At 45.7% G+C, this 72,089-nt stretch overlaps 1 protein-coding gene across 5 annotated transcripts; it reads left to right on the forward strand.

Annotated features, from left to right (window-relative positions):
- The first annotated feature begins 3,767 nt into the window (after nucleotides 1-3,767).
- Nucleotides 3,768-52,235, forward strand: OVCH1 (ovochymase 1). Of its 5 annotated transcripts, none has more exons than XM_056517784.1 (33): nucleotides 3,768-3,866; nucleotides 5,249-5,355; nucleotides 5,708-5,805; nucleotides 7,706-7,878; nucleotides 9,262-9,357; nucleotides 9,604-9,755; nucleotides 11,371-11,566; nucleotides 11,893-11,983; nucleotides 14,205-14,335; nucleotides 15,098-15,238; nucleotides 15,312-15,442; nucleotides 16,648-16,741; nucleotides 17,202-17,330; nucleotides 18,384-18,455; nucleotides 18,570-18,747; nucleotides 19,478-19,550; nucleotides 19,662-19,857; nucleotides 21,062-21,207; nucleotides 21,781-21,937; nucleotides 22,026-22,106; nucleotides 23,114-23,341; nucleotides 24,398-24,538; nucleotides 24,628-24,757; nucleotides 26,620-26,759; nucleotides 28,037-28,171; nucleotides 28,860-28,895; nucleotides 30,367-30,591; nucleotides 36,306-36,479; nucleotides 39,056-39,287; nucleotides 44,725-44,888; nucleotides 45,796-45,891; nucleotides 50,310-50,443; nucleotides 52,029-52,235. In XM_056517784.1, the coding sequence occupies exons 2-33, from the start codon at nucleotides 5,251-5,253 to the stop codon at nucleotides 52,185-52,187; spliced, it is 4,434 nt and encodes a 1,477-aa protein (XP_056373759.1). In that variant the 5' UTR covers nucleotides 3,768-3,866; nucleotides 5,249-5,250; the 3' UTR covers nucleotides 52,188-52,235. The 5 variants fall into 5 exon arrangements, with proteins under 5 accessions (XP_056373759.1, XP_056373760.1, XP_056373761.1 ...); XM_056517785.1 differs by having other exon boundaries at nucleotides 18,624-18,747; XM_056517786.1 differs by lacking the exon at nucleotides 17,202-17,330.
- Nucleotides 52,236-72,089: the final 19,854 nt, after the last annotated feature.

The following is a 72,089-nucleotide window of genomic DNA, read 5'->3' on the forward strand; positions in this document are numbered from 1 at the left end:
ATGTGTTATATGACTACTATATATGTGTTATATGACTACTATATCTGTGTTATATGACTACTATATCTGTGTTATATGACTACTATATCTGTGTTATATGACTACTATATCTGTGTTATATGACTACTATATATATGTGTTATATGACTACTATATCTGTGTTATATGACTACTATATATATGTGTTATATGACTACTATATCTGTGTTATATGACTACTATATATATGTGTTATATGACTACTACATCTGTGTTATATGACTACTATATATATGTGTTATATGACTACTATATCTGTGTTATATGACTACTATATCTGTGTTATATGACTACTACATCACCTCCTTCTATGTATAAGAGTATAACCACCTGACCCTTCCTCCTTGTCCAGCTATCACCCCATCCCGCTTCTTCCCTTTGCATTAAAGGGGTACTCCGCCCCTAGACATCTTATCCCCTATCCAAAGGATAGGAGATAAGATGCCTGATCACGGTGGTCCCGCCCCTGAGGACCCCCGCAATCTCGGCTGCGGCACCCCAGACATCCGGTGCACCCAGCGAACTTTGGACAAGCTGTACCGGATGACTGGCTATGTGGGGCGAAGGCTCGTGATGTCACCATCACGGACGCTTGTGATGTCATGAGCCTCCGGCGCTGCACCCGACGCTCTAAAGGAACGTTGGGTGCAGCAGGGAGATCGCGGGGGTCCCTAGCGGCGGGACCCCCGCGATCAGACATCTTATCCCCTATCCTTTGGATAGGGCATAAGAGGTCTAGGGGAGGAGTACCCCTTTAAAACTCCATGAACATCATATTTACCTTAGACTGTCCTCCTACCTCTTATCCCACTCACTCTTCGACCACCTACAATCTGGCTTCCATCCCCACCATTCTACTAAAACCACCCTAACCAAAGTGGCCAATGATCTGTTGACCGTTAAAGCCTCACGCCAATACTCTGTTCTCCTTCTCTGTGACCTCTCCTTGGCCTTTGACACAGTCCTCCACTCTCTCCTCACAGTCTCTCTAATTCCTAGGCATCACACATTAGGCCCTCTCCTGGATCACCTCACCAGCCGCACATTCAGTGTCTCCCGCTCTCATGCTTCCTCCTCACCTCGCCCTCTCACTGTTGGAGTCCCCCAAAGCTCTGTCCTAGGGCTTCTACTCTTCTCTGTTTACACCCTCGGCCTGGGACAGTTTATAGAATCCCATGGCTTCCAGTATCACCTCTATGCTTATGACCCTCCAATCTACCTCTCCACTGGTACATTCCCTCATCATCTCCCGCTTGGGCCACTACAACTTCCCCCTCTGTGGTCTTCCATTAAACACTCTTCCCTCCAATCCATCCTCACCTCTGCTGCTTGACTAATCCACCTCTCACCTTACTCCTTTTCTGCCTCTACCTTCTGCCAGTCCCTTCACTGGTTACCCATTGCCCAACAAATGTATTTAAAGGAGAACTCCAGCCAAAACTAACTTATCCCCTATCCGCGGTGAGGAGAGCGTGTCATCTACCAGTAGACAGCATGCGTTCCGTTCATTTCTATAAAAAAAAAAAAGTGCCGAAGATGCCCGAGTGCTGTACTGGGGTCTTTTCGTCGCTCCTATAGAAATGATTGAAGCACGTGCCGTCTACAGCACAAGATCCTCACTGAGAGCCAGGGTCCCATTCTGGAGATTGTGGGGGGACCCCCCACAATCAGCTACTTATTCCCTATCCTGTGGATAGGGGATAAGTTAGTTTTGGCTGGAGTTCTCCTTTAAGTTCACCACAACATACAAGGCCGTCCACAATGTGTGTGTCCCCCCCCCCCCCCCCCCCCATACATCACTGACCTGATCTCCTGATGCCGCCCCTCACACACTCTCCGATCATCTCAAATCCTCCACCTGTGCTCTTCCCTCGTCGACACTTCACATGACCATCTCCAAAGCTGCTTATGTGCTTCCCCCCTACACTGGAAGTCTCCACCCTGACATTTCCTGCTCTCACTCACCATCAAAACCTTTACAAGCAACCTGAAGACCCATCTCTTCAAGAAAACCTATGACCTACAGTAACACTGCTGCCAATGCACTATGAATGGGCAGGGCATACTGCTCCTATATACAAGAATATAACTACTATAATACTGCTCCTATATACAAGAATATAACTACTATAATACTGCTCCTATATACAAAAATATAACTACTATAATACTGCTCCTATATACAAGAATAAAACTACTATAATACTGCCTCCTATATACAAGAATATAACTACTATAATACTGCTCCTATATACAAGAATATAACTACTATAATACTGCTCCCATATACAAGAATATAACTACTATAATACTGCTCCTATATACAAGAATATAACTACTATAATACTGCTCCTATATACAAGAATATAACTACTATAATACTGCCTCTATATACAAGAATATAACTACTATAATACTGCCCCTATATACAAGAATATAACTACTATAATACTGCTCCTATATACAAGAATATAACTACTATAATACTGCTCCTATATACAAGAATATAACTACTATAATACTGCTCCTATATACAAGAATATAACTACTATAATACTGCTCCTATATACAAGAATATAACTACTATAATACTGCTCCTATATACAAGAATATAACTACTATAATACTGCCCCCTATATACAAGAATATAACTACTATAATACTGCCTCCTATATACAAGAATATAACTACTATAATACTGCCTCCTATATACAAGAATATAACTACTATAATACTGCTCCTATATACAAGCATATAACTACTATAATACTGCTCCTATATACAAGAATATAACTACTATAATACTGCTCCTATATACAAGAATATAACTACTATAATACTGCTCCTATATACAAGAATATAACTACTATAATACTGCTCCCATATACAAGAATATAACTACTATAATACTGCTCCTATATACAAGAATATAACTACTATAATACTGCTCCTATATACAAGAATATAACTACTATAATACTGCCTCTATATACAAGAATATAACTACTATAATACTGCCCCTATATACAAGAATATAACTACTATAATACTGCTCCTATATACAAGAATATAACTACTATAATACTGCTCCTATATACAAGAATATAACTACTATAATACTGCTCCTATATACAAGAATATAACTACTATAATGCTGCCTCCTATATACAAGAATATAACTACTATAATGCTGCCTCCTATATACAAGAATATAACTACTATAATGCTGCCTCCTATATACAAGAATATAACTACTATAATACTGCCCTCTATAAACAGTGGCAGCTCTAAGTTCCCTGCTCTATGTATACATATTGGTCAGCCATGGTCCTCTACGTGTAGTCACTGACTATAACAATGCTGATAAAGTTGATGTCTTCCTGGACTGGATCTTGTCTCCCGGTTCCGGTCCTCGGTTTGGATGTCTCCTTCCTCCATGGACTGAGCAGCTGGTTCACCTGGAGGCTTCTCTTGTTTCCGGAGGTCTCTCGGCTCTGAGGCCGATGGCTCTGTGTATCCTGGTGTTGCTGATCCTCCATCTGCCCCTGGGTGAGACCCCCTGTCATGGTCCTGTATTTGTAGATTGGAGACATTGCCATTTAGCTTTTATTTCACTTGAACACCTTTAGGGACTAGTTTGGCCTAACGGGACCTTCTAGAAGGGGTTAACCTCCCTGTCGGCAGCTATGGGGTCGTCCTCTGTGCGTATTCCCAGGTAACGTATAGCATTGTGTTACGTACAGGTACCACAGATGTTACCCCCTCCGATGCCACCACCTCCTCACCACTTGTCGCTAAGAGATTGGCCACATCGCAGAGGAATACAGGTAAGATCTTTGGGGTTGTGTTTGCGCAGTCATATCTAAGGGACCGTGGTCATTATTCTGCGTCAGAGAAGCAGCACTTACTTTCTATGTGGAGATCCAGTTGGGGGAGGTGGCGTCCATCCATTTTGTGATGGTTATGTTCTGTCATCCAATACATGAAGCAACTTTGATCTACAGAATGGGGGATAGTGTCAGACCACGGTGACATCCCACCACTGAGACCCTCACAATCTAAAGAACCGGGACTAGAGTCTTTTTAAGGAATGGAGCCGCAAATGGCACATGTGCGACGCTGCTGCATTCATTGTCTATGGAGCTGCTGGAGATAGCCAAGCACTGTACTCGGCTATCTCCAGCAGCTCCATAGACAATGACTGCTTCCAAACAAGAGTTCGGCTTTCTCTGGCTCTCCCATAGAGATACTTAGAGGGGGCGAGTCAGCCGCCACTTGACAGGGTCTCGTGTAGGAGATCGCGTGTTCCCAGCATTCAACCCCAAATACATCCTAAAACAACCCCCGATCCCCCCCGTAATCTATAAGTTATTCCCTATCCTTCGTATAGAGGATACGTTTTTCAGCATGATACATCTCCTTTAAAGGGGTACTCCGCCCCTAGACATCTTATCATAGGGCATAAGATGTCCCGCCGCTGGGGACCCCGCGATCTCGGCTGCGACACCTTATACATCTGGTGGATGGAGCGAACTTTGCTCCATGCTGGATGACTGGTGATGCCACGGTCACGCCCCGCTCGTGACACCATGGGCACGCTCCCTCAATGCAAGTCAATGGAAGGGCCCCCTCTCATAGAGTTGCATTGAGGGGGCGTGCCCGTGATGTCACGAGCAGGATGTGACCGTGACGTCACGAGCATCCGACGCTCTAAACAAACGCCGGGTGCAGCCGGGAGATTGCGGGGTCCCAGTGGCGAAAGCCCCGCGATGAGACATCTTACCCCCTATTGGATAGGTGATAAGTCTAGGGGCAGAGTACCCCTTTAAATGTCCTACAGCTCCACTGAAGGCCTATGTCTCCATGGTAACCTGCACGTTACTCATCTGTCCACAGCTTTTTGGTAACATATTTTCTACAATGAGATGGAGTGGAGTACCACATGACTGGCAGGATCAGACTACACAGCGTTTGATTGTAGTCTGTTACCATGGAGAAATATGTCTGAGCTGTAGACACAAAACAACACAAGATTCTGTGAATATATTTTTTTTCAGGGTCCGGGTATTTCTCTGCAGGTTTTTCACGGTGGATTTTGCTAATGGGTAGCAAAATCCTCTGTGGAAAATCTGCCTCAAAGTACGCAGGTGTGAACGGACCCTAAGGGGGTAAAATTGCTGATCCCCCTTCTTTTTCGTCTCGCACTCAGGGATGAAATGTGGCGCCCGGCCCTTAAAGAAAACGGGAAACTTGATGCAAATAAACTCACGTATTGTTGGGGGAGCGGACACACCGATTGGCGGACAACCTTGGACCGTAAGTGAAGAGAATTGACACTAGGTGGCATCATAATTGGGTGGAGAACTTGGAGGCATAAAGCCGGTTTCTAATAACCCCAATCATAATCATTGGCCACCAATTTGGGCCATCGGGTCCCTGGTTGGGCCACGACTGGCAGGTGTAAAATACAGTAGATGCAGATACAGGTGTCCGCATTGCGCTAGTGTGAACGACATTCAGCTTTACTTGTCTTGTATGGATCTTGAGGTATATCTTGTCTAATGCTCTAGTCACAGCTAAAGCTGCGTTTCCCCCCCCCCCCCCCCCCCCAACATAATATAAAGTTTTGAACGTCCAAAAACAGATATTTTGTTGTTTTCTCTTTCAGGTGTCAATAAAGTTATATGAAAGACACTTGTGCGGGGGGAGTATTGTAGAAACAAACCTGGTGGTGACCGCTGCTCACTGTGTGTATCCTGCAAATGGGTAAGTATCAGCCAAATGACTTGTCCCAGGGCCTGTAGAACATGGTCCTTAACCATTGCACGTAGGAGACCATCATCAACCCCAGTACCTGTAGGTGACTGTCCTCAGCTCCAGTGTTTATAGGACCTGACTATTGTCTTCTTTTAGTGAAGGTGACCATCATCAGCTTTAATACCCTAAGGTAACTAGCATTAGTTCCAGCACCTGAAGGCGACCATCTACAGCTCCAGTGCCTGTAGGTGTTTATTCCCAGCTCCAGTGCCTGTAGGTGTTTATTCCCAGCTCCAGTGCCTGTAGGTGTTTATTCCCAGCTCCAGTGCCTGTAGGTGTTTATTCCCAGCTCCAGTGCCTGTAGGTGTTTATTCCCAGCTCCAGTGCCTGTAGGTGTTTATTCCCAGCTCCAGTGCCTGTAGGTGTTTATTCCCAGCTCCAGTGCCTGAAGGTGTTTATTCCCAGCTCCAGTGCCTGTAGGTGACCATTTCCAGCTCCAGTGCCTGTAGGTGACCATTTCCAGCTCCAGTGCCTGTAGGTGACCATTTCCAGCTCCAGTGCCTGTAGGTGACCATTCCCAGCTCCAGTGCCTGTAGGTGACCATTCCCAGCTCCAGTGCCTGTAGGTGACCATTCCCAGCTCCAGTGCCTGTAGGTGACCATTCCCAGCTCCAGTGCCTGTAGGTGACCATTCCCAGCTCCAGTGCCTGTAGGTGACCATTCCCAGCTCCAGTGCCTGTAGGTGACCATTCCCAGCTCCAGTGCCTGTAGGTGACCATTCCCAGCTCCAGTGCCTGTAGGTGACCATTCCCAGCTCCAGTGCCTGTAGGTGACCATTCCCAGCTCCAGTGCCTGTAGGTGACCATTCCCAGCTCCAGTGCATGTAGGTGACCATTCCCAGCTCCAGTGCCTGTAGGTGACCATTCCCAGCTCCAGTGTCTGTAGGTGACCATTCCCAGCTCCAGTGGCTGTAGGTGACCATTCCCAGCTCCAGTTCCCGAACACGACCATCCTTGGCTCCAGTGCCCTAGGTGACCATTCTCAGCTCCAGTGCCTGTAGTTTACAATCCTTAGTACCAGGGTTTGTACCAACATCAGCCCCAGCTCTCATAGGTGACCAACATCAGCCTCCGCTCCCGTAGGTGACCAACATCAGCCTCCGCTCCCCTAGGTGACCAACATCAGCCCCAGCACCCGTAGGTGACCAACATCACCCTCCGCTCCAGTAGGTGACCAACATCAGCCCCAGCACCCGTAGGTGACCAACATCAATCCCAGCTCCCATAGGTGACCAACATCACCCTCTGCTCCAGTAGGTGACCAACATCAGCCTCCGCTCCCGTAGGTGACCAACATCAGCCCCAGCACCTGTAGGTGACCAACATCAGCCCCAGCGCCCGTAGGTGACCAACATCAGCCCCAGCGCCCGTAGGTGACCAACATCAGCCCCAGCGCCCGTAGGTGACCAACATCAGCCCCAGCGCCCGTAGGTGACCAACATCAGCCCCAGCGCCCGTAGGTGACCAACATCAGCCCCAGCGCCCGTAGGTGACCAACATCAGCCCCAGCTCCCGTAGGTGACCAACATCAGCCCCAGCTCCCGTAGGTGACCAACATCAGCCCCAGTGCACGTAGGTGACCAACATCAGCCCAGCGCCCGTAGGTGACCAATAACAACCATCCTCAGCTTCAGTACCAAAGGCAACTGACTTTAGCCCCAGGGTTTTCTCACATGATACAGTTGGTATATCTCTGGTTTTGCCATAACTGAGTGAACCCTTTAATTATTTGCGCAGGTCCTTCCTCTACTTATGTCCACCCTCAATATCACAGCCAGTGCATCATTTATGTCTCATTGCCTTCGCCTTCTAGATCCGATTCACATGTGATGCCCCCTTTTTTCTTCCTAGCTTTAAAATGAAGCACTTGGTGGTGGTTGCTGGTGAGTATGACCAGAGCATTGAGGACCCCCAGCAACAAGATATCCCTGTGTCTGATGTAAAGCTGCACCCGAAGTACAAGCATGATGGGAGTATGAGCTACGACATCGCACTCGTCTATTTACAGAAGCCGATCATCCTGGGTGAGTGTCATGGAGAGTGATGAACATCCATATCAGTTGACCGATATGGTCAAGTTCTTGGTAGACACAGACAGTCACTTTATAAAAAGTCCTCATGGTTGCTACTCACTAGGTGGCGCTGAAAATTGACCATTATAGAACTTTCTAGAACAGGGTGTACTCCGCCCCTAGACATCTTATCCCCTATCCAAAGTATGGGGGATAAGATGCCTGATCGCGGGGGTCCTGCCACTGGGTCAGGTGCAGCGCCAGAGGTGTGCGATGTCACAGCCACACCCCGCTCGTAATATCTATGCAAGTCTATGGAAGGTGGTGTGAAGGGCCGTCACGCCACCTCCCATAGACTTGCATTGAGGGGCGTGACCATGATGGCAGGAGTCTCCACCCCGCAGTCATCCGGCACAGAGCGTAGTTTGCTCCGTGCAGCGAATGGCTTGGGTATTGCAGCCAAGACAGCGGCGGGACCCCCACAATCAGACATCTTATCTCCGATCCTTTGAATAGGGGATAAGATGTGTAGGGGTGGAATACCCCTTTAAGGGTTAATATTACTTCACACAACCTCTGAAGTGCAACAACTGACCTGGGTACAAATGGCTCCCAACTAAACCCAACAGAGTATCAGTCCCCAGCCCACATGGTTGTACTCTCCACCGCTCCCATATGTGATCCTCTCCCCACACTATGCTCATTAAGGCCAGCCCACCAAGTACACTGAGGCCTCAGGATGCCCACCTCCACATCCAAAAAGCCACCAGCACCTATCTAGAGTGTAGTGCTCGTTGTACCAGGTTTGGACCTAGTTCCCAACCATCGATCCTTGGCACTCCTCCACCCGACATGCCGCTGACTGGCCCTTTGACCACATCATAATATCCTCAGCCTCTGTTGGCAGGCCTTTGGCCTACATCAAGCACTGACAGCTGTCCACTCCATGGTTAACCCCCTAACCCAAAGGTGTCCAAGACCAACTGGCCTTGCTTAGCAGCCTTTTGAGGTACGTCTCATGGCACTGTAATGGTAAAGAAGATGACCCACTCTGTAGCTGCCATGGAAGGCCTAGTATCCCACCCCAGGACCTTGCAGCCTAGTGATGTCCACCACAGTCAGCCACTTTGGCCTCACTTATCTCCCAACATGAAGACTGTTCCGGATCACATTAGTTGACATCCTAGGGACCACGTGTGAGGAAAACCATGCACCACCAGTTGGCGCCAAAAGCACAGGCACAACTCCATCCTCCTGTTGCCACTAGCAACAGTGATCTTCAAGGTCCATGCAACCCTTAGCAACCTCATCTAGAGAACATCCTGGTTAGAGGATTCTGAGAGAGAATTTTTTCATGTACTGTTCCTTTTAAATTTATTCTGCTTCTTTCCTTAGGGTCTCAGGTACAGCGGGTGTGCTTACCACAAGTGGGGGAGATCATCGAACCAGGAACCTTGTGTGTGACCAGCGGATGGGGAAGAGTTAATGAGAGTAAGTTCAGTGGTCCAGTAAATAAGTGGGTGACTCCCAATATGGCCTCCATTTGTAGCTTCCAGAGTCAATGTTTCCAGAAAACATGTCTGCTTTATTCCAGAAACGGCACCATGGGTTGTGTCTAGTGTTAAAGTGAATGGAGCTGAGCTGCAATACCACACACAACCTGTGGAAAGGTGTGGCACTGTTTTTGAAATCAAGGCAAAGGCTAAGAGTGTTTGTTCTTGGTCTTATTGTTTTCAGGCGGAGAGACATCCAAAATCCTGCAGGAGGTGACCCTTCCCATCCTGGATGATGACACCTGTAGATCGGCGCTCACCTCCGTTGGACTTCCTGCCTTACATAAATCGATGTTATGCGCCGGTTTCCCGGGCGGTGGGAGGGACGCTTGCCAGGTGTGCTCAAGTGTTTGAAGGTCAAAAAATTTGGGGGGTATCAGTAAATTTAGATTGGGAACAGTAAGTGGTATTAGAATCCTTATTCTTCCTGTAGTTTCTGTTTCCTAGCAACCACTTAACAACTTCCTGTCTCGGTGACCACTTTCTGCAATACAATAAACTGTCTCCCCATGTTTCACAGACTTGTTCAGGGGTAAAACAAGTAAAGCAAAGGAGGAAACGTGCAGGAAATCATAGCTGTCAACATTAGAAAAATGTTTACAGAGACACTATGGAAGGGATGGGTGTGGCTTATTATGGGTGTGGTTTGTTGTGGGTGGGGTTTGTATAGGGTGTGGTTTCTCAATGGGTGTTTTTTTTTTGTTTTTTTTTTTTCTATAAATTTTCCATATATATTGTCCTTACTGTAAGGATCCCCCTCTAAGTAGTTTGCCCCCTATAGGTAGTTTTACTCCCTGTAGTTAGTTTGATCTTCTGTATGTATTACCCCCAGTAGGCAGTTTGCCTCCCTATATGTAGGACCTCTTTGTAAATAGCCTGCCCCCTTGAAGTAGGACCCCCTGTAGGTATTTTGCCCCTCCGTATGTATTACCCCAGTAGGTAGTACACTAACCCCCCCCCCCCCCCCCCCACACACACACACACACATATAGGTGCTTTTCCCCCTGTATAAAGGAACCTCCTGTAGGTAGTTTGCCCTTGTAGGTTGTTTGGCCCCTGTATGTATTACCCAAGTAGGTACTTTGCCCATCTGTATGTATTACCTCAGTAGGTAGTCACCCCCCCCCCCCCCCCCCCGTAGGTGTCTCTACCCCTGTATATAGAATCCCTTGTAGGTTATTTGACCCCTGTAGGTAGTTTGCCCCTCAGTTTGTGTTACCCAAGTTGGTAGTTTGTCCCCTGTATGTAGGATCCCCTGTAGGTAGTTTGCCCCTCTGTATGCATTACCTCAGTAGGTAGTTCCCCCCCCCCCCCCCCCCCCGTAGGTGCTTTTTCCCCTGTATAAAGGATCCTCCTGTAGGTCGTCTGACCCCTGTAGGTAGGACCACCCCTGTAGGTAGTTTCCCCCCCCCCCCAGTAGGTAGTTTGCCCACTTTATGTAGGACACCCTTTAGTATTTGCCCCATTTTGGTAGACCACCCTAAGAGGTAGTTTGCCCCCTGTAGATAGGAACACCCCGTAGTTAGTTTTCTCCTCTGTATGTTTTACCTCAGTAGGTAGTTTGCCCCCTGTATGTAGGACCGCCCTGTAGGTAGTCTGCCCACACCTGTTGTGGTCCTACCTAAATGGGGCAAAAACAGGACAGTTGGCAACAATGTCGTAAATGGGTGTTACAATCCATATTCTTTCTATAGTTTCTGTGTTACCTAGCAACCACTTGACTTCCTGTCTTGGTGACCACTTCCTGCTTTACAATAAACTGTCTCACCATGCTGCGCAGACTTGTTTAGGCTCCTCCCACACAGGAAACAGGAAGCTAGAGAACATTGCGCAGGAAGTCAGGAGGAAAACAAGGAAGTCAAGGGGGAACACACAGGAAGGGGGAAGATTTTGTTGGGTGCACTATGTATACTGAGGGTTGATTTAACTTGAATCATTTGATTTAACGCAGGGTGACTCTGGAGGACCCCTAGTCTGTAGGCGCCGGCGGTCCAACACTTGGGTCCTGGTAGGCAGCACGTCCTGGGGCGCCGGGTGTGGAAGAGCTTGGGAAGCATCGACGACTAAAAGTGCTGCTCTGGGGTCACCCGCCATATACGCCAAAGTTTCGGCCATTGTGGACTTCCTTAGAAACTTCACATCTGACAGTGAGTCCATTTGGAAATAAAGGAGGACTAGGCCTCAATTAAAAGGGGTGGAGCTGTGACCACCTATTATTTTGCATTGGATACTTTCTTTATATAGGATTTATAGCGGATGTTGCAAAACTACAACTCCCAGCATGCCGGGACAGCTGTTGGCTGTCCGGGCATGCTGAAAGTTGTAATTTTGCAAAATTTGGAGGTCCACAGTTTAAAGACCACTGTTTTATAGATTTTATAATTAAAATTGCATTGTACTGCCCATATATGGTCAATATACTGCCACCTGTGGTCATAACAAGTACTGCAACCTACAATCTTGTATCTTCCAGGTGGCTGTAGCTCGAGCCCTTTGGTTATTGTCGGCAAAAATGGTTTCGTCAAGTACCCCTTAGATGCGAAGAGCAATTATTCCATCAACAGGTAACTTGAAAAAATAAAAGCCAAAAATAAAAATAAAAATCTAGAATGTGGGGATCAAGTATACATTCCCAGTCAGTTTCCAAGGCTCCTGGCTGGAGGGAAATGCTGACTTTTAAATGAAAATTCACTTTGGAAAGAGAGGATATGCAAAGTGACTCCCACACTGCTTTCTTCAAATTGCATTTTTTTTTTAAGTGTTTGTCTCCAACCAGGAGGCTTGGACACTGACTGGGAATGTATGCCAAGCTAGAGATCTTTCTAAAGAGAATATTCATCTGCAGAGAGCTGTTTCGGGGCTTGATATACATTCCTGGTCAGTTGCCAAGATTTCTCGTTGGAGTAAAACCCTGACTTTTGAATAAAATAAATAAATAAAAGCATAAATAAAATAAAAAATCTAGAATGTGTGGATGAAGTCTGTATACTCCAATGAGACCTATGAGATAGTTTTGGTGTCATGTTGCCCCTAGTGGTAGAAATGTGTCTCACAGGGAAACGGTCAACATGATGCTCATGGGCCATAGTGTAATTAAAGGGGTACTGTCCTGAAGAAGAGTAATGTCATAAACGAGTGGGGAAACATATAGGTCATTTACGCTCAAATGGGAATTCTGGGAAGGACGGATATGCAAATAAGATCTCACACCGCTTTCTCCAAGTCGTTTTCCCTTTTAAAATGTAGTGTTTCACTCCAGCCAGGAGTCTTGGCAACTGACTGGGAATATATGCCAAGCTAGAGATCTTTCTAAAGAGAACTCATCTGCAGAAAGCTGTTTCGAGGCTTGGCACATATTCCCAGTCAGTTACCAAGACTCCTGGTTGAAGTGAAACACTGACTTTTTTTTTAATAAAAACAAAACATTTGAAGAAAGCAGTGTGAAAGCTTCTTTCTTCCTACATTTTTAATTAAAAAATTAGTTCTTCACTCACCCAGGAGTCTTTGCAACTGACTGGGAATGTATCCCAAGCCCCGAAACAGCTCTCTGCGGATGAATATTCTCTTTAGGAAGATCTTTAGCTTGGTATACGTTCCCAGTCAGTTTCCAAGACTACTGGCTGGAGTGAAATGCTGACTTTTAAATGAAAATTCGCTTTGGAATGAGAATATATGCAAAGTGGCTCCCACACTGATTTCTCAAAATAATATTTTATTTAAAAGAGTTTGTCTCCAACCAGGAGGCTTGGAAACAGACTGGGAATGTATGCCAAGCTAGAGATCTTTCTAAAGAGAATTATTCATCTTCAGAGAGCTGTTTCAGGGATTGGCATATATCACCGGTCAGTTGCCAAGACTTCTCGTTGGAGTAAAACCCTGACTTTTAAATAAATAAAAAAAAAAACACTTTGGGAAGAAATGATATGCAAAGTAGCTCTTGCACTGCTTTCTCTAACTTGTTTTCCATTTAAAAGTCAGTGTTTTACGCCAAACAAGAGTCTTGGAAACTGACTGGGAATGTATGCCAAGTCAGAGATCTCTCCAGTAGGAGAGAATACTCATCTGTAGAGAGCTGTTCCAGGGCTTGGCATATATTCCCAGTCAGTTTCCAAGACTAAAACACTAACTTTTAAATTAAAAACTACTTTGGGAAGAAGGGATATGGAAATCAGCCCTCACACCACTTTCTCTCATTTAAAGGGGTACTCCCCTGAAAAAAAAAATGTTTTAATCAACTGGTGCCAGAAAGTTAAAGAGATGTTTGTAAATTACTTCTATTAAAAAAATCTTAATCCTTCCTGTACTTATCAGCTGTTGTATGCTCCACAGGAAGTTCTTTTCTTCTTGAATTTCCTTTCTATCTGACCTCAGTGCTCTCTGCTGACACCCCTATCAGTAGCAGGATATGCTTGCTATGGGGATTTGCTCCTACTCTGGACAGTTCCTGACATGGACAGAGGTGTCAGCAGAGAGCACTGTGGTCAGACAGAAAGGAAATTCAAAAAGAAAAGGGCTTCCTGTGGAGCATATAGCAGCTGATAAGTACAGGAAAGATTAAGATTTTTTAATAGAAGTAATTTACAAATCTGATTAACTTTCTGGAACCAGTTGATTAAAAAAAAAAAAAAAGTTTTACAGGGGAAAGTCAGTGTTTCACTCCAGCTAGTAGTCTTGGAAACTGACTGGGAGTGTATGCCAAGCCAGAGATCTCTCCCAGTCAGTTGCCAAGACTCCTGGCTGGCGTACAGAACGTGTACCGCCCCTTTAAATCTCTCATCATTGCAGCTTATGCCGATGGACAATCAAGTCGTCAGCGGATAAGATAATCAAGATCCAATTTACTAAGCTGGATATCGAGGATCATGTGACCTGCGCCTACGACTCGCTGACTTTTACTGCAAAATCGAAGGATGTCCGTGAGTATATTAGTGCTTGTAAATGAGTTTGCTGCCCCTGCTGGTCACAGGTAGTATTGAGTCTGCGAGCAAATTATGCTTAGCTCTTTTTATTAAAGGGGTACTCCACTGCCCCAGTGTTTGGAACATTTTGTTCCGAACGCTGGATGCAGGCTGCGGGGGTCGTGACATCAGGCCACGCCCCTTCAATGCAAGTCTATGGGAGGGGGCGTGACGGCATCACGCCCCCTCCCATAGACTTGTATTGAGGGGGCGGGGCCATGATGTCATGACGCCCGCACCCAGCATTCGGAACTAAATGTTCCGAAATCTGGGGAAGGGAAGTACCCCATTTAGGTACCCAATTGATTCCTTTATAAGGATCATTGCTCCATTTTCCTGATACATTGCTCCAAATCCCCTACACGGGGGAACCTTTCTGCCGGCCGGATTTATCACAGAGCTCACTGAGATTTCAATAAAGTTGAATTCAGTGAGCTCCCTCTAGTGGTGGATGGAGGTAGTAACATAGATATGGAAATAATTTAGTAGTTTTTGGTGTAAGATCCCACACCCCTCCCCGATCACAGACTATAATGTGTTGTTTTTTACTTTGTTCATATCGAGTGATGGAGCGGAATGTTAGTGTAGCATGTGGTACGGTGAATAGCTTAGGGAACCTTTGCTGTATATTGTACTGTCAAGCTTTGTGTGATTGAAATTTATTGTATCACTTGTAATGACGACTGAATGATCAATAAAGCTCTTTTTGGTGTTTTTTAGGTAAGGTCTGTGGCTCCGTCCTGCCGTCTCCTCTGATAATCCGCTCCGCTACCGTTACGGTGACTTTCCTCTCGGACGGCACCGTGAATGGTCGCGGGTTCCAGTTTAAGTTTTCTGCATTATCCGCAGCATCGGAGAAAGGTGGGTGCTGCCGCGGGTGCCCGTGGAACTACAGGGTCTCGGCCCGCGGTCATGAATTCGTCTCATTGTATAGGGTCCGGGTGTGGCAGTGCTGCGGAGCTGCAGGAGGAAGGCAAGATCTTCACCCTAAATTATCCCCGATTATATCCCAGTAACACCGTCTGTCGCTGGGTCATAGAAGCACCAGAAGATCATGTCGTGCAGGTAAGTGGCCATTTGGGAGCAATGAGTTGTATGTGATCATTGTGATTGTATACAACCCCTTTAGGTCCAATGATAAAGTATTCGACCCCTTTCGAGTCAAATAGGGGTGTATGTGGCTGCTTTCGGATCTAATATAAATGTACATGATCCCTTTTGGGTAAAATAGGAAGGTAGGTGACCCTTTAGGGCCAAATGGAAATTGGGACCAGTGGGAACATAAGAGACCCCATTCTAGTCCAATGGGAAAGTATACAACGTCTTTTGGGTCCAATGTGAATGTAAACAACCCATATTGAGTCCAATAGTCAGGTATGTGACCCCTTTCGGGTTCAATGGAAAAAGTATGTGACCCTTTTAATGTCCAATGGGAAGGTATGCGACCGCTTTGGGTTGTGGGAATGTTTGGGTCCAGTGGGATGGTATGTGGACCATTTTAGGTCCAATTGGACAGAACATGAAAACTTTTGGGTCCAATGGGAACATATGTGGTCACTTTAGGGTCCATTGGGAAGGTATGTGACCCTTTTCGGGTCCAAAGGGAAGGTGTGCGACCCCTTTCGGGTCAAGTGTGAATTTGTACAGCCCCTTTTGGGTCCAATGGAAACATATGCATCCCCTCTTGGGTCCAGTATGAATGTATACGACCACTTTTGGAACCAATAAAAACATATCTGACCCCTTTTTGTTCCAGTGGGAGGGTATGTGACCTATTTTGGGTCTAATGGGGAGGTATGTTACCCCTTTTGGGTCCAATGGGAAGGTATATGACCTCTTTTGGGTCCAATGGGAAGGTATGTGACCCTCTTTTGAGTTGAGTGTGAACGTTCAACCCCCCTTTTGGGCCCAATGGAAACATCTGAATGCCCTTTTGGGTCCAGTGTGAACATATATGACCCTTTTGGGTCTAATGGGAAGGTATGTGATCCCTTTCAGGTTACAAATGAGAGTACAGTATGGGAATGTATGTTTTGTCCCTGTAGCCCCGCACCAAGCACAGTGTTCCTTTAAATCTTATCTAGTCTAATTAAAACACCCAACCATTTAGACACAATGTAGTCATGGGTCAACTAAGAGGAGTTATTTTTAGGGGTCAGTGTCCACAAACAGCGCCACCCTGGTCGATGTGGCATAGTCTGGTATTGCAGCTCAGCCTCCATATTCTTATTTCCAGACCAGGCCACCATGTTATTCTCTTGTCTTTGCAGCTTGTCTTTGAAGACTTTGCTCTGGAGTACCAGGAGAAATGTGAATATGATCGCGTTTCGATTTATGGAGACAGAGAGGAGTCTCACCTCATTGGTATGAACCCATTGGTGTATAGGGCACCTCATTGATTTATGGGGCACCTCATTGGTTTATAAGGCACCTCATTGGTTTATAGGGCACCTTATTGGTTTATAAGGCACCTCATTGGTTTATAGGGCACCTCATTGTTTATAGGGCACCTCATTGGTTTATAGGGCACCTCATTGGTTTATAGGGCACCTTATTGGTTTATAAGGCACCTCATTGATTTATGGGGCACCTCATTGGTTTATAGGGCACCTCATTGGTTTATTGGGCACCTCATTGGTTTATAGGGCACCTCAATGATTTATAGGGCACCTCTATGGTTTATAGGGCACCTTTATTGGTTTATAGGGCACCTTATTGGTTTATAGGGCACCTCAATGATTTATGGGGCACCTCATTGATTTATAGGGCACCTATTGTTTATAAGGTCTGGCTCAATGTCTCCTCCTCCTCCTTCTGCTCCTAGTAACCTTATGTGGGTTTTTAGCGTCCCGTCTAGTCTCTAGTCTGGGTAACATCATGGTCATCAAATTCGAAAGTGATTACGAGAACAATTACGGTGGCTTCATGGCGAGGTTCAGCTTCGCATATCCAGGTATGTCTGCCTAGGGTGTGAAGACTTTTTTGTGAAATTTTTATTTTATTTTTTTTGCATTACTGCAATCCATCTTAAATGAAGCAATTCTATTATTAAAGGTGCAAAACATTTTTTAATTTTTTTTTGCCAATATCATACACACTCACCATCACTAGTCCTACAGTTCTTCTACAGTACAGGGTGACATCATCCTCTAACAGATCCCTTCTGCTAGCTCCAAGACCCCGCCTCTCCCAGCTCTATCTGTATACTGCTGCAACTATCGCTCTATGGGATCAGGATACATAGTAGTCATACACCTCCCCTCTAGCTCTATATACTGCTGCTATCTCTATGGATCAGTGTGTGTGTATATATATATATATATATATATATATATATATATATATATATATATATATATATATATATATATATATATATATATAGTTATACACCTCCCCTCCAGCTCTATCTGTATACTGCTGCTATCTCTATACACCTCCCCCCTCCAACTCTTTCTGCATACTGCTGCTATCCCTATGGGATCAGGATATATAGTAGTTATACACCTCCCCTCCAGCTTTATCTGTATACTGCTGCTGCTATCTCTATATGATCAAGTTGTATAGTAGTTATACACCTCCCCTTCAGCTCTGTTTGTGGACAGGAGCAACACAACACAGAATCAGACTACACAGGGTTTGCTTTGTAGCCTGTAACCATGGAGACGCACAACCCATTTTTTTTCCTGCGGAGGATTTTAAATCCGTGTTACTGCAAAAAAGGGAAAAAAAAGTGAATGATCACTGATATGAAATCCATGTGACTTCCACATTGTGTATGGGACCAACCAGAATCCAAAAATTTGGGAAAGTCCACAGCTAGCTTCCCCCCGATTCGTTTTGAGTAGGGTTGGTGGATCCCTTGACCAGAACCCTCCCTTTATTGTGGCCATAGTGTGAGATATAGTGTGATGACTTGCAAACCACCTTAGTCTTGTTCTGACTATGTAAATGGGACAAAGGACTCATAACTATTTTTGGATTTCTCTCCGGACTGGTTTTGCAGACAGTACGACAGCCGCCCCCTCCATTAAGGCTTCTCCGGCACTGAATCAAGAACCAAAGCGGGTTAATACAGGTGAGAAACGAACTCCCATTGCTCCTGGTTCTCGGGCCCTAAAAAATTGAGGATCTGAAGTTCCCACCTGGTTGGGCGACATTTTTTAAATATTTTTCTCTGGATGATATTTAGGGGTTTGTGGGGTGGCACCGCTGTCTCCACAGTGGCTTCTAAATCGTATTGTAGGAGGGGAGGAAGCCTGTCCTAACTGCTGGCCGTGGCAGGTAGCCATCAAGGACTGGGACATGTTCCAGTGTGGAGGAGTCATTCTGTCATCTCAATGGGTCCTGACAGCTGCTCACTGTCTACGGTAAGTCTTTTTAAAGTTTTTAAAATCAAAAAATCTCTGTTCTGGTAAAAGGTTTGTTACCGCCCATGCGTGTTTTTACAGAGGTCCCTAAGGGGCGCCTTGGTCTGGATCGGAGGAGGCCCTACAGCCGCCCCCCGAACTGCCAAGGCCTGAGAAACCTCAGATCCTGGCAGTTTAACTCCGTCACACTCCGCGGTCAAATCATCTATTGGGTCACAAAGCTCCACAGACTTGAAACACGATTTCCGGGTGCCGATGGGTTTCCATGTGTTTCCCATAACTTTCTCATAATGTCTCTGGCACAGCTTGATTCTTCAGAAGGGCCGGAACGGCCCTTCTGAAGAATGAAGCTGTGCCAGAGACATTATGAGAAAGTTACGGGTCTTGGGATGTGACAATGAATTTACATTTTTTATTTTTTTTTTTTAATCAAAAAATTTGTCTATTGTGCCAAACTACGAAAGCATAAAAAGAAACATAAAGGAAATAAATTAATTAAATCATTGTAATCCTCCTGGCCCAGAGAGTTATATTTATAACTATTTTTACCCACTGTGAATGACAAAAAAAGACAAAATCTGTTTTTTTTTCCATTATCCTCTACCCCAAAAAAATTATTAATAACATGTAATCAATAAGTTATATGAACACCAAAATGGCGCCATGAAAAAAATCCATCTTGTCCCGCAAAAAACAATGTTTGACCCAATGATTGTCTGTGTGGTTACAGATCCTCCGATCCCTCCCGGTACCACGTCCATGCTGGGATTCATGACCAACTATTGAATGAATCCAGCAGACAGGTCAGTGTGTTGGGGGGGGGGGGGGGGGGAGGGGATGGTTGGTACTATTATATGGTTTTCTGTAATAAAGGATTTTAGATATGACTGTTAACTTATTTTTGTGTCTTACAGGATCGGAGGGTTCACATCATGGCACTTCATGAGATGTACAGTCCCATCACCAACGACTATGACGTAGCACTGCTCCGGTTGGCAGAAGAACTGATCTTCAATGACTTTGTGCGTCCCGTCTGCCTGCCCAGTGTGGAGGAGCCTCTAGAGCAGACGTCCCTGTGTGTGGTCACCGGTTGGGGCAGCACTGGAGAAGGTGGATGCACTTGGCATAAATCCTGAAATGGGCCCCATTTATCAAGAAAGTCTAGCGGACAAACTGGCCTTGTTCCCAATATCCACCAGTTTGGAGAAATAACAGCTACGATCTGATTGTGTTATTTGGACAACAAGGCTGGGGGAGGTCCTTGGAACATCTCCTCGTATCATGGGCGCCACAAGCTATAGAAATACTCACCTCTACTGGATAGGGGATAACATGTCCGATAGTGAGGGGTCCGGCTGCTGGGACCCCCACAGATCTTCAGGCGGCCCCCGACGTTCTGAACATTTTTGTGTATAATGCTGGGTTTGGGTGTCCGTAGTCATGACCTCATGCCACGCCCCCCCCCCAATAATTTCTATAGGAGGGCTGTCATGCCTCCTCCCATAGATGGGATAGGGGATAAGATGTTCAGGGGTGTAGTACTCCTTTAAGGGGTTTAGTTTGGGTTTTGTGTTACTGTATGGGGTCTGGTCTGGTGTTTGTGTACGGGGTCTTACCTGAGTTTGTATTTAAAGTGTGACTGCTGCTTTAAAAAACGTTTGAAATGTCAAAGAGACGTGTCAAAAGTTTTGATCAGTCGACCAGTTAGGGTTTGAGTGTGTAGACCACCAACTGCACGACTAAGCACATATTGTGTAGTGAGATGGGAAGAAAAATACATAGGGCCTGATTAGATGAGCCCACCTGTAAATAAATGCTGATTTTGTAGATTGGAGCTCTCTGCTGAGACAACACCACACTGACAATGAGAGGACTACACAACTTCCTGTCAGGGGAGAGGGAGGAGCTGGGGAGCTGCTAAGGCAATGCTACACTGACAATGAGAGGACTACACAACTTCCTGTCAGGGGTGATTCATGCAAAAACACACTGAATCCAGTACATTTTGTAATATCATTTTATTAGTTATATAAGTTATATTTCTCGCGGTGATGGTCTTTATTATAATTACTATAATTTTTGATACTGGAATACCCCTTCAAAAATGTTCCACTTCTTGGACCCTCTTTGTGGCCCCTTCACAAAAGTTAGTGAGTTTGGTGTATGGGGATCTTCAGGGCTGAATGGTCATGAAGATGATTCGGCATACTGTAGTCCGGACACAGGGCGGGTCATGTGGTCATGTCAGGGGTTTTTTTTATTTATTTTTACATTTTATTTCTTGGAGTATTTTATTTTATTTTTTGTACTTCAGGGGAGCAACACTTCAACCGCTTACAGCAGCTACAGGTCCCCATTCTGGACAACAACATCTGCAACAGTTCCTATTACCCAGGAGGGATCTCCGACCGCATGTTCTGCGCTGGATTTCCTGATACTGGAGGAAAAGATTCCTGCCAGGTCTGTACGCGTCTTTGTATAACTTTTGTTTTGTTTTCTTTTTTTATAATTTTTAATTATTTATTTATTTATTTTTTAGACTTTTTTTTATTAAGGGGTACTCTGCTGGAAAACATCTTATCCCCTATCCAAAGTATAGGGGATAAGATGCCTGATCGCATGGGGTTCTGCCACTGGGGAGCGCGGCGTCCTGAACATGGAAGCTTGGAGCTTTCATGACGTCACGCCACGCCCATTACATTCATGTCTATGGGAGGAGGCGTGACGGCTACAACGTAGCCATCACGCCTCCTCCCATAGACATGAATGGAGGGGGCGTGGCGGCTGTGATCACCAGTCATCCGGCACGGAGCGGAGTTCGCTCCGTGCAACGGATGTCTGGGGTGCTGCACCGGAGATCGCGGGAGCTCCCGCAGCGGGACCCCCATGATCAGACATCTTATCCTCTGTCTTTTGGATAGGGGATAAGATGTTTTTAGTTGGAGTACCCCTTTAAGAGTTGATATCTCAGAAACCTTAGCAAAAAATGTGTGTAAGGACTTGAACACATGAATTTCGTAAAACTTTCCACAGGGTGATTCTGGGGGCCCGCTGGTCTGTCCCGGCTCCAATAAATCCCATGTACTTTATGGCATAGTCAGCTGGGGTGTGGGCTGTGCACGGCCCAAAAAGCCTGGCGTATACACAAAGGTCCGATCTTTCCTGAGCTGGATAGAAACTACCCAACAAGGTAACTGGATGAAAAGCGCACGATGGGGTTTGGTTTTCTGTGTAATGGCTGCCTGAATTTCCATGTGACGTTTCTCCATTTTATATAGAAATAAACAAGACTTTACATAATGGGAATAATGCTGCAATGATGCCAAGGACTCCTGAGGGAAAGGGGTCGCCAACGGAAGGTAAGTGGGACAACAACTGTACAGGACTTATTAGTATCTAAGTAGAAAATCTTGCTCCTACTTTTGAAATTTAGAAACTAAAAGCTAAAGCAACAATTAAACTTGGCTCTCTGATAACCCATGGGTGTAAGATATACTCCAAGTAAGTGGAACAAAAACTCTTAAAGACTTATAGGAGTAGTGCAGTGAAAAATAACTTATCACCTATCTAAAGGAAAGGGGATAAGTTATGGATCATGAGGGGTCCAACCACTTGAACCCTCTGCGATCTCCTGAACGGGGCCCCGGCAATCTGCCAGAAGTGGCCATTCCGACCCCCGTAGGAAGCCACAGCCGACATGCCCCCTTGTGTATCTCTATGGATACATGGTGGGGGCGTGTCGGCCACCGCTGCATGCAGGGGTTGGCACACCCCCTTCCAGCAGACTGCCTCAGCCCCATTCAGGAGATTGCGGGTGTCCCAGCAGTCATACCCCCACGATCTATAACTTATCCCCTATCCTTTGAATAGGGGATAAGTTATTTTTCACTACACTACTCCTTTAAAGGTGTATATATATATATATATATATATATATATATATATATATATATAGTTTCAAGTAAAAAGCCTTGATTCTACTTCTGATATTTAATAAGAAAGCTAAAGCAACAAGTAAACTTGGCTCCCTAATATCTCATGGGTGTAAGATAGTAAGACATATTGCAGGTAAGTGGGACAAAAACTCTTTAAGTAGAAATCTTGATTCCACTTCTGAAATTTAGAAACAAAGCTAAAGCAACAATTAAACTTAACTCCCCGATGACCCATGGGTGTAAGATATATTGTAGGAAAGTGGGACAAAATCTCTAAAGTACTTTTTGGTTACCCTATATAGTTTCTAGTAGTAAACCTTGATCCTAATTCTGAAATTTAGAACGCAAACTAAAGCAACAATGAAACTTGGCTCCTTGATGACCCATGGGTGTAAGACAAACAATACAACTGGTAATTTTATTTTTTGTAGCTTGTCCCAATGGCCTTCTTTTGGACGATGCGGTTGGCTCCATTGCTTCACCAGGATTTCCATATGGATATGCCGGAGGTTTGATTTGCTCCTGGGTCATCTCCATCACATCCAATAGCAGCTTAATAAAAATTATTTTGAAACACCTGTCTATAGAGGAGTCTGAAAACTGCATCACCGAATCTCTGTCCATCTACCAGGAGGAGAGCAACGTCAGTAAACTGATAGGTAAGGGGAACTTGGCTGAAGCTTATCGACTCTCACAACTTTAGACCCAATACCAAAAAGTTACACTTTTTACTCATACAATCTGAAGCCTTATATAGAAAAAGTTAAAGGAGAACTGTAGTGCAATCTAACTTATAGATCGTGGGGGTCTGACCACTTGGGCCCCCCACAATCTCCTGTACGGGGGCTGTGGCAGTCTACAGGAAGCATCGTGTAGTACCCAGCAGAAAGGCCCGGCAGACAAGCCCCCTCCATGTATCTCTATGGGATATATGGAGGGGGCATGTTGGCTACGCCGCCTCCCAGCATACTGCTGTGGCCATGTACAGGAGAACGCAGGTGTCCCAGTGGTCGGACCCCCCTTGATCTATAACTTATCCCATATCCTTTGTATATGGGATAAGTTATATTGCTCTACAGTTCTCCTTTAAATCCCATCAGGGGGCGGAGTCTAACACATCTGGGAAATGTGGGAAAATATGGTAATAAGAATTATAGGTAATGAGGTAATTCTTCTGGTTGCCATATGGTAGTTATTAACCCTTCTTGTTTAGCAAGGGACCTAAACAGGTGCCCCAACTTTTTCTACTTAGGTGGGGTCTGACCTTAACTGTTGCCAAGAAAAGGGGTCTCCAAACCAAATTTTTTGGTCAGAGGACAAAGGTTTTTTATTTTTTACCTACCTGAAAAGTTAAAGGGGTATTCTGTCGGAAAACATCTTATCCCCTATCCAATGCCGGATGACTGGCGACTATGGCCACCACACCCCGTCCATTCATGTCTACGTAGTAGCTGTCACGCCCCCTCCCATAGACATGAATGGAGAGGGCGTGGCATGATGCCACAAACACGGAAGCTCCAAGCTTCCGCGTTCCGGATGCCACCGCTGCCAGCAGAGATCACGGGGTCCCCAGAGGTGGGAACTCCGTAATCAGACATATTATTCCCTATTCTTTGGATAGGGGATAACATGTTTTCCGGCTGAGTACCCCTTTTAAAGCGGTTGTTGTAATATACAATGGGCTAACCATTAACATGATGGGATCTTCTTTACAGATAAGATTTGCGGCTTCCAGTCCGCCCCTGTCACCTATGAAAGTCGTGGCCCCGTGGTCCGAGTCGTCTTCATCTCCGCTAACCAAGGCTTTTATAGCAGAATTGGCTTTAGTCTTCAGTACAAGATATATGGCGGACGAGGTAACGTTCTGTGTAACCGTGAGATCCCAGCGTATGGACCATGTTCTTACGTGAAGATAACGTATTTACTAATTTATGGTTGTTTGCAGTAAGGGATTTTATGGAGACCGGGTGGAGGAAATCTAGGACTCGGGAGAACTGTAATGATGTCATTGAAACTTCAGAGAACGGGGTTATCTCCTCCCCTGGATATCCGGTGGAATATCCCAATGATCTCAGGTAGGGGTTCAAGTCTCTCCATAGATTTGGGAATGCTAGCCAGTCATAATGGTCTATATACTGGATGAGCCAACATGAGCAGTCCGTCATGTCAATGAGTGATCCCAGGAGCCAACGTTTAATGGACACCTTTACACATTGAAGTTCGGTATCAGACCTGCCTTAGACTTCTTTCAAATCAATCCAAACAAGAAAAACAGACCACACACTATTGTAGAGAGCACACCAATAATTTATAAGAATTCCATAATTTTATTTTAAGTACAAAAAAGAGAAAAAGGCACATATAAATTTAATACATGTACAAAATGGTGAACACAGCTCTAAAACCAATTAAAAAGGCTCATATGGAGCCACAACACAGTCCTAGCCAGGGGCCATGAACCCCCTCGGCTAGTAAGCCCCCTGAGGAAGTCGCCGAGTAGCGACGGAACGCGTGGGGCACCGTGGCACCGTCCTGTTCTATTTGTTTGATTCTTCCCATGCCGGTCACCTCTATATGTCCACAATCAGGTTGTATGTACTGGTAGGATGTTTGTATGGTCAGGGGTTTCTATTTTTGTATACATTCAGTTGATATTTGATGATTTGATTTTGCCAGACAATACTATTGCATCATACCTTCCTACCTGTACATAGTGCTGTTTATTTATTTATTGTGACACGGATGGTATATGTCATATGTTCATTGTATATTCCAGGACGGTGGCTTAGTAGCCGAGGGGGTTCATGGCCCCTGGCTAGGACTGTGTTGTGGCTCCCTATGAGCCTTTTTAATTGGTTTTAGAGCTGTGTTCACCATTTTGTACATGTATTAAATTTATATGTGCCTTTTTCTCTTTTTTGTACTTAATAAAATTATGGAATTCTTATAAATTATTGGTGTGCTCTCTACAATAGTGTGTGGTCTGTTTTTCTTGTTTGGATTATATTGCTTTTTTACACACTTGTAGAGCACCCATGGTATGTATTGGATAGATTGAGCCCCCCATTATCCACTGTTTCTAAGACTTCTTTCACACTGGCAATGTGACGTCGGTCGGGGAAACCGGGAAGAATATGGGGAGGAAAAATACATCATGCGTTTTTTCCTCACGCTACTCCCTTCAAAAAACAATGGCACCCAACGGACCCCATAATAGCAAATGGGATCTGTCTGGACCCGTTGTTTCCCATTGTGACCCGTCAAAAATAACATCCGTTAAGGCACAACATTTTTTTTTTTAAAGTGCCTGACGGACGTTTGCCGATGGGGCACGACATCAGTGTGAAAAGGGCCTTATTGTCCTACTCTTTTTACTTAACTAACTGTATCTAGAATGAATCTAAGCAAAGGCATTGCTTCAAGGGATACTCCGCCCCTAGGCATCTTATCCCCTATCGGATGGGGACCCCCGCAATCTCCCTGCTGCACCCGGCGTTTGTTTAGAGCATTGAGTGCATCGCCGGAGGCTCGTAACGTTACGGTCACGCCCTGCCTGTGACGTCATACCCACGCCCCCTCAATGTAAGTCTATGGAAGGGGTGGTCGTGACATCCCAAGCCTCCACACGGCATCGCCAGTCATCCGGAATGGAGAGAAGTTTGGATGTCTGGGGTGCCGTAGCCGAGATTGTGTGGGTCCCCAGTGGCAGGACCCCCGCGGTAAGACTTCTAGGTTTTGACGGTAAAGGTTCAACAAGAGAATCTTTAGTTGTGGGTCCTGACTTACGATTGTCTTCATGCTTTGCAAAGTCCTACTTTTGATCTTCACCCTACAATCAGGGTGAAAGCCAAGTGTAGGTAAATCAGTGGGGGGCACTTAGTTTTTCTCCTCAACATACAAATCCAAACTCAAATCTAAATTCTGCTTATAATTATAGATGTGAATGGAGGATTATCGCCCCACTCGGGAGCATCATTAGATTGGACATCGACACGTTGACCACAGAAAAAGATAAGACCGGTTGCCAGGACGTTCTCCTCGTTTATCGAGGGCTTGGTGAAAATAAAGACCTAGAAGGTGAGATATTGAGGAAATAAAACTGACAAAAATTTTATTAGGAATTCCAAGGTAAGGACTGAGTGGTTGGCTTGTTTCTGAAAGCCCAGCACTTAAAGGGGTACTCCAGGGAACTAAGCCCATCTGTTCCCTCTCACCAACCTATTTATTTGTCTAAATATCATTCATTAGCTATATAGAGCAGTTTCCCTCTTTCAGCTGTCACTTACATGCAGAAAGTGAGAGAGAGACTTCATTATCAGATCCACCTTGTGCAAAGCTCTCACTGAGACTAGCCCACACCCTCCTGGAAGACAAACACCACGCGATTTCTGGCTTCACAGCCACACCTCCTCTTCCCCTCCCCTCCCGATGTGCCGGCAGAGAAGCCCAGTGAAGGTTCTCAGTCTCAACTTGGCACATAACGCTGCTCTTTTCCTGGTGTAGATCTAATTACTGACTGCTGCTATTCAGAGCATTGCATGATTTATTGCTGGTTGCTGCTCACTGTGGTAACAACAACACAGGGAGGATCAACACGGTGCTGGACACAATCAGGGAGTAAGCTCTTAGAAGACTTTATTTACCCAGAATACAATGTGTTTCGCAGCACAGCTGGCTGCTTCATCAGGCATCGATTGCCAGATGAAGCAGCCAGCTGTGCTGCAAAACGCATTTGATTCTGGGTAAATAAAGTCTTCCAAGCGCTTACTCCCTGATTGTGTCCAGCGCCGTGTTGATCCACCCTGTTTGAAGTAAGCTTTCTCTATACATTGTTAGTTACTCTGGTAGAAAGGCTGCAGGACACATATCTACTCAAGCTATGTCCATGGTTGTGTATGGGGTAGACAACCTCTTGGGGCAAGCGCAATCGTTGTTGTTTGCCTCCCTATTATCGATCATCTTGAATATACTACGCTATGGAACGCCCTGTTTTTATGTTTTACAACCACACAGCATGCACACAGATAGTGAAAGCAATTGGCTGGCAGCCATTACACAGAGCTGCACTGACTTAAGGGAGTTGTAGTCTAGGCTGGAAGCAAGGAAAACAATATTAAGGAGACTGCAGGGGCCACAAGAGCTGCCAAAACCATATGGATAACTACAGGGGACACAGGACAGGTATTGTGGTGGCTTTGGGGCATTTTTATTTTTCTTAACTTCCCCGGACTACCCCTTAAAGAGGTATTATAGACTTCTATAAACATAATGGAGACCATTGTGGTCCGTATCCTGGTCATTAGAACTTACCTCTTGATGAATAGCCAATTAATATTTTTGAATTTTTTTTCCAGGTTCCTATTGTGGGAACATTTCTGATTATGCCGTGAAGACCGATGGTCCGGAGATGACTTTAGTCTTTATTTCCAACTCCAGGGTGTCCATGAAAGGTTTTTTTTCAAGATATTCATTCTGGAGTCTACAAAGAGGTATAAGAAGAATTGGAATTTCCTCTTGTCGTTATGAGACCAAGCTCAACTATTTACTAAAACTATGTTAAAATCCAGATGTGACTGATCAGTAAGAATCCTTAACTTCATAAGTCAGATTGAGGGTTGTGTAGACTGCCATAGAGAATTTCCAAAAAGGTGGTACGTTTACTTCATGAATTTTTCAAATGATAGATTTAAAGGTGTACTCCACTGGGAAACATTTTTTTTTAAATCAACTGGTGCCAGAAAGTTAAACAGATTTGTGAATTACTTCTATTAAAAAATCTTAATCCTTCCAGTACTTATCATCTGATGTATGGTCCACAGGAAGTTCTTTTCTTTTTGAATTTCCTTTCTGTCTGACCACAGTGCTCTCTGCTGACACCTCTGTCCATGTCAGGAACTGTCCAGAGCAGGAGAGGTTTTCTATGGGGATTTGTTTCTACTCTGGACAATTTCTGACATGGACAGAGGTGTCAGCAGAGAGCACTGTGGTCAGACAGAAAGGGAATTCAAAAAGAAAAGAATTTCCTCTGGATCATACAGCAGCTGATAAGTATGGGAAGGATTAAGATTTTTTAATAGAAGTAATTTACAAATCTGTTTAACTTTCTGGCATCAGCGAGCAAGCGAGTTCCACAAAAAAGTAATGAAAAATAAAAATTGTTTGTCTTTGTTACTTTAGATTCTACAAGAAGCCGAGAGGATCTGTCTTTTCTCAGTAAGTATAATATCCTCAATAAAATCTGTAATCCTTAAAGGGGTATTCCGGCCATAGATTTCTTATCCCCTATCCCAGCGGAGGGCTCCCCGCGATCTCCGTGCAGCACCCGCATTCTATGCCGGGCTGCTGCTCCAGTCTCTGAAACCTCTGTGTTTCCGGGACTGGAGATGTGAAGTCACGCCGCCTCCATTCATGCCTATAGGTAACGGCCTCAACTCCCCCTCCCATAGACATGAAGGGGGAGTGGCGTGACATCCCAAGAGGGCGTGGTGTGACCTCATGTCTCCAGTCCAAAACCTCTGTGTTTCCAGGACTGGAGATGTGACGTCATACCACGACCTCATGGGATGTCACGCCACGCCCCCTCCATGTTTATGGGAGGGGGCGTGGAGGCCATGACATCACACCATGCCCCCTGGTGACGTCACGTCACACCTCCTCCATTCATGTCTATGGGAGGGGGCGTGACGGCCGTCACGCCCCCTCCCATAGACAGGAATGGAGGGGATATGGCGTGACATCACGAGGGGGTGTGGTGTGACGTCATGGCCTCCACGCCCCCTCCAATAGACCTGAAGGGGGAGTGGCATGACATCCCTAGGGGCGTGGTGTGACCTCATGTTTCCAGTCCCAAACCTCTGCATTTCCGGGACTGGAGATGTGACGCGACACCACGGCCTCTTGGGATGTCACGCCACGCCCCCTCCATGTCTATGGGAGGGGACATGGAGGCCATGACATCACACCACGCCCCCTCGTGACATCACCTCACGTCACACCCCCTCCATTCATGTCTATGGAAGGGGGCGTGACAGCAGTCACGCCCCCTCCCATAGACATGAATGGAGGGGGTGTGGCGTGATGTCACATCCCCAGTCCCGGGAACACAGACGTTTCCCAGACCGGAGCAGCAGCCCAGCATAGAATGCGGGCAGGGACGTACACAGACATTTTGGGGGACAGGGGCTGAACTGAAAAAAAGGGCACTTCCCATAATTTATATAAATGTCCACATAATAATGCCAGACTGACCAGGGCACTTTTAAGGAGTAACCTCAAAAGGGCAGGGGCTCATGCCCCCTTTCTAGTCAACCTGTGCATGTCCAAGAATGCAGGTGCTGCACGGGGATCGCGGGGGGTCCCAGGGGCGGGCCCCCGTGATCAGACATCTTATCCCCTATCCTTTGGTGTCTATCCCAGATGTCTGTGCCCAAAATACCCCTTTAAGTATTCGCACCTGTTAGGTCATACTTCATAGTATTTTTGGGGAATATATGTGTAGAGATTAGCCCTGCCCACTACTGTACTTCCCAGGTCTACCGCCAGTTCCTGTAGGTTTTTGCCGCTTCGGGATCCCACAACCTTCCATGGATCTCTGAGCACCAGCGCCATCACATGGACAGTGTAGGCTATTACATTTTCTCGGATACTTTTGCTTCTTCCTGCTTGATCACTTTTGTCTCCGTAGGTTGTCCCATCCTTAAGTTTTTAAGAGCTGGTTCATCAGACTTAAAATCCCCCGGCTATCCCGGTACTTACCTGAGTGGATTGGATTGTTGGTGGATCATTTCTTCTGTGTCCGGGAACAAGCTTCACTTGAACATTAAAGACCTGATGTTGGAGGCCTCTCCGAATTGCACGTGGGACTTTCTGAATATTTATGATGGAGCCGGCAATGAGACTAAGTTGTTGGGTAAGTTCTTGCATCGCTGTATCGGCATCCTCCGCTAGTCCATCTTGAGTGGTCCTATCTTGGACAATTTCTATGCATGGAGCTCTCTTGTTGCCTTATTATGCCATGTTTATCTGTATTTTCTCTTAGGTAGCCTTATAAGATCGTTTGATGCACAATCCTGTTTGAGTCCCCTGATGAACCCTGTTATTTTATAGTAGGAAACACGCTGGGACTTGATGTATTGAGGCAACAGGGATTATATTCGGTTATTTGGTTTTTTTGTATACCTTTTGGAACACATTGATCATATATTATTGCATGTAGGTTTTACCTTAAATATGAGGAATTTGTTTAAGTTTGTAGTGTCTTTTAGTTTTGGTTTGTACTATTTTTTTCAGTGTTTTGTGTTTCAAGGGAATAAAAAAAAATTTCTCTGTTTTGGATGACTAACAAAATCTTTACTGGTACCCTATATCTGGTCATACATATGAGATAATTAAAAAGTACCTGTCACCAAATAAACTCTTCTCAACTACCTCAGTCTTTGTTCCCTAACTACTCCTAACACCCCTCCTGCCCTTAAAACGGTACTCCGCTGCACAGCGTTTGGAACAAACTGTTCGGAACGCTGCATCTGGTGCCAGGAGCTCGTGATGTCATAGCCCCGCCCCCTCATGACGCCACACCGCCCCCTCAATGCAATTCTATGGGAGGGGGCGTGGCTGCTGCCACGCCCCCTCCCATAGACTTGCATTGAGGGGGTGGGGCGTGATGTCATGAGGGGCGGGGCTATGATGTCACGAGTTCCCAGCACCAGCTTTTGGAACAGTTTGTTCCAAACGCTGAGCAGCGGAGTACCCCTTTAAAAACAAATTCAGAGCTTTAAAAAGCTGTGTATCATACCTTTCTTCTCACTCTCATAGTGTAATTTCTCAGCAGGGGAATGTGGCCGTTTCCCAGCAGGCATGACATCACTGAAGCCTGCTGAGGGATCAATTCCGCCCTAACGTGGTTGCAGAGCTGTGATGATAAGACCTCAGGCTCTGTGCATGTTTCTGTGGTGAGCCACGGGGTGTGATGAGGTGTATGGGGCAGATGTTGTAGCCCAGGGGCAGATTGTATTGTATTTTCCCGATAACCACCCGAACGGTAGTACCGCTATTCCTATTTAGGCAGGGCAAATAAGAGTCTAAAGCCAGGTCCGGGTTAACAGTAGCTTTACTGAGTGGTAAACAGATAGAAATAGTCTTTACAGCTCGGCCAAGATCCCAGAGAGGTGGCCAGTAACGCAGAGGACCTCACAGCTTGCGGGGACATTGCAGTGACTTGACAGACTTTAGGACAGTCACGCCGACTATAATAGACTTGACTTGACTGTAGGTAGTGACAGCAGACAGAGGACTTGACTTACTGATGTGGCTGTAGGTTAGGATTGAGGCCTCCAGTTGTGCTGGACACTGGCTCTGAGACGTCTGGACTGGACTTGACCTCAGGATCTAAGAGTAAGTGCAAAAGAGACAGATTGCAGCCCCTCCCTTCCTTATAAAGGGGGGCTGTGCAAGGAGCCCATAGATCAAGCTGCAGATCAGTTAGCTGGTGCTCTCTGGGTAACAAACATGTGAATTGAACATGTGACCACATTATCATGTGACTAACTCCAAGGTCCTCAAAGGTACTTTATACATAATACATATAATACTATGGGGGAGACACTGCAGGAGGGCCCCAAGGACACAGAGGGACTCAACCTGACAGGGCCTAAGTAGTGTACGGGACGATATCCCGTACTGGGACATCACATTTCAGTCTGTGTTGCTATCAGTGAGGCTCTTTGCAGCTTTCAGTCTGTGTGGCTTTCTGTGAGAATCTGTGGAGCATTCACTTTCTGTGTAGCTGACAATCAAGCTCACTTCCTGAGTTTGGACTCCTGCCAGGCCGGGAGGAGACCAAACTCCCTGTATTAATTGTGGCAGGGAACAGGACAGAGCCACCTTGTGGACGTTTTTTTTTAATAGTACATTTTAAACATATTTACACAGGAACACTATGTTAAAAGTTTTATTTGGTGACAGGTATGATTTAATGGCTGATTTTGGCCATGTTGGCCAACGATGGTTTCGCACTTTGTGCTCGGCACACAGTGATTTGCCAGACTGTTGAGACCCAATTACCTCCTAGCAGGCTATAACTTCCCCTCCCCCTTACTACAATAAATAATTAAATAATAACTGACACAACAACAATTTAACTTTTCCGTGGGTGGGGATCGGCCACAGCTTTATTTATAAAATTACTTATATAAATAACAATGTAACTGTAACAAAGACACCGATTGGCTTCTTACCAACCCGAGAGGTGCTGCCACACCGTCCTGTGTGGAGGTCTACCCCGGGTTGACCCCGCTTTCACCGTCTTCTTACCGCCAAGCTGTGACTTACAACAAACAGAGATACAAAAAGGGAGGGAAGGAGGGCAAAACTCCGGATCCTGGGCAGATTGAGGGGGGAAGGGAGGCAACACAGCTATAAATACCCAGGGGAGGGCCCCTGAAAGCCCGGGAAACTATTAAACCCCTGATTGGTGCACTCCTTCCCCCCACCCATGGGACATACCACTATAGTTACCTACAAGTTTACAGGCGGGGGAGGGGGCTAAAAACCTTGCCTGTATTATTTCTTAACCCCTTAACTGCTCACCAGTCAGGGGGCAGGCTAGTTATGCACAGCTTGCCCCTCCAGATTAGTCCGGCATATTTCTGGTGGGATTTTTCTTAGGAATGATCTCAACACAGTGGCTGCTCAAAGTTCCTTGTGTATGGGCAGCTTTACAGTAAATGTCGACCTTTTTACCACCATGACATTTCTGAGCCCACAAGTCTTAGGGTGCCCTATAAACATTTGGTGAAAAGTTGACATTTGTTTGGAAAAAAGAAAAGTTGTGTATTTTGAAATGTAATCCTTCTAGTTGGACAAAAGATCTATCATTCAGGAAAGAATGTTCTCAGAATATTCCCCCCAAAGATTGTTCCACCCCAGCCTGGTGGCTTAGATCATGTATGGCCAATGCTAATGACTGTAATGGCCGATATGAACTTATAGGTGTGTGATGTCCCAGTATGGGATATAGTCCTGTACAGTACTTGGGCCCTGTCAGGTTGAGTCCCTCTGTGTCCTAGGGGCCCTCCTGCAGTGTCTCCCCCATAGTGTTATATGTATTATGTATAAAGGACCTTTTGAATTAGTCACATGTTAGTCACATGTTTGTTACCCAGAGAGCACCAGCTAACCAGGTGACCTGCAGCTTGACCTATGGGCTCCTTGTACAGCCCCCCTTTATAAGGAAGGGAGGGGCTGCAATCTGTCTCTTTTGCACTTACTCTTAGATCCTGAGGTCAAGTCCAGTCCAGACGTCTCAGAGCCAGTGTCCAGCACATCTGGAGGCCTCAAGCCTAACCTACAGGAAAAAGTCAGTAAGTCAAGTCGTCTCTGTCTGCTGTCACTATCTACAGTCAAGTCAAGTAAAGTCTATTATAGTCAGCTTGGCTGTCCTAAAGTCTTTCAAGTCACTGCAAGTCCTAGCAAGCTGCAAGGTCCCCTGTGTGTTACTGGTCACCTCTCTGGGATCCTGGCCTAGCTGTAAAGACTGCTACCATCTGTCTACCTCAGTAAAGCTATAGTTAACCCTAACCTGGTCTTGGACTATTATTGCCCTGCCTAACCTTGGGATAGTGGAGCTACCTTCGGGTGGCGTCACGAACATTCAGAGGTTAATACCATCTGCCCCTGGGCTACAACATCTGCCCCATACACCTCACCTTCACACCCCGTGGCGCACCACAGGTGTCTACAAAATAATTGTTCCTCGTTGGCTCAGCTGTTGTTCAACCACCAATCTTCTTCTATGTATTGTGTATGGTCCGTGTAGGACTGGGGTGCCGAGTGCCTACAACTGGAAATGATTCTGGGGGGCCGTGCCTAAAATTACCGTACATGAAAATATTATTAAAGCTTATGGACTCTCACAACTTTAGACCAATACCAAAAAGTTACTCCTTTTGACACTTTTTACACCTACAATCTGAAGCCTTATTTAAATGGTTAAATTCCACCAGGGGGCGGAGTCTAACACATCTGGGAAATGTGGGAAAATATGGTAATAAAAATTATAGGTAATGAGGCAATTCTTCATGCTGTCATATGAGTAATTATTCACCCTTCTTTTTTAGCAAGGGACCTAAATGGGTGCCCCAACTTTTTCTACTTAGGTGGGCTGTGACCTCTGTGAACCTTAAAGGGGTACTCTACTGGAAAACATCTTCTCTTTTTTTTTTTTTTTTTTTTTTTTAAATCAACTGGTGCCAGAAAGTTACAGATTTGTAAATTACTTCTATTTAAAAAAATCTTAATCTTTCGAGTACTTATCAGCTGCTGTATGAGCCACAGGAAGTTCTTTTCTTTTTGAATTTCCTTTCTGTCTAACCACAGTGCTCTCTGCTGACACCTCTGTCCATTTTAGGAACTGTCCAGAGTAGGAGAAAACCCCCATAGAAAACCACTCCTGCTCCGGACAGTTCCTAAAATGGACAGAGGTGTCAGCAGAGAGCACTGTGGTCAGAGAGAAAGGACATTCAAAAAGAGAAGAACTTCCCGTGGATCATACAGCAGCTGATAAGTACTGGAAGGATTAAGATTTTTTAATAGAAGTAATTTACAAATCTGTTTAACTTTCTGGCACCAGTTGATTTACAAAAATAAGTTTTCCAGGGGAGTACCCCTTTAACTGTTGCCAAGAACAGGGGTCTTCCTGCCTACCTGAAAAGTTAAAGGGGTACTCTGCCGGAAAACATCTTATCCCCTAACCAAAGTATAGGGGATAAGATGTCCAATCGCAGGGGTCCCGCCGCTGGGAACCCCCTCAACCTCCACTGCAGCACCCCAGACATCCAGTGCACAGAGCAAATCCCACTCCGTGCCGGATGACTGACTACAGCCACCATGCCCCCTCCATTCATGTCTATGGGAGGAGGTGTGACGGCTATGTAGTAGCCGTCACGCCCCCTCCCATAGACATGAATGGAGGGGCGTGGCATGATGTTACCAGATCACTTTTAGGTCTTGGGCTCACAAACCCTCTTACCATCAATGATCGAAAGGGCGCGGTTGCAATGACCATGTGGCCCTTGTCGTACTGTTACGTCAACACATAAGGGGTTAACCCCTTAATTTCATAGCCAATTATAGAGTTTTTATTCCTTCTAAGAGTCATTATAGCCTTTATGGGACTTTTCATTTTTACCAAAATTTTTACCATTTCATGTATTATGGAACCAATGTATTGTGGTACAGGCTGATGGGGTAAGGAGAACAAACATGGCTACACCGTGATTAAAGGAAGGGGACCCAAGGAGGGAGGAGATGGACCCACCACTATGCTAACACAGGACGCAAGTGGCAACATAACTTCACATCTTGCTTCTTGCACAACTCTGTTAAAACTAGACCCAAAAATTGGCCCACTGTAGCTCAGGGGCCCGTCGGAAATTTCAACTTCTCCCCTGTGGGCCAATCCAAGCCTGTGCATGGCCACTATGTTCTCTCTGCTGATGTCTACCGACAATATTTTATCATTTTTACTCCACAAATGTTTGGAGTTCTTTTGGACCCTCTTAGAGGGACGGGATGAATTGGTACGATAAGGTTATGCCCTTACCTCTCTCACTTTTTGTCTCCTAGTGACCCTTTGCGGAAGCAAGTCCGATTGCAACTTCAGCTCCAGCAGTGGCTTCCTAACGCTTCATTTCCACACCGACGTCTCTGTCAGTGGTCGTGGTTTCCATATTTACTACAGTGAAATAGACAGTTCTCCGATAAAGACATGGAGGTCTATGGAGGTTTCAATGCCGGATGGTAATTTTTATATATATATTACGTCCCGTATTGTAGAAGTATCTCAAATGTTGGTGGCTGCGCTTAGGGCGAACAGTATTATCCATAAGATTTTATAGGTTATCTGTAAGTCGCCCTGTAGAAAATAAACCCTATTGACAAGGGAGTAGCTCCAAAGTCTCTTCCAAATAGGGTTGTTTCCTGACAGACCTTCGGGGCCCTGTTGTAGGGGAATCGGTACTTGTGTACAAGCCATGGCCTACCGTACGGTTCTCTGGTGGTCCTCTCCAACCACATGACTTGTAAGGTGTTTTTGGGGCTACTTCTTCACACTGAAACCCAAAGCACAGTTGAGGGTGCAGTTTGGCAGAACTTAAAAGGGTATTCCAGGAAAAAACTTTTTTTTTTTCATACCAACCTGCTCCAGAAATGTAAACAGATTTGTAAATTACTTCTATTAAAAAAATCTTAATCCTACCAGTACAGTGACCCCTCGACTTATGATGGCCTCGACATATGATCATTTCAACATATGATGGCCTCTCAGAGCCCATCGTATGTTGAAGGCAGCCTCGACATATGATGCTGCTGTGTGTCGGGGCCATCGTACAAACAGCTATCTGACAGCGCTGACAACTTCAGCAACTGACAGATAGTTGTATAATGTCCCCGTGTGCCCCGTTCTGCCTCCTGTTACTCACATGTTGTCCTACTAACTCACACAGGCTTCCACTGTGAGCTCCGTGTAAGCCCCGCCCCCCCAGTGCAGCCATAGCCAATAGCCTGCAGCATCTTGCTGCAGGCATCCAATGAGCTGCTGGCTGCCCTCCCCTTCCTTTCCTATAGAGCTGTAGTCGGCAGGATGGTAATGGAGGACATTCTGTCCCCCCTGAAGGTATTTAAAGAACTGTACAGTACTGTATACAATGTCACACATCACATACAATACATAGACACACTATACACCCCATACATCAATGTTTCCCTATCAGTGTGCCTCCAGCTGTTGCAAAACTATAACTCCCAGCATGGCCAGACAGTCAATGGCTGTACATGCATGCTGGGAGTTGTAGTTGTGCAACAGCTGGAGGCACCCTGGTTTGTTAAACACTCCCCATACACTCCACATACAATGGTCATCCCAGAACCAATTAGCAGTTTCCCATAGAGATATGTATTCAACATACAATGGTTCCGAGGCCCCAGAACCAATTACCATTTTTACATAGACATATGCACTCGACATATGATGGTTTCAACATATGATGGTTCTCCTGGAACCAATTAATATCATATGTTGAGGGACCACTGTACTTATCAGCTGCTGATGTTTAGTTGTTCTTTTCTGTCTGACAACACTGCTCTCTGCTGACACCTCTGTCTATGTCAGTAACTGTCCAGAATAGCAACAAATCCCCGTAGCAAACCTTTCCTGCTTCTGGACAGTTCCTGAGACTGACAACAGTGCTCTCTGCTGACACCTCTGTCTGACAGAAAAGAACAACTCAACTTCAGCAGCTGATAAGTACTGGTAGGATTAAGATTTTTTAATAGAAGTAATTTACAAATCTGTTTAACTTTCTGGAACCAATTGATATGAAAATATTTTTTTTTCATGGAATACCCCTTAAAGTGATACTCCACCCTTGACATCTTATCCCCAATCCAAAGGATAGGGGATAAGATGTCTGATCGTGGCAGTCCCGCTGCTGGGACCCCCGCGATCTCTGTGTAGCTCACGGTGTTATAAACAGAATGTTTAGAATGGTGGGTTCCCACGGCAGGGGTTGTGAAGTCACGCCATGACCCCTCCATTCATGTCTAAGGGAGGGGGCGTGACGGCCGTCACCCCCCCCTCCCTTAGACATGAATGGAGGGGGTGTGGTGGGACGTCACCAGTGGGCGTGGCTTGATGTCACGACCCCCGCCTCGGGAACCCAGCGTTCTAATCATACTGTTTAGAATGCTGGGTACTGCACGGAGATCACGGGGGGTCCCAGTGGCAGGATCCCCGTGATCAGACGTCTTATAAGATGTCTAGGGGCGGAGTACCTCTTTAAAGGGGTACTCCGGCGCTAAGACATCTTATCCCCTATCCAAAGGATAGGGGATAAGATGCCTGATCGTGGGGGTCCCGCCACTGGGGACCCCTGTGATCTTGCACGCAGCACCCCGGTATTATCAGTCCCCGGAGCGTGTTCGCTCCAGGTCTGATTACTGGCGATCACGGGGGCCGGAGCATTGTGTCGTCACAGCCCTGCCCCCGTGTGACATCATGCTCCGCCCCCTCAATGTAAGCCTATGGGAGGGCGCGGAGCCGGGGCCCCGTACAGGAGATCGCGGGGGGCCCCAGTGGTCGGACCCCCCCCCCCCCCTGTGATCTGAAACTTATCCCCTATCTTTAGGATAGGGGATACGTTTTTCAGCACTGGATATCTCCTTTAAGTGTCGGCAATTGGCCACTGCTACCAACATTACTTAACACAAATCAAGGTAAAATGCTGACAGCGCCCCCTAGTCTCTCGTCACATTCCTATAAAGCCTTTCCCAATAAAATTAGAAATCTGTTCTATTACCAATTATTTTTTTATTTTTAGAAAAAACCTGTGGGACGTCTTCTGTAGATCCCATGCCAAAAACCAGGTCCGCCTCGATGGCTGAAGTTGTCCTAGATGAAAAAGGGACACCCCGAGTTGTGGGAGGTCAAGCAGCTGCCCCAATGTCCTGGCCTTGGATTGTCAACCTTCAGGACGAATGGGGACAAAATCTGTGCGGGGCGACAATCATCCATGAGAAGTGGTTACTGACCGCGGCGCACTGCAGCTTTGTGTAAATGTTCTCCGAATTATCGTAATTCCTGGTATAAGTTATTTCACAGAAAAGGAATAGAAAATTTATGTTTTTAGTCCCACGTCTGTTCCATTCAGCTTTATTAGGTTAATAGCTGTGTGACAAAACTACTTTGGTAAGCATCCCTAAACGCCCCCTCAAAAATGCATTAGGTTGCAAAGCCCCACGACAGGAGGAGATACTGGGCATGCTCAGAACCACTCAAAGGGAAGCTGGAAGCCAAGCCCTGTACATTAAAGGGGTTATCCAGGAATCAAAAAAACAAAGCTAAAAACGCTCCCCATCTGTCTCCAGGTTGGGTGTGGTTCTGCAGCTCATTTCGTTGAAGTGAATGGAGCCAAGTTGTAATACCACCCAGAACCTGGGGACAGACGTGGAGCTGTTTTGATAGAAATTAGCTCTGTTTTTCTATTCCTGGATAACCCCTTTAATCATGCAGGGGATGGAGAAGGGTTACATGCTCAAGACCACTTAAAGGGAAGCTGAAAGCCAAGCTCTGTACATCAATCATGCAGGGCAGAGAGGGGTGGGGGAGAGAGGAAGCTTGCATGCTCAGAAGCACTTAAAGGGTACTCCGGTGGAAAACATTATTTTTTTTTATCAACTGGTGCCAGAAAGTGAAACAGATTTGTAAATTACTTATATTAAAAAATCTTTACCCTTCCAGTACTTTTTAGCAACTATATGCTAAAGAGGAAATTCTTTTCATTTTGGAACTTATTTTTTGTCTTGTCCACAGTGCTCTCTGCTGACACATGATGCCCGTATCAGGAACTGTCCAGAGCAGGAGAAAATCCCCATAGCAAACCTATGCTGCTCTGGATAGTTCCTGATACGGACAGAGGTGTCAGCAGAGAGCACTGTGGACAAGGAAAAAAAAAAAAAGAAATTCAAAAAGAAAATAATTTAATATGTAGCATACAGCTGCTTAAAAGTACTGAAGGGGTAAAGATTTTTAATAGAAGTAATTTACAAATCTAGAAGTAAACAAGAAACAACAGTGGCACCGATACCTTAGGCCTCCTAAGACCACGAGATGGAGACGGCGTCCCGCTAGACTGGAAATCCACCCTGGCAGCGGAGGTGCTAGGACAATAAAGACCGTAGTCACTAAATTGTAGTAAATAAAGAAAAAAGGTGTCCTGCACTCACCGCTTCTATCCAGGTAATCCTGCTCCCATCTCGGGTCACGACTCGAACACGGAGGACATGGGTTGTGGAGCGCTCAGAGGCGACTGCCGGCGGTTTCACGCATAGGAATGCGCTTCATCCGGCCTCGTTAACGTCATCGCGCTGTGCGAATTATAAAGGTGCAGCTGGTGAGTCACATGATTCCAGGTGAACTCTCACCCCGTGTTATATTCAAAAGTGAACGGACCGAAAACGCCACATAAGGAAGCAAAAAGCAAGTTAGGTAAGTACATCAATACTAATAGACCTAAATCTGCCCTGAATAAACAAAAATTTATAAAAAAGGGGAAAAATCTAATTTATCATTTAACCCTAACGGTCCCTGTGCATCGAGGCGCAATATCCAACGCGCCTCGGCACGCAGGAGCAGACGACGTCTATCTCCTCCAGAAGGGTGACAAGGGATTGTTTCGAGACCTCCAAATTTTAACGTGGTGCAATTTCCACCATGTATGGATTGCATATGCTGAACAAATCTTGGGGAACCACCTCCTTTTCGAACCGAGTACATATGCTCACGCACTCGGGCCCGGAGTTGTCTCTCGGTTTTTCCAATATAAAAAAATTGGCAACTACAACATAAAAAATATACAACGAAGGTGCTCCGGCAGGTGATGAGGTGTTTTATTTCAAAAACATAACTCCCTAATTTAATAGAAATCGCATTAATGTTGTGAGGGCATTGAGGACAGAAACCGCACTTCTTATTCCCTTTCGGGGCTATACCAGACAACCAAGTCTCCTTGGGATGTGCTTCTCTATTCATCTTCTGACCCTTCAGTAGATCAGCGATAGTCTTGTTTTTTCTGAAGGTCACTATGGGTCTGTTTTGTGCTGTATTCACAATGTCTGGATCTGCCATTAGTAGATACCAGTTCTTAGTGATGGCAGATTTGATAACGTGATTCAGAGGGCTGTTTTTAAAAGCAAACGTGAATTTTGAATTCTCTTCAGTGGTGGACAAAAAATCTTTTTTCTTATTTTTTGAATCAATAAGTAAATCATCTCTGTTTTTAATTGCAGCTCTCCTGTAAGCTCGTGCTAATACTTCATCAGGATACTGACGCTGTCTAAAGCGTGTAAGTAAGTGTGCTGCTTGTTCCTCATAATCAGACTGCTTGCTATTATTTCTTTTTAAACGTAAAAGCTGGCTATACGGAATAGAATTTTTAGTTTCAATAGGGTGGGAGCTCTTATAATGCAAAAGAGCATTTCTTGCCACTTCTTTCCTATAGCCTTGTGCCAGAAGCTGGTTATTCTCCACATAGAGTTTAAGATCCAAGAATTCGAGACTTTCTCCCCCAAACACACTCGTAAATACCATGTTCATAGCATTGACATTAAGATAGGCTACAAAATCTTCAAACACACTTGGAGGCCCATCCCACACCACCAGGATATCATCCATATACCTCCAAAAAGCCCGAATATGCCTTGAAAAAAGATTGGAGGTACTGAAAACATACTCCTGTTCAAACGCGGCTAAAAACAAATTCGCGTATGAACAGGAGGTGGGACTCCCCATTGCGGTTCCGACTTTCTGTCGGAACCATTGATTGTCGAATTGAAAAGTATTATTGTTAAGAATAAACATGAGGGCATCACAGATAAATTGTACAAAACCGTGTGACTTGTCGGTCCTATTCAGAATGTTTTGAATGGCTTGCACACCCGTAATATGGGGAATGCGGGTGTACAACGCCTCTACATCTATAGATGCCAACGAAAAAGAGGGTTCCCAATTAAAGTCGTGAATAAACCTTAATACGTCTCCTGTATCTTTAAGATATGTTGGAATGGAGGTAAGGAGGGGTCTAAGGGACCAATCTACGTATTTAGATAAGTACTCGGTCACCGAACCCACCCCCGCAACAATAGGTCGTCCAGGGGGGTGGGTGCGGGACTTATGTACCTTAGGTAACAAATACCAATTGGGGTCACTGGGGGTCACAGGTATAAGACGTTCCGCTAATTTCAGATCCAACACTCCAACCTCTACATAGTGGCGAAGGAACGATCTCAACTTCTCTTTAATACGGCTCGTAGGATTCTCCGACAACTTTTCATAGGTATCTATCGCAGACAATTGACGCTGAGCCTCTTGGTTATAATCAACTTTAGACCAAACAACAATACTGCCTCCCTTATCTGCTCTCGAGATGACAAGATCCTCTCTCTTGACTAACCAATTCAGACCTTCAAATTCATCGTTAGATAAGTTACTCAGTGGATGGGGGTAAATGAGTGCCTTCATGTCATTTTTTACTGCCTTCATGAACAAATCAATAGGGCCACCCGGTGCTAAGGGAGGGTTGAACGTGGAGGGGACCCCCCCCAAAAAAGGGGGGGAGTCCCCTTCACATCGAACCTGTGTGGCATCATCTGATGCCAAATTAACTAACATATTCGTAAACTCCATGTCATTAGCATCAAAACCCTTAACAGGGATAAAGCCCAAAGGGCCTATATGGCAAGGTGTATTACAATCAATTAATGCAGGAGGTTTTTTTATGGAGCTGGAAAAAAACTTATTGAGGTTAATTTTACGAACAGCCCTAAATAAATCGACTTCAAAGGAGACAAAATCAAAACCTTCAACTAATCCAAAATTCAGACCTTTAGACAAAGCAGTCAGAGTACTCTGGGGGAGGACAACATCTGTCAGGTTCTCCACCAGAGTCTCCCCTGCTAATCCCTCCAAGTGACCTCCTTGCGTTTCTGTGCCCACTTTCCTCTTAGCGTGCCTCTTTCTGCCCCCCCTTCTGGTCTTCTTTCTAAAGGGGGTTGCTGAGTATAGGAGTTTCCCTGGCTAGAATCTCTATTACCCTCATCTGAAGCGCTCGTGTCTGATTCAGTGGTCCAGAAGTCTTGGCTTCTGCGACCCTTGAAGTTTCTTCTTCTAAATCTTCTACCTGCATTTCTTCTACCATTTTTGTTATTATTGGTACTCCAAGAAAAAACATTATCGTTATCATAATCGCGCTTATCGCGCACAAATTTGTCACGTTTTACTTCTTTTATCTCAATCTGGAGGAGGGCCATCTTCTTCTCAAGATTTTTTAAAAAAGTGGTTGCTTGGATTTCAGATACTCGTTTACGAAATTCATTTTTAGACCTTTCCAAGTCTTCAGTAATTTTAACATAGTCTCTCTGATGTTGTTCCAGGACTATTTCTACCAATTTCAAAGCATGTTGCATATGTGCTGATTTCCAAGCATGCATGAACTCATTACTTTCCAAAAATTGGGACGGAACTTTATAATTCCTTAAACCCCTAGGAGCTCTGCCTGAGTCAACATAAGCCTGCAACGAATTGATAGACCAAAAAGATCTTGCTTCCTTTTCAGTGAGTGAAACAATTCTGTGTTCAAGTGCTCGTGTGCTAATTAGCTGCAATTCATCCTGCAAGTTGCAGGATGAAAAAAACGCTCCAGCGTCCTGTCTTCCTGTGTCCGGCATTGGATTACCATCTGTGGAACCCTTATCTGTCTCCATAGCTGGTGAGAGTTCACCTGGAATCATGTGACTCACCAGCTGCACCTTTATAATTCGCACAGCGCGATGACGTTAACGAGGCCGGATGAAGCGCATTCCTATGCGTGAAACCGCCGGCAGTCGCCTCTGAGCGCTCCACAACCCATGTCCTCCGTGTTCGAGTCGTGACCCGAGATGGGAGCAGGATTACCTGGATAGAAGCGGTGAGTGCAGGACACCTTTTTTCTTTATTTACTATAATTTACAAATCTGTTTAACTTTCTGGCACCAGTTGATCTACAAAAAAAAAAAAAAAAAAAAAAAAAAAAAAAAAAAAAAAAAAAAAAAAAAGGAGAGCTGCAAGCCACGCCTTGTATATCAATCATGCAGAGATGGGAGAGGTAGGGGAGGAAGATACCACACACAACCTGGGGACAGACGGGGGAGCTGTTTTTGAAAGAAATTAGCTCTGTTTTTCTATTCCTGGATAACCCCTTTAAAGGAAAGCTGAAAGCCAAGCTCTGCACATCAATCATACAGAGAGGAGTGGGGGAGGGAGGAGGTGTGCATGCTGCAGCTCTGCACTGCCTCCTTACAGATTCCCTTTAAAACAATGTCACCCTACAACTACGAGGAAATTGCCACTATAATGTAACTAGGGCAAGTGATACTTTATTATACCTCTGAAAGATTTAGTCTGACTATTTCATTTATAAACTTTATGTTGAATGTGTTTTCCTGTATTTTGCAGTATTGGGTCAGACAGAGTCTTTCTAGGTAACATTGACCGGACCCCTTCTAATGGGACAGAAGCCATAGTTATAAAGTCCTATGTTCACGAACTGTACAAGGATGATGTGGCTCCTCCGGATTACGACATCTGCCTACTAGAGCTCAGGTCTCCTGTTCCATTAGGTAAGAACATTCCCTAAAGAACATTAAAGGGGTACTCCACCCCTAGACATCTTATCCCCTATCCAAAGGATAGGGGATAAGATGTCTGATCGCAGGGGTCCCGATGCTAGGCGACTGCGGCACCCCAGACATCCGGTGCACGAAGCTAATTTTGCTCCATGCCGGATGACTGGCGATGGGGGCGGAGGCTCGTGACATCATGGCCACGCCCCCTCAATGCAAGTCTATGGGAGGGGGCGTGGTGGTAGTCACGCCCCCTCCCATAGACTTGCATTGAGGGGGCATGGCCGTGATGTCACGAGCGGGCATGGCCTTGACGTCACGAGCCTCCAGCGCTGTACCCGACCATCAAAAGGAACCCCCACGGGACTCCCGCGATCAGACGTCTTATCCCTGGTGCGGAGTACCCCTTTAAAAGGGATCTATTAAAATGGTCTCCCGGGATTGTAGTATTGATAGCGTATCCTTAAGGTAGGACAACAAAACCTGTCTAGTGTAGGTTCAACTCCCAGCACCCTCCTAAATCTGGGGAAGGGGAAACATTTCCGTACGGGCCATATACCCTTCATTGTTTACCCACATTTAGTTGTGGCTGTGCCTGGTACTACACATTAGTCCTATGCTAGTGGTCAAGACTGAATTTCCAGCTGAATGGCGGAGGGTGTTGGGAATTTGCTCCCCACCAATAAAATAATAATGGTTATCCTAATGGTGACAACCAATGTGGCCACCATTACAGCTCTAATAGGGGTTGCCACCAATCCTTGGAAGATCTAGATATGAATATGCCATTAAAGGAGACCTCTAATCGGGCTCCTGGTAGCAGGGGATGTCCGCAAAATATTGGGGCCGCAGAATACTGTCTATATGATGTTGACCAATACAAGGAATTTTCTTTTTTATGTAGGTGATTCCGTCGCTGTAATGTGTTTGCCACATGAAGAGGAAGAGTTTGACCGTGACAGTTGTCTGGTCGCAGGATGGGGCGCCACTGCAGCGAGAAGTAAGACGACTACTACTGTTAGCAGTGATAGGAAATGGAGCTGTAATATTACAGCAATCGCATCATACCCTTCTTTCTATATTCTGACACAGTGCCACACCTCTGCTTGTGGCCGTACCTGGTAGTGCAGCTCAGTCCGATCCACTTTAATGCGACTGAGTCATAGAAACTGGAATGGCTACGGCCATTCAGGAAGACTCTATGGCTGTGTGGTTGCTTCTCTCAAGTGTTGCCGTTCCTGAACTTAAAGGGGTACTCCGGTGCTCGGAGCCAGAGGCCGTGATCGTGACATCAGAGCCATGTCCCCTTGTGCCGTCACGCCACACCCCCTCCATTTATGTCTATAAATGGAGGGTGTGTGGCGTGATGGCATGAGGGGGCGTGGCCGTGATGTGACCACTGCCGCAGGAACCCTGCGTTTGTTTGGATGCTGCAGGAGGTCACGGGGGGCCCCAGCAGCGGGAGCCCCACGATCAGACATCTTATCTAGGGATGAACAAATCGATTCTGACGGGTCTGAATTAGTTACGAATTTCAGGAAAACTTCGATGTCCATAGCCATTAAATCGTTTAATTAAAGTGCTGATTTGCCTCTAAGTAAGGTTTGTGTTTATAATGTGAAAGTGTCCAAAAATTTTATAGTGTCTCATTCAGGCTTCAGTTTTCGAGGACCCTTGTAGTTTGCAGACTTTGTTTAAAGATGTTTTATAATTTATGAAAAGTGACTTGTACATTATTAAATAATATTTAAGAAAATGTAAATAAATAATTGCTATACATAAAAGCCAGGTAAGGCTGCATTCACACCACGTTTTTGCAATACAGTTCTCGTATCAGGTTTTTGATGAAAAACTGATTCCTCAAAACCGGACTAAACTGTATCAAAACGTGTGTACAAGTTTCAATCCGTATACAGTTAAAGACCGTATACAGTTTAAAAAATGTCCGGTTGCATCCGTTTTTTAAGAAAAAAAGTTTTTAAGTTTTCACTCCATTATGAATAAAGTTTCACTTGTTTGATTGAAATTCCAAGAAAAAAAACTGTGCAAAGTCAAAAACCATATGGTGCAAAACTAATGGAACCGTACACACATACAGTTCTGTACGGTTCCCATTGACTCCCATGTTTTAAAAAAAAACGTATACGGTTTAATACAATTTTTCACCCAGACCAAAAACCGTGATAGGCTACGGTTTTGGGTACGGGGAAAAAAAACTGACAAAATCGAACAGGATGCAAAACGGACACAACCGGATGCATATTTTTGCATACGGTTTTCAATGGAGAGTCAATGCATACGGTTTTCAATACGGTTCCGTGCGGTTTTCACATAGAAAACGTATACGGGAACTGTACTGCAAAAACGTGGTGTGAATGCAGCATAAGAAGTCCAGAATGGAAGGTAACTCTTGTCTCTTCATTCTCGCGACATGAATAGTGTTGCTCACGAATATTCGCAATTCGAATATTATTCGCGAATATCGCATATTCGCGAATTCGCGAATTTCGCGAATATAGCGCTATATATTCGTAATTACGAATATTCGTTTTTTTTTTTTTTTTTTTTAATTTTTTTTTTCACAGTACACATCACAGTGATCACCCCTCTCTGCTTCCAGCTTGTGTGGTGTAAAGAAGGCTGTAATACTACTGTGTGAGACTGGCGTGCGAAAATTCGTACATGCGAAAATTAGAACATGCGAATTTTCGCATATGCGAATTTTCGCGTATGCTTATTTTGTGTATGCTAATATTCACATATGTTAATTTTCGCATACGCGAATATTCGCATATGCGAAAATAAAACGAGAATATAACGAATATGCGAATATTCGCGAATATATGACGAATATTCGTCCATATATTCGCGAATATTCGCGAATTCGAATATGGCCTATGCCGCTCAACACTAGACATGAAGGACATTTCCAAAAGAATCTGCATGTCATCCTGAATAACAGTATTATTTCACTACCCCAGCACACTCCCTATGTGTGTTACAGCAAGGCAAAGGGTTCTACACCCCTATTGAGGCTCTCTGTAGCCCGGAAATAGCCGTTGAATAGCGATTCACTGCGAATAAATTCATAATGAACCTAATTTTATCAGAAAATTCTGTGAATTGGCCGAATCTAATTTTTCAAAAATTTGCTCATCTCTAATCTTACCTCCTATCCCTTTGATAAGGGATGAGATGTATAGCAGCGGAGTAGCCCTTTAAGTTGGCCTGTAGTTATGTCCATGCCTCCTGAGCAGTTTTATAATACAATTTCCGCAGAGAATCTTAGGCCATATACCCACTATGAGACTCTGTTCTGAAGTACTGAGAATTAGGCTGTATTTCACTACAGAGTAGGAGGAACATTTTACACTTTTTCTTACAGCCCTTTACTTCCTCCCTGCTGATGTCAGCTGCCATAGTAGATAGTCTAAAATAATAATAATGATATAATAATTAATAAGATGAAAATAACTTCAACATGTCACCCATGCAGAGAATTACCAGTTTTTTATATGGCTGCAGAGGTAATTTGATGGCTAATAAAGTCCTGTGATCACAGCAGCCATGTTCTGCTGTATGTAGGATCCATCAGTTTACTAAAAGTGCCCATACACATAGGTTCAAAGAGATGCTATCATTTCAAATAAACTTTTGACATGTCATACAGACACGTCAACATTTTTGATCAGAGTCTGGGTGTTCAGAACCCCACACATGATCGCTAGAAGGAGTCAGGAGAAGCTCAGCCCTTTACTCGCTGCAGAAGAAGGGCACCATAGACTTACTATAGAATCCATCTCCTGCAATGACAGGGAAAGCAGCGAGCTGGAGAGAGAAGTGCCCAGCCGAGTGGGTTTCCCCGCTCGTTTAAAGGGGAACTATGGGAAAAAATACCCGGCAGTCGGACCCCGCGTGATCTGCTACTTCTCCGTATCCACAGTTAAATTTAAGTTTAAATTAAAATTAAGTAAAATTTCTCTGGACTATAACATTCATGAGGGTCTGAACAATTGGGGTTGAGCACCTTGTATCACCTTTGACCACATTAATGTAATTGTTTAGAGTCCGTTATGTATAACGCATCCACATACACATTTGTCTGGTGTAGGAGGCCATTGTGGTACTTGTGACCGTCTGCAGGCATCCTCCATTGTATGCAATTTTTGCTGGGGATATCGCCCTTAGCAACGGTTTACAAGTGCAGGACCTCCGCCCCAGCAAAGGTGCACAACTGCAATTGGGGTTGAGTTTCCTGCCATAACCATGTTCATGCAAATATAAGCCGACATGTCTTTGCTCAAGGCTTATGCTAATGCACCCTTTTATCTTGCTGGGTAGCATTAGGGTTTCACCTGCGAGGCCGGCTATAAATGAACCAACCAGGGTGGGGCTTGTAGCTTGTCTCCCCCCCTCCCATTGTATGTGTGCTTAGTCCACACTGGAGGTGACTGAGGAGCGATCTGCAAGTCGGGCCTATGGCTGCCGTAATATTGGTTCCTGGTTTTATTTATGTGGCCAGGTAGGTTAGCAGATAGGTCCCGCACCATCTGAGAAACCTTGGCGTGGTGTGCGGGCTCAGGTGTGTCCTTCATATAAGGATATACTGGCTAATGTCTCAATCTTACATCAGTTTTGAGGGTTAGCTAATGTCATTGTTTTACATCTACCACAGGAGTGAATCCACATTGTGACCCATAGGTGCGGGTCCTCCACTCCAATGTAGGTGCACAACTGCACTTGGGGTTGAGCACCTTGTATCACCTTACACCAGGACCCTGAGTGATCTAAATTTTGACATCAAAAGTATTTTATTTTTTATTTTTAATGATGGTACCACTAGAACTGATGAATAATCAACGAAGTGGCCAATTCCAGCATATACTATTGTTCTTTGTGTGAAATTTAACGAGACTGTTCATGTCTGAAGAGAAGTCGGCCTTGTATGAAACTTTGTAGCGATGGAGAAGACAGATCCTTTGTTCAGAACAGTCCTAGAAAGAGTGAACATTCTCTGCCGGTGTCATTGATCATGTATGTTCTACTAATTATGGACTAAACAATTGTTGTCCAACCGTCAGCCTGCTTCTATGTCATTTCTATGGCCACCTTAAAGGGGCAGCTGTAATCATGACACCCCATAGACCTGCATGGAGGGGGGGGGCGTGACATCACGAGGGGGCGAGGCCATGTGATCACGATCTGTCACAGCTGTCCGCTCCTAAATGTTCAGGATGCTGGGGCACAGGAGTACCCCTTAAACACAGGAGGGGAAGTCATGAATATGTTTTCTGATATGTCTAGGTGTCCATTTCTAATGACCTATGAAGGGTTATTGAATTATCATTTTTTTTCCCCAAACTGACATAGACTATATAAGAACGGCATTGAGTTAAGAGACATTGGTCTTCCTTTTAGGCATCCGTCATCCCAAATTACTTCAGCAAGCTAAGATCCCTCTCACATCCAAAGAGGACTGCATGAGCTACTGGGGACCAGATGTATCGGAAAGAAACGTGTGTGCGGGAGCCGCAGGGGCTTCTTCTTGTCTGGTATGTTAGCTTCTTTATAATCCCACCCTTTAAATTCCATAGATCTGCAGTTTCATCTATTGTTTAGCCAAAATACCGGTTTTAGATAAACATTCACCTCTCGGGGTGGTAGGGTTGCCCATTGATCACTGTTGTACCGCAAGTTTTTTAGGAATTGGTAAGCTCGAGAGGTAAAATCTCCATTAATACCACCAACCAAGATCCAAGTTATCTCCCCAAGTAAATTTACAGACTCTGCTGATTGTCCAAGGTGAGAAGTTAGGGCCACCCAAAATCGAAACGAAGAGTGAGAAACCATGGATCCTGACAAATAGAGGCATAAATTGGCTAGAGGTTTGCCCTATAGAAACCTCCATACACATTAGATGGCCCACTGGTCAGCAGGTTCTGCAAGCTTTTCTCTATTGTGTATAGTAGGGTGACTTGTTTTTCCACTTTGTTTTACACTGATCGAATCCCACCCATGAGGGCAACTCACTTGCAAAATTGGGTTCCGGTCGGACTCCGGTCTCCACTAAGAGCTTTGTTTTATACAAGATATTTGCCTTAAAGGAGAACTATGGCAAAATTTTACGTATCTCCTATGCACAGGATAGGGGATAAGCAGCTGATCATGGGGGGGGGGGGGTTGAACGCTGGGGTCCCCCATGATCTCCGGGATAGGACCTGGTGCTGAGTGAGGAGCTATTCCATTCATTTCTATGGGAGCGCCGAAAAGACCCAAGAACAGCACTAGGGCATAATCGGCGCTCACATAGAATTGAATGGAGCTTATGCCGCCTTCCGGTAGACGACACACATTCCTTAGGGAGAGAGCCGGGTCCCGTCGTTCGGACCCCCTGTGATCAGCTACTTATCCCCTATCCTGTGGATAGAAGATAAGATAAAGGGGTACTCTGGCCCCAAGACATCTTATCCCTTATCCAAAGGAAAGGGCATAGGATGTCTGATCGCGGGGGTTCCGTCGCTGGGGACCCCCGAAATCTATCATGCAGCACCCATCTGTAAGTACTGCCGGAAGCGCTGGAGGTTCTCAGTCTTTTGCCTCCCGACCACGGGAACGGAGTATCGTGACATCCCAACTCCGCCCCCGTGTGACGCTGAGCCCCGCCCCCTCAGTGCAAGTCTATGGGGGGGGGGGGGGGGGCGTGACGGCCATACTGTCATCTTCACTGTATGGCTTGGATATTTAGTGACTGACCACTCTGGCACTGTGTTAGCAGGCAGGGAAAGCTGGTCTATGGGTTGTCTGTTTGTCGGAGGGACTGTGATGGTGACAACTGGATTATCTCAGATGATCATTTCGATATAATTCTTCACTTCAAGATTGAGAGGAGACCCTATTCAAGTCACACTTGAAGCCGAGATAAAGAAATTGTCTGATCAGAACCAAATGTCGAATTTCCCTTATGAGTAGGAAACCTTTTCCAGGTATTAGGGCTCAATAAAAGAAAAACAAAGTAGAAAAATAAGACACTTTAGTGTATAGGGGTCGCTACATGGTAATGCTATTGACCAAGGTGAAGAAGATGCATTAACCCTCACTTGTTCTTTTGGGACTTACATTTTATTGTTTTTTTTGCAGGGGGATTCAGGGGGTCCGCTAATCTGCCGTTCACATAACAAGTACAAGTTGGTTGGAGTGGTCAGCTGGGGAAGTGACACGTGTGACCCCCGCGCTCCTGCCGTTTACTCCTCAGTATCTAAGTACAGAGCATGGATAGAGCAACACACTGGATTTTAATTAAAAAAAATTAATAAATTAATAAACTAAATAAAATCCACTTTATTCACTCGGTCTCGGTTATTTTTTTTTTTTTATATATACATTTACTGCAAACGCTCCACAAAAAGCTTTATTTAATTGTTTTGCTACATTGGTCAAATTTACATTACACATACAAAGGAGGAGACGTGGTAAGGTTAGGGTCACCGGTGACTGGTCTAGAGGTAAATCTGTACATTTAGGCCCCTTTCAGCTCCCATCGGGACCCTGCGATTTTGGCAACCTATTTTTGGAACTTCGAGGTGCAATCAACTTTTATCTAAAGGGTTAATGCCAAATATCGGCCCGATCAGCGCCTGGCATTAGCCATTGGACCAACCCAATATGAAGCATGCTCAGCTCCTGAGTATAGTTCATAGACCGGGAGTGGGCACAGGGCGTACATTTATACCCTGCATCCTCTAGGGCAGTGGATCCCAACCTTTTTCTGCTCGGGGCACCCCTCGACCGAATAATTTTCGATGCGCAACAAAAAATGGCTAAAAAGAAACAATCCACAATATCTATAGATATGTTAGCTATGTAGATTACAATGCTGCTGTATGCAGGACTCACAGGTGACGTCTTTTCTGATCCCAGTCGTTCACTTTCCTTTTTCTTCTTCATCTGGCCCGGACCGTCATGTTAATTTCTTCCAGCCACAAATCCTTAACGCTGAACCTGCAAATAAATAAATAAAATATATTAGGATCCGCACTTTTCCAGCATCATCCTCCCCTTTTTTCCCACAAAAACCTCCAGTCTCTCACACACACACACACACACACACACACACAATGCCTACAGACTTACACACACACACACACACACACACACAATGCCTACAGACTTACACACACACACACACACAATGCCTACAGACTTACACACACACACACACACAATGCCTACAGACTTACACACACACACACACACACACACACAATGCCTACAGACTTACACACACACACACACACAATGCCTACAGACTTACACACACACACACACACACACACACACACAATGCCTACAGACTTACACACACACACACACACAATGCCTACAGTCTTACACACACAATTGCCTCCAGCCAACCAACCATTCACCCCTTTTGCCTTTAGTCACCCACATTGCATCCAGCCACCCCGATTGCCTCCTACGTTGCCTCCAGCCACCCACATTGCCTCCTGCCTCCCAGTGCTATTGAGATTGTATACATTCTTATTTTGTTAAAAGTTTTGCGATTTTTTTTTTAAAGCAGTACAATAATAGAAAAGTACCGTATTTTTCGCCGTATAAGACAGACTTTTTCTTTCCCAAAACTGGGTGGGGAAAGTCGGTGCGTCTTATACGGCGAATACACACCTATCGCCGCGGTCCCTGCAGCCATCAACGGCCGGGACCCGCGGCTAATACAGGACATCACTGATCGCAGTGATGCCCTGTATTAACCCTTTCAGATGCGGCGATCAAAGCTGACCACGGCGTCTGAAGCGAAAGTGACACTAACCCGGCTCAGTCGGGCTGTTCGGGACCGCCGCGGTGAAATCGCGGCTTCCCGAACAGCTTACAGGACACCGGGAGGGACCTTACCTGCCTCCTCGGTGTCTTCTCCGTGCTGGGATCCCCTGCATGGCCGGCGCTCTCCTTCGATGTCATCACGTCGTCGCGCACGCCATCCCGTCATCCAATAGGAGCGGCGTGCATAGCGACGTGATGACGGGGACGCGGCAACAGCGATGGAGCGACATCCAGGGCAGCGGTGATGGGTCCGGAGCGGCGGGGACACGTGAGTATTACCTCCTATACCAGTGGTCTTCAACCTGCGGACCTCCAGATGTTGCAAAACTACAACTCACAGCATGCCCGGACAGCCAATGGCTGTGGTCTTGCAGTGGTCTTCAATCTGTGGACCTCCAGATGTTGCAAAACTACAACTCCCAGCATGTCCGAGCATGCTGGGAGTTGTAGTTTTGCAACATCTGGAGGTCCGCAGGTTGAAGACCACTATTGGGTTCAAAATCTTCAAAACCCAGTACGTTTCCATATATTGGGATGTATCAGGGCTTCTATTTTGCGCCGTGATCTGTACTTTTTATCGGTACTATTGTTGTGATGGGACTTTCTGATCACTTTTTATGAATTTTCTTTCTGCTATATGAGGTGACCAAAAATCTGTAATTCTGGACTTTGGTATTTTTTTTATGTTTATGCCATTGACCGTTTGGTTTTATTAATGTTATATTTTAATAATTCAGACATGTACGTACATGGCTATATCACTTATATTTATATTTATTTTTGTTTTACATTGTTGTTTTGTGTTTTTTTTATTTATTTATTTTTTTATGGGAAAATTTACATTTATAAATTAACATTTATGAATAAAAAAATCTATAAATTTTTTTTTTTACATTTTATTTACTATTTTTTTTCAGTTCCCATAGGAGACTATTACCTGGTATCTTTGGGCCGCAGCACAGCATTGTACAACATTATCTGCGCCCCGTTAGTACAGGCTGCTGAGGCGGACTGCAGGATTGGAGAGACGATCTTATGATCTAGAAAAGTAAGCTTTGAAGTACAAACATGAAAAGCCTTTTTTTTATTTTTTACTTGAGTCCCTGCCTCGGACAACCATTATCAATAGAGATGAGCGAACTTCGATAAATTCGATTCGTCACGAACTTTTCGGCTCGGCAGTTGATGGCTTTTCCTGCATAAATTAGTTCAGCTTTCAGGTGCTCCCGTGGGCTGGAAAAGGTGGATACAGTCCTAGGAGACTCTTTCCACCTTTTCCAGCCCACCGGAGCACCAGAAAGCTGAACTAATTTATGCAGGAAAAGACATCAACTGCCGAGCCGAGAAGTTCGTGACAAATCGAATTTAGTGTAAGTTCGCTCATCTCTAATTCCCAACCTCATTTGATAGCATTTCAAGCGTGTAAGAGCGTGTATTTCTTCGTGGCGCTCATACTTGATACTGAATAGATCTAGATGTTTTTTAGAATTTTTGGGTTTTCATTTTTGTATTTGCTTATCAGTAATCTTAGGCTAGGTTCACACAGCCGCTATTCTCCCGTCCCACTATTCTCCCATCCCGCTATTCTCCCGTCCCGCTATTCTCCCGTCATTGCTGCTAATTGGCCCTTACTAATAAACAGATGCATCAGTTTTTAATCCATTTTCTGTTTTTATTTTCGTCCGGCTACTTCCTGGTACCTCACACCTCTTCTGAGCATGTTTAGAAGTAATGACTGATCAAAAACAGATTGGAAAAAATGGGTGAAAATGGAGATATTAAATGGGGTACTCCGCCCCTAGACACCATGTCCCCTATCCATAGGATGGGGGATAAGATGTCTGATCACGGGGGTCCCGTCACTGGCGACCTCCACAATCTCTGTGCTGCACCTGGCGTTGGTTTAGAGCGTCAGGTTCAGTGCCGGAGGCGCGTGTTGTCATGGCAGCGCCCCGCTCCTGATGTCATGGCCACGCCCCCTCAAACAAGTCTATGGGAGGACTTGCATTCAGGGGCATCGCCGTGACATCATGAGCCTCCGCCCCGCATCGCCAATCATCCGGCACAGAGCGAAGTTTGCTCCGTGCACCGGATGTCTGGGGTGCCGCAGCCAAGATCGCAGGGGTCCCCAGCAGCGGGACCCCCGTGATCTGACATCTTATCCCCTATCCTTTTGGATAGGGGACATGATGTCTACGGACAGAGTACCCCTTTAAAGGCTCATCCTTTTTCAATCCATTACCCATAGACTTAATTGTTTAATTGATAATTTCTGTTTCTATTCTATTATTTTTTACGGGAGAAAAACTACTGCATGCAACGTCTTTTCTCCTGCAAAAAATAATGGAAAGGAAAGCAAACGGGTGCAAACGGCTGACAAAGGATTGTAAAAAAAAATCCCATTGACAACAATGGGACCCCTTTACAACGGTTTGAAAGCTGTTAGAAAAAGCCTTGAACGGGACAGCAGACGGGAGGAAGTTTACGGGGACAGACGGCCAATGCCATGTGAACGCGCCCTTAGCTGTTGCATTGCACCTGCCTGGCTCTTTTTACTCCTGGTGCCCTGGTTTGACTTGCACTCATGTAACCTCAAGGGCATCCCCGAGACATTCTCAGATGGGCACTGTATTCGGGTGTGGCTTGGGGGAATTAAGGCCATCGCCCCAAACAACTGTATAGCCAGGAAAGTGCACCAGGCCAAGTGGTCCCCTGAAATGACAATTGTCAACTGGCCGGCATGCTCCTGGTTGAACGCTACACTACACGTCTATGGGTCTGTTCACACTGCCGTGATTTTTGTTGCAATGAAATCCATGACGGTTTAAAATGAGGTCTGTTGGGTCTGGCTTGGTGTCTCTTGTTTTTCTGGGAAGAGTAGAAAAGCATGCTGGGCTTTTTCTTCCCATAAAATCTGACAGACCATCTGACTGATCTCTCGTGGTAATATGGGCCGAGCCTTACAAATAGATCTCCTATTGCACCTGATATGTTTGAAAGCTTATAGAAAATACCTTATAATATTTTATTCCCTTAAGTCCTACAGCAGCATAAGTGGGGGTGTTCTGCCTCTGTGGAGATGGTAGGACAGATGGAAATTTTTATTAATTTCAGTCAACTAATTAACTAATTTTCTGCTATGGTGATCTGGAAGAGCGTATTGCCCTTTATGCCGACGATATGCTGTTATTTATGAGGGATGTTGTGCATACTCTGCCCCCGTTTATGGCGTTGATAGAGAGCTATGGTAGTTATTCTGGCCTGGCTATCAATTGGGATAAGTCTACGATTCTCCCTCTTGATCCCCCTTCCCGGCATGCCAGTATTGGATAGGGTGGGTCTCCCTGTGGTATGTCAATTTAAATACCTGGGTGTAGTGGTCTCAGTGAATCCTTTTTGATTATCTATCTCTGAATCTCATCCCCTTGCTTGACCGTAGTTCTGGTAAAGTGGCCGTATGGCAGAAATTGCCTCTCTCTATGATAGGTAGATCTAATTTAATCAAAATGATACTCATGCCTCAACTCATATATTTTGTACAATACCCTTCTCTGGATCCCTATGAAGTACTTTCTTAGGATTCAGTCTTTATTCAGAGAACTTATATGGAATGGGAAGTCTGTCAGATTGCGGTTGGAGACATTGCAGCGTAGTAAGGAGGCTGGTGGTCTTTCTATTCCGAATCCCTGGTTATACTTTTTGGCGTCACAGGTTCAACAGTTGAAGGGGTGGGCTCGGTACGACACTATGGGACATACTGGTGAGATGGTTTCGAGGAGACTAGGCAAAGTGACTCCTATTTACCTGTTGAGATGGCTGCGCAGACCAGGCCACCTGACACCCCCCCCCCCACACACACACACTTTTACGCTTATCAGGAAGGTGTGGTCAAAATTTAAGGCTTTGCTGAGATACCCTGTATTTGTTACTTTCTCCCCTATATGGTTTAATCCTAACTTACCTGAAGTGAGTTTATTACCTGCTAGTACTCCTTGGATTACTCGATGGGTGTTGTATCTATCTCAGTTGTATGATGGGCCGGTGTTGAATTCCTTTGCTCAGCGTCAGGAGGAATTTACTTTACCTCATTATTATTTCTACCGCTATTTACAGCTGCGACATGCCCTCGAAACGCAGTCTAGGGCGGGGGGCTTCGATATTGGATCATCGGCTGCTGTACAAGATCTGTTTACTGAATCTTCTACTAAGGGTGTGATTTCTGTATTATATTGGGAGCTCCTCTCCTTCTACCATGAAGCCTATCCATTAACAGTTAAAACAAAGTGGGAGACTAAGGTGGGTCCCATATCAGATGAGCATTGGGCACAAATTGTATCTATGACCCCACGGCTGGCCGTTTCTGAGGCCCACAGGGTGTCCCAAATTTTTCTATTGCATAGAGTATATCGTACTCATGCATTTCTTCATAAAATTGGATTACGGCCGGACTCCTGTTGTCCTCGCTGCTCCATGCCGGATGCTCATCTGCTTCATATGTTTTGGGATTGTGCACATCTCACTCTATTCTGGAGGGGGGTGGGGCAGTTGATTAGACGGGTGCATGGTTGCCCATTTACTTTGTCTATTCTAACATGTCTTTTGGGGCTACTGGAGGGGTTGGACGAGGATGGTGGTTTGTATGTCGGCATTAATAGGATCCTTTACCAAGCTTGTAAACTGATAGCTCAATATTGGTTGCGACCCTTACCGCCCACTATTGTTGAACTGATTGCTAAGCTGAATCACATCATTAGATTGGAAAAGGGAGTGTATACAAAAAGGAAAGCATTGCGTAAATTTGAATCTATTTGGGGTCCCTGGCTGGATGGCCCCGGGGCACCGTCTACGTACTTATGCAGATCTTCTGTTGAAGTGCTTTTGGGGGGTAATGGGAGGGCCCTCGCAGTTGATAATATAATAAAGGAGGTCCCAGCACTCACCGATGCAAGCAATTGATATTTATTGTATATCCAAGTCACAGGAAGCGTTTCGGCACTTAGCCTTCCTCTGCTCACAGCAGAGGAAGGCTAAGTGCCGAAACGCGTCCTGTGACTTGGATATACAATAAATATCAATTGCTTGCATCGGTGAGTGCTGGGACCTCCTTTATTATATTACAGTACTCTTTTCCTCGTGCACCACCACTTTTCAGATAGTGCCGACCATTGCTCTACTACTGGCCGTTGATACTGTCTGTGTCTTATCAGCCAATTCCTCCCATCTTTTATTACTGCATTATATGTGCAAGTCTGTTTGTGTCCTCCGAGTCTGCCTCCTTCTTTGACCGCTTTTTTCATATCTCTGTGCCTGTGTGACTGTTGTATGCTATGAGTTCTACTTTTACTGTGTGATGTGTTTAATCATCTCTCCGGACCACCGCATGCCTCTTATTTATGGTTGCTGAGGAGGGGACACTGGGGTGGGGGGAGGGAGATTGTCTTTTGTTGGGTGGGTGGGGGAGGGGGGGTTTTAGGGGAATGTTGGATTGTTTTGTATGTTTTTTTTTATTATAAAACTGAAATGAAAATTTTCTGATTTAAAAAAAAAATAAAAAAATTAACTAATAATTAAACTACCCTCTATAAAGGGGGAGCCTTCCCAACACAAGGTGTATTTTTTCTGTCCTCCTAAGGTACTCTTCTTTTTTACCTTGTCGGCCGTGTGTGTCGGCATCTGCATCAGCTGAGCATCCCGTCTGCGCTCCATTATCGTTGTTTAGCCGCCGCTCACATCTTCTGTGTTTCAGGTTGGGTTCCCGGCTTCCCTGCACCGCGGCGTGCAGGCTCTGGGCGCAGCCATGTTGGAGGCGGAGCTCTGATGTCACCTCCGTTTCCTCTGTGGCTCTAACATTCTTTTTTCTTCCCTAAATCTTTACACCTCTTAAAGGGGTACTCCACTGGCCAGCATTCAGAACTAAATGTTCTGAACGCTGTTTTCATGCTGCTGGGAATTGGCCATCATGGTCATGCCCCCCTCAATGTAAGGCACTGGGAGGGGGCGTGATGGCCGTCACACCCCCTCCCTTAGACTTGCATTGAGGGGGGCATGGCTGTGATGTCAAGAGGGGCGTGGCTGACCCCGCAGCATTAAAACAGCATTCGGAACATTTAGTTCCGAACGCTGGCCAGTGGAGTACCCTTTTAAATTAGCCTTGCCAATTTTGCTGTATCTTTTTTTAACTTTATGATGTTCCCTATTGTATGTGTTTGTTCCAGTCTTATTATTTTCCCGGCATCTGTTGTCACTTCCTGGAGGCGGGGCTTATTTCAGTTGGTGCCATTTGCCTTACTTAAACCTGCCTTTTCTCTCAGTTCTGCCTCTTTGGGCGCAGCCTTTGGTTAGTTGTTCCTGCGAGTGGTTTTTCTCTGCAGAAGTTAAATTTGATTGTTATCGCCCTATCTGTGTTTTCTCTAGGTTACAAAAATAGGTGTTTTTTTCCCTAATTATTTTAATTGTTATTCTCTTTTTTAGATGTCGGGCTCAGGTAGTCGTGATTCTGCGAGTCACAAGTCTGCAACCAAGCGAAGACATCTCTCCTGCATGGAGTGCGATATCCCTCTTCTAGACTACAAGTTTTCTCGTTGCCCCTCCTGTAGACCTCCTAAACTTAACCCCTTAAAGGGGTACTCCGCCCCTGGCATCTTATCCCCTATCCAAAGGATAGGGGATAAGATGTTAGATCGCCGCGGTCCCGCTCTTGGGGACCCCGGGGATCGCCGCTGCAGCACCCCGCCATCATTACTGCACAGAGCGAGTTCGCTCTGTGCGTAATGACGGGCAATACAGGGGCCGGAGCAGCGTGACGTCATGGCTCCGCCCCTCATGACATCATGGCCCGTCCCCTTAATGCAAGTCTATGGCAGGGGGCGTGATGACCGCAACGCCTCCTCCCATAGACTTGTATTGACGGGGGCGGGCCGTGATGTAACAATGCTCCGGCCCCTGTATCGCCCGTCATTACGTGCAGAGCGATATCGCTCTGTGCAGTAATGATAGCGGGGTGCTGCAGCGGCGATCCCCGGGGTCCCCAGCAGCGGGACCCTGGCGATCTGACATCTTATCCCCTATCCTTTTGGATAGGGGATAAGATGTCAAGGGGTGGAAGTACCCCTTTAAGGACATTTTTTTTTTTTTTTGCACTTTCGTTTTTTTCCTCCTCACCTTCTAAAAATCATAATGCTTTCACTTTTCCACCTACAGACCCATATGTGGGCTTGTTTTATGCGCTACCAATTTTACTTTGTAATGAGATCTATCATTTCACCACAAAATCTACGGCTAAACAAAAAAAAAAGTATTTGTGGGGGGGGGGAAAAGGGACTACTTCTAATCTTTGGCGGCTTCCTTTTCTACGCAGTGCACTTTTCCATAAAAATGACACCTGATCTTTATTCTGTAGGTCCATAGGATTAAAATGAAACCCAACCTATTTAGGTTTGATTTTGTTCACTTCTGTTAACAAATTATGTTTTTACATGAAAATTAGTACGTTTAAAATTCTCCTTTTCTGACCCCCATATATTTTGTATTTTTTAGTATGCAGGGATATGTGATGGCTCTTTGTGATCTGTAGTTTTCACCGGTACCATTTTTGTTTTGATGGGACTATTTGATCACTTTTTATAATTTTTTTTTTTAGGGTATACAAAGGGACTAAAAATATGCAATTCTGGACTTTGCAATTTTTTTAACGTAAATGCTGTTCACCATGTGGTTCAATTAACATTATATTTTTATAGTTCGGACATCGGCGATACCACATAGGTTTATGTTTATTTTATTTAATGGGAAAAGGTGGGTAATGCAAACTTTAATTAGGAAGGGGTTAATTCACATTTATTAACTTTAAAAAAAAAAAATTTTTTGGTCCCCATGGGGGACTATTACTCCATTGCTCCAGCCTGCCATGGCTGACAGAGCACCGATCAGACGGCGAGGAGGCAGGTAAGGGCCCTCCTGCCGTCCTCTCAGCTGATTGGGACACTGCAGTTTACCATGGTGGTCCCGATCAGCTCAGCTGAGCTGCTGTCACTGTTTTAAAAAAAAAATTTAATTTAAAATGCTGCGTTCAACTTTGATTATGGCGTCTAAGGGGTTATTGCCAGGCATCGCCGCATTAGACACGGGTCCCAGCGGCTCATACCCGCTGGGACCACCCCACTATGACGGGGTCAGTTCCTGAGTGCTCCCTGCGTCCTTAAGGAGATGACCAGGAACCCACGGTGCAGGATGTTGTTATTTGGGTTAAGAATTTTGTCACCTCATCCTTAGAAGGATTTAAGCAGTCACTCTCCTCTAAAAAGTCCTGGCATCAGTCCCCTCCGAGGGCGGTTCCTATGGTGGAGTCCTTTGTGGTATTGGACGAGACACATTATTTTTCTGACTTAGAAGAGAAACCTTCTAACCTATTATTTCCTCTGGAGAAGATCCAGAGGTTACTAAAATCCATCCAGTTGGGGGGGCCGGGATGTTGATACTGGAGAAGCTCCAGAATCCATATCTAGGGGCCTAGGGCCTTGAAAGTGGACAAATCCCTGCAAAAAGCCATGGAAGCCAAGTGGAAGAACCCGGAAAAGGGTCCGGTTTCATCCCGTCGGTTCAAGACTATGTTTCATATTAAGGAAGACAACATCCGACAGTGAGGGACTCCCAGTGGATATGGTCATCTCCAAGATGTCCCGCCGTACGGAGGTTCCATCGGATGATGGTTTATCTCTTAAGGACCTGATGGATCGCCATGCTAAATGCACCTTAAGACACAGCCACTCTGTTGCCTCTGCCTCTGTGGCAATTGCCTCTTCTGTAGTGGCTAACGTCTTAAGGAAGAGGCTTCAGCAAGCACATTCTGATATTGACTCCAGAGTCAGCAGAGATGACATTTTGGCTTCATTTAAATCCATTACCCAGGCTTCTGAGTTTCTCTGTGATGCAGCCACTCAACAAGACAAGCTTGCTGCCAAAGGAATGGCTCTTTCCTCGGCTCGTAGACTCTTGTGGCTTAAGCCGTGGAAAGCTGACAACGCCAGCAAGTATAACTTATGCTCCCTCTCCTACCTGGCAGGCACTTCGGGTCTGAGCTAGATCAGATAATGGATGGGCTTGCTGATAAATAAATGACAAGTCCCTCCCTTAGTCATATCTGGGAGGAGGCAGACAGCCTAGAAGAGGAGGGTTCTCCTATCCCCAATTTTGGCCTCAAAGAGTTCATAAGGTTGAAAAAAGACCAGAGTCGAACAAGTGCAAGCTATAACCCTAATGAGTCCCTACTGAGTTGATCCAGAGGAGGCAAAAAACCCTCATACTAGAGGTAAAAATTCCTTCCCGACTCCAAATATGACATCAGAATAAATCCCTGGATCAACCTTCTGTCCCTATAAATCTAATATACATAACCTGTAATGTTGTTATTCTCCAAAAATGCATCCAGACCCCTTTTTATATTCTTTTACAGAGTTCACCATGACCACCTCCTCAGGCAGAGAATTCCACAGTCTCGCTGCTCTTACAGTAAAGAACCCCCGTCTGTGCTGGTGTAGAAACCTTCTTTCCTCTAGACGTAGAGGATGCCCCCTTGTTATAGATACAGTCCTGGATATAAATAGATCATGGAGAGATCTCTGTACGGTCTCCTGATATACTTATACATACTTATTAGGTCGATCCTAAGCCTTCTTTTTTCTAGACTGAATAACCCAAATTCGGATAATCTTTCTGGGTACTGTAGTCTAGTGTTGGGCACGAATATTAGCATTTCAAATTTTTATTGTGAATATTGCGAATTCGCGAATATTGCAAATATATTCGAAATTATGAATATTCACTTTTTTTCCGCATATTCCTTCTTTTCACTTGTGGGCCAATTAGAATAATACAAATACACTTGTCAGAGGTTATCAACAACATCCCTAGCAACCAATAGTAAAGTTGCCCTCCCCCTCACTGTTTTCTTCCTCGAATATGCACATATGCGAATATAACGAATGCGCGAAATTCGCAAATATAGGACAAATCTTTGTCTATATGTTCGCGAAATATCGCAAATTCGAATATGGCCAATGCCGCTCATCACTACTGTAGTCCTACCATTCCCCGTATTACCCTGGTTGCCCGTCTTTGAACCCTCTCCAGCTCCACTATATCTTTCTTGTACGCTGGTGCCCTGTACTGCACACAATATTCTACATGTGGTCTGACTAGTGATTTACACAGTGGTAGAATCACAAAGGAGCATTGTGGACAATGAAACTAAATTCTACAGGTCCGTTAGGACTGAATGAAATAAACGATCTCTCCTCTTTTCTTTGAGTCACGTAAATTCTTTTGTGGTTTTAACATGTATGTATTATGTTTTTCCATTTTGCACTATTTTTGTATGTCTGTTTCTATGGCAACTCTTCTTGTGTGAATTAGCAGACATACTACTTCAGCGTCCAAGCGGACGTGAAACTAGTCGCCTTTAGTGTTATGTCCCCCCACATGACAAAGCTGCTGCTCTTACTCCCCATTTGGATTGTACATCCCGCTACTTGTTGCTGAATACAAATTTTCCATTGGACTTTCGTGGGTGAATGCAACACTTCTTTGCTTATACTATATTGGACTTGGACTCGTCAAGCTCTTCATTGGTGGAGTCAGCCATGACATGGGAGATACCTGATTCAACCTTGTTGGGTCTTGTTGATCACAGAGGCATCCCTAGTAGGCTAGGAAGCACATCTGGAAGATCTTCCAGTACAAAGTTCTTGGACATCTCGGGAACAGCGTCTTTCTTTGAATCTGAGAGAATACACTGTTATTTTCTTGGTGCTTCTTCACTTTGCCCCTCAGATCAAGGGCAAAGCTGTGAAGATTCAATTGGACAACATGACGGCTGTACTTTTATAACAACAATCAGGGAGGCACAAGATCTCAAACTCTCCTCAGAGGTGGATATGATCTTTCAATGGGCAGAGTCAAACCTGTTCCACCTATCTGCAGTCCACATCCGAGGAACATCCAACATCATAGCAGATTGTCTGAGTTGAGTTCTATCTTCAGGGGAATGGTCCCTTCATCCAGACATTTTCCATCAGATCTGCCTAAGGTGGGGTATGCCAGATATAGACCTCATGGTTACCGGCTTCAGTGCCAAGGTGAAGAACTTCTGCTCTCTATACTGACAATCAGGACAATCAGTGGGCATTGGATGCTCTGTCCATACCGTGGAGGTTCAGGCTGGCCTACATTTTCTATCCAATTTCCTTGATACCAAGGGAATTGATGAAGATTAGGCAAGACCAGACCTCAGTGATCGCCATCAATCCATTCTGGCAGAAGAGGTCTTGATTCACTCAGCTCATGGAGATGAGTCAGGCTCCGTTTTGGAGTCTTCCCCAAAAGTAGAACCTGGTGTCTCAGGGCACTTAGTTATGCTCAGATCTGCACAGATTCAACCTGACAGCCTGGAGGTTGACCAGTCCCTCTAACAATCTAGAGTCGGTCTTGAGGACATTACCCTTCTCCAGAGAGGAATCTACCCTTCTCCAGAGAGGAATAAAATCTACACCAGAATTAAGCGCATTTTTGGAGAATGGTGCCATGCTTGTCCAGGTAGTCTATTTTTCTATTTCTGCAGGATGGCCTAGACAAAGGCCTTAATATATTCTCTCTAAAGGTGCAGGTGGTGGCTATGTCATCCTTCTTAGGAAGGTCTGTTTCTCAAGACCCTGATCTTCTAGACTAAAGCCCATCATCCTTCTTAAATTCCACAATGAGATTTGTCCATTGTGCTCAGGGGGTTAACTACTCCCCCCTTTTAAAATTTTGGAAGAAGTCAACTTCAGGTTTTTATCCTTCCTTCTGGCAATTACATCTGCTAAAATAATTTGGAGTTCTACAGGTCTTTTAAGCTTCTTGCCTGCTACTTCTTTTTTTGCCTAAAGTTCCTTCCTACAATGTAAACCAGTTAATATAATTTCCAGTCCTGGGTTCTAATCTATCCTCAGGAGAAGAGACATTCCTAGATGCTCTGGAAATTTCGACGGGTCTCAGAATTTATTTCAGCAGGACAGAAGAATTTTGAAAGGATGAAAATCTTCTTCTAACCTTTTCAGCAAGAACAAGGACTGTAAGGCCTCCAAGGCTACTTTGAGCCACTGGATAAAGGAGGCTATCAGGAGTTCTTTTGTCTCCACCTTCTGGGCCGAGAAATCCTCTGTTCCTATTGGAGCTTGCTTGTCACGATTCGGCTGGCAGGAGGTGGATCCTCTGTGCCAGAGAGGGATTGGCGTGGACCGTGCTAGTGGACCGGTTCTAAGCTGCTACTGGTTTTCACCAGAGCCCGCCGCAAAGCGGGATGGTCTTGCAGCGGCGGTAGCAACCAGGTCGTATCCACTAGCAACGGCTCAACCTCTCTGACTGCTGAAGATAGGCGCGGTACAAGGGAGTAGACAAGAGCAAGGTCGGACGTAGCAGAAGGTCGGGGCAGGCAGCAAGGATCGTAGTCAGGGGCAACGGCAGGAGGTCTGGAACACAGGCTAGGAACACACTGGGAAACGCTTTCACTGGCACAATGGCAACAAGATCCGGGAAGGAAGGGAAGGGGAAGTGAGGTTATATAGGGAAGTGCACAGGTGAATACACTAATTAAACCAACTGCGCCAATCAGCGGCGCAGTGGCCCTTTAAATCGTAGAGACCCGGCGCGCGCGCGCCCTAAGGAGCGGGGCCGCGCGCGCCGGGACAGGACCGACGGAGAGCGAGTCAGGTACGGGAGCCGGGGTGCGCATCGCGAGCGGGCGCCACCCGCATCGCGAATCGCATCTCGGCTGGAAGAGGTATCGCAGCGCACCCGGTCAGCAGGTCTGACCGGGGCGCTGCGATTGCGAGGATGTTGCGAGCGCTCCGGGGAGGAGCGGGGACCCGGAGCGCTCGGCGTAACAGTACCCCCCCCCTTGGGTCTCCCCCTCTTCTTGGAGCCTGAGAACCTGAGGACCAGACTTTTTTGTCTAGGATGTTGTCCTCAGGTTCCCAGGATCTCTCTTCAGGACCACAGCCCTCCCAATCTACCAAAAAAAATCTTTTTCCTCTGACCGTCTTGGAGGCCAGTATCTCCTTTACGGAGAAGATGTCAGAAGAACCGGAAACAGGAGTGGGAGAAACAAGTTTGGGAGAGAAACGGTTGATGATGAGTGGTTTAAGGAGAGAGACATGGAAGGCATTGGGAATACGAAGAGAAGGAGGAAGAAGGAGTTTGTAAGAGACAGGATTAATCTGGCACAAGACTTTGAAAGGACCAAGATAGCGTGGTCCCAGTTTGTAACTGGGGACACGAAAGCGGACATATTTAGCGGAGAGCCATACCTTGTCTCCGGGAGCAAAAATGGGGGGGGGTTCTTCTTTTCTTATCGGCAAACCTTTTCATGCGGGATGAAGCCTGTAAAAGAGAATTTTGGGTCTCTTTCCATATGGTGGAAAGATCACGAGTTACTTCATCCACAGCGGGCAAACCAGAGGGCAAGGGAGTAGGGAGGGGGGGAAGAGGGTGACGGCCGTACACCACGAAAAATGGGGACTTAGCAGAAGATTCAGAGACTCTGAAGTTGTATGAGAATTCGGCCCATGGTAGAAGATCTGCCCAGTCATCCTGGCGGGAGGAAACAAAATGCCGTAAATAGTCACCCAGGACCTGGTTAATTCTTTCTACTTGCCCATTGGATTGGGGATGATAAGAAGAAGAGAAGTTTAATTTAATCTTGAGCTGTTTACAGAGGGCCCTCCAGAATTTAGACACGAATTGGATGCCTCTATCCGAGACGATCTGCGTGGGCAAACTGTGAAGACGAAAAATGTGTACAAAAAATTGTTTTGCCAACTGAGGCGCTGAAGGAAGACCAGGAAGAGGAATAAAATGTGCCATCTTGGAAAATCGATCAACGACCACCCAAACAACAGTGTTGCCACGGGATGGGGGTAGGTCAGTAATAAAGTCCATACCAATCAGTGACCAAGGCTGTTCGGGGACAGGCAGAGGATGAAGGAGACCAGCAGGCTTCTGGCGAGGAGTCTTATCCCGGGCACAGACAGTACAGGCCCTCACAAAATCAACAACATCCGTCTCCAGAGTCGGCCACCAATAGAAACGAGAGATGAGTTGCAGGGACTTTTTGATGCCCCCATGGCCTGCGAGGTGGGAGGAGTGACCCCATCTGAGAATCCCGAGACGTTGGCGTGGAGAAACGAAGGTCTTCCCTGGAGGAGTTTGCCTGATGGAGGCTGGGGAAGTGGAGATCAGACAGTCAGGAGGAATGATGTGTTGCGGAGAGACCTCTGCTTCCGAGGCATCCGAGGAACGAGAGAGGGCATCGGCCCTAATGTTCTTGTCGGCAGGGCGAAAATGAATTTCAAAGTTAAAACGGGCAAAGAACAACGACCACCTGGCCTGGCGAGGGTTCAGCCGTTGGGCAGACTGGAGATAGGAGAGATTCTTGTGATCGGTGTAAATGATAACTGGAAATTTTGATCCCTCCAGCAGATGTCTCCATTCCTCAAGTGCCAATTTAATGGCCAGTAGTTCTCGATCCCCGATGGAGTAGTTTCTCTCCGCCGGAGAGAAGGTCCTAGAAAAAAACCCACAAGTAACAGCATGCCCGGAAGAATTTTTTTGTAGAAGGACCGCTCCAGCTCCCACTGAGGAGGCATCTACCTCCAATAGGAAGGGTTTAGATGGGTCAGGTCTGGAGAGCACGGGAGCAGAAGAAAAGGCAGACTTGAGCCGTTTAAATGCGTCTTCCGCTTGGGGAGACCAGGACTTGGGATTGGCATTTTTCTTGGTTAAAGCCACGATAGGAGCTACAATGGTGGAAAAGTGTGGAATAAATTGTCTGTAATAATTGGCGAACCCCAAAAAACGTTGGATAGCACGGAGTCCGGAGGGGCGTGGCCAATCCAAGACGGCAGAGAGTTTATCCGGGTCCATTTGTAATCCCTGGCCAGAGACCAAGTATCCTAGGAAAGGAAGAGATTGACATTCAAACAGACATTTCTCCATTTTGGCATAAAGTTGATTGTCTCGAAGTCTCTGAAGAACCATGCGGACATGCTGGCGGTGTTCTTCTAAGTTGGCAGAAAAAATCAGAATATCGTCCAGATACACAACAACACAGGAATATAAGAGATCACGAAAAATTTCATTAACAAAGTCTTGGAAGACGGCAGGGGCGTTGCACAGGCCAAAGGGCATGACCAGATACTCAAAGTGTCCATCTCTGGTGTTAAATGCAGTCTTCCATTCGTCCCCCTCCCTGATGCGGATGAGATTATAAGCACCTCTTAAGTCCAGTTTGGTAAAGATGTGGGCACCTTGAAGGCGATCAAAGAGTTCTGAGATAAGAGGTAAAGGGTAGCGGTTCTTTACCGTGATTTTATTAAGTCCGCGGTAATCAATGCAAGGATGCAGGGAGCCATCTTTTTTGGATACAAAAAAAAATCCAGCTCCGGCAGGAGAGGAGGATTTGCGGATAAACCCCTTTTTTAAATTTTCCTGGATGTATTCAGACATAGCAAGAGTCTCTGGAGCGGACAGAGGATAAATTCTGCCCCGGGGTGGAGTAGTGCCCGGGAGGAGGTCAATAGGACAGTCATAAGGCCTGTGAGGAGGTAAAGTCTCAGCTTGCTTTTTGCAAAATACGTCAGCATAGTCCATATAAGCCTTAGGGAGACCGGTTACAGGGGGAACCACAGGGTCACGGCAGGGAGTACTGGGAACCGGTTTAAGACAGTCCTTGAAACAAGAAGTACCCCAGCTCTTGATTTCTCCTGTGGACCAATCAAGGGTTGGGGAATGGCGTTGAAGCCACGGTAATCCAAGGAGAATTTCGGAAGTGCAATTGGAGAGGACCAAAAACTAAATTTTTTCGTGATGAGGTCCGATGCACATTAGGAGGGGTTCCGTGCGGTAACGCACGGTACAGTCCAATCTTTGATTGTTAACACAATTGATGTAGAGGGGTCTGGCGAGACTGGTCACCGGGATGTTGAACCTGTTGATGAGAGAGGCAAAAATAAAATTTCCTGCAGATCCGGAGTCCAAGAAGGCCATAGTAGAGAAGGAGAAGATGGAGGAAGATATCCGCACAGGCACAGTAAGGCGTGGAGAAGCAGAGTAGACATCAAGAACTGTCTCCCCTTTGTGCGGAGTCAGCGTACGTCTTTCCAGGCGGGGAGGACGGATAGGACAATCCTTCAGGAAGTGTTCGGTACCGGCACAGTACAGGCACAGATTCTCCATGCGGCGTCGTGCCCTCTCTTGAGGTGTCAAGCGAGACCGGTCAACTTGCATAGCCTCCACGGCGGGAGGCACAGGAACGGATTGCAGAGGACCAGAGGAGAGAGGGGCCGGGGAGAAAAAACACCTCGTACGAACAAAGTCCATATCCTGGCGGAGCTCCTGACGCCTTTCGGAAAAACGCATGTCAATGCGAGTGGCTAGATGAATAAGTTCATGCAGGTTAGCAGGAATTTCTCGTGCGGCCAGAACATCTTTAATGTTGCTGGATAGGCCTTTTTTAAAGGTCGCGCAGAGGGCCTCATTATTCCAAGATAATTCGGAAGCAAGAGTACGGAATTGGATGGCGTACTCGCCAACGGAAGAATTACCCTGGACCAGGTTCAGCAGGGCAGTCTCAGCAGAAGAGGCTCGGGCAGGTTCCTCAAAGACACTTCGAATCTCCGTGAAGAAGGAGTGTACAGAGGCAGTGATGGGGTCATTGCGGTCCCAGAGCGGTGTGGCCCATGACAGAGCTTTTCCGGACAGAAGGCTGACTACGAAAGCCACCTTAGACCTTTCAGTAGGAAACTGGTCCGACATCATCTCCAAGTGCAGGGAACATTGTGAAAGAAAGCCACGGCAAAACTTAGAGTCCCCATCAAATTTATCCGGCAAGGATAGTCGTAGGCCGGAAGCGGCCACTCGCTGCGGAGGAGGTGCAGGAGCTGGCGGAGGAGATGATTGCTGGAGCTGTGGTAGTAGCTGCTGTAGCATCACGGTCAGTTGAGACAGCTGGTGGCCTTGTTGCGCTATCTGTTGCGACTGCTGGGCGACCACCGTGGTGAGGTCGGCGACAACTGGCAGTGGAACTTCAGCGGGAGCCATGGCCGGATCTACTGTCACGATTCGGCTGGCAGGAGGTGGATCCTCTGTGCCAGAGAGGGATTGGCGTGGACCGTGCTAGTGGACCGGTTCTAAGCTGCTACTGGTTTTCACCAGAGCCCGCCGCAAAGCGGGATGGTCTTGCAGCGGCGGTAGCAACCAGGTCGTATCCACTAGCAACGGCTCAACCTCTCTGACTGCTGAAGATAGGCGCGGTACAAGGGAGTAGACAAGAGCAAGGTCGGACGTAGCAGAAGGTCGGGGCAGGCAGCAAGGATCGTAGTCAGGGGCAACGGCAGGAGGTCTGGAACACAGGCTAGGAACACACTGGGAAACGCTTTCACTGGCACGATGGCAACAAGATCCGGCAAGGAAGGGAAGGGGAAGTGAGGTTATATAGGGAAGTGCACAGGTGAATACACTAATTAAACCAACTGCGCCAATCAGCGGCGCAGTGGCCCTTTAAATCGTAGAGACCCGGCGCGCGCGCCGGGACAGGACCGACGGAGAGCAAGTCAGGTACGGGAGCCGGGGTGCGCATCGCGAGCGGGCGCCACCCGCATCGCGAATCGCATCCCGGCTGGAAGAGGTATCGCAGCGCACCCGGTCAGCAGGTCTGACCGGGGCGCTGCGATTGCGAGGATGTTGCGAGCGCTCCGGGGAGGAGCGGGGACCCGGAGCGCTCGGCGTAACATTGCTCTCTAATTGTATAAGTCACTATAGACTTGATTCTAAGTTTTCAGAATACACACTTTCAGGCAGTCTATACTAAATTCTGCCCACAGTGAAGGTCCCTCCCAATAGGGGATTACTTCTTGCTACATCCCCACTTGTGCTGCTGGTAGGACATAAGGGAAGCATTACTTTCTAACGTTAATTTATTTTCCCTTAGTCCTACAGCAGCACTCAAATATCCCTCCCTTTTATTTTTCTTGTGTATTTCTTTTTCTTGTTACCACACACCTTTGTGTTGAGGAGGCTCCCACTTTATAGTGGGGTAGTTTTAATTAGAAATTTTGATTTAAATCAACTAATTAACTATCTGACCTACCAGCTCCACAGGGGCAGAATACCCGCACTTGTACTGCTGTAGGATTAATAGAACACAAATTAACATTAGAAAGTGACGCTTATTACCCGTTCTTTCTCATATTCATTTTCTTCTATAATTGCTGTGTCACTTTATAGAATAAACATAATCAACAGACCGGCCTCTCCCCGTGTGATGAATGT

Source organism: Hyla sarda, chromosome 4, assembly GCF_029499605.1.
Source record: "Hyla sarda isolate aHylSar1 chromosome 4, aHylSar1.hap1, whole genome shotgun sequence".
NCBI lineage: Eukaryota > Metazoa > Chordata > Amphibia > Anura > Hylidae > Hyla > Hyla sarda.

What these genes read in the sequence shown, in the direction of transcription:
- OVCH1 (XM_056517784.1), top strand. Translation starts at nt 5,251, where the DNA reads ATGAAATGTGGCGCCCGGCCCTTAAAGAAAACGGGAAACTTGATGCAA. An exon ending in GATAGAAACTACCCAACAAG is followed by an intron (nt 21,938 to 22,025) that starts GTAACTGGATGA and finishes CATTTTATATAG; the next exon opens with AAATAAACAAGACTTTACAT. An exon ending in GGGCGCCACTGCAGCGAGAA is followed by an intron (nt 45,892 to 50,309) that starts GTAAGACGACTA and finishes TCTTCCTTTTAG; the next exon opens with GCATCCGTCATCCCAAATTA.